Source organism: Rhincodon typus, chromosome 2 (assembly GCF_021869965.1).
Source record: "Rhincodon typus isolate 14 chromosome 2, sRhiTyp1.1, whole genome shotgun sequence".
In the NCBI taxonomy this organism is placed as follows: Eukaryota; Metazoa; Chordata; class Chondrichthyes; order Orectolobiformes; family Rhincodontidae; genus Rhincodon; species Rhincodon typus.
Window position 1 is genome coordinate 148,162,240 of NC_063333.1, and position 72,089 is coordinate 148,234,328.

Consider the following 72,089-nt stretch of genomic DNA (forward strand, 5'->3'; position numbering starts at 1 on the left):
CATCCAGCTCTACACCTTGTTATCTCAGATTTTCCAACATCTGCAGTTCCTACTATCTCTGGCAGCTTAGGGTCTTTTTTGCAGGCAGAGTGTAGACGTTCTGAGAATTCAGTCTTTGCTTTATTTCCCTAATGTAAAGGAGACCACATTGTGAGTAGCGAATACAGAGTGAAATGTGTGAATTGCATGAAATGCAGGTAACAGCTGCTCCACCTGGAAGGTATGTTTGGGTCCTTGGATACTGGGGAAGGAGGAGGTAAATGGGTAGGCGTTACACTTTCCGTGGCTGCAGGGGAAGGTGGCGTGGGGCTGTGGGGGAGTGTTGGGGGCGAAGGAAGTGTGGACCAGTGTGTCCCAGAGGGAACGGTCCCTGCGGAAGGCGGACAAGGGAGGGGAGGGGAATATGTGTCTGGTGGTGGCATCTCGCTGGAGGTGGCGGCTAATGAGCCTCTCGATGTAGTTGCTGGTGGGATGGTAGGTAAGGAGAAGGGAGACCCTATCACTGTTGTGGGAGGGAAGGGGAAGTGTGAGGGCTCAAATGCAGGAGATGGGTTGGATCCAGCTGAGACCCCTGTCAACAACAGCGCTGGGAAATTCCTGGTTGAGTAAGAAGATGGGGATTTCGGAGGCTCCCTTATCGAAGTTGGCATCATCAGAACAGCTGTGATGGAGATGGAGCAACTGGGAAATGGAACAGAGTCTTTAAGAAAGCAGAGTGTGAGGATGTATAGTCCAGGTAGCTGTGGGAGTTGGTGGGTTTGTGGTGGATATTGGTGGCTAGTCTATCCCCAGAAATGGAAATAGAGACGTTGATCAAGGAAAAGGACAAGCCCGAGATGGACCAGGTGAAAGTGAAGGCAGGGTGGAATTGGAAGGGAAATCAATAAATTATTCCAATTCTGAACAAGAGAGGGAGCACTACCATTGATATCATTGATATACCAGAGCAAGAGTTGTAGGTGGGGGTTGGAATAGGACTGGAATAAGGAATGTTTCACGTACCTCACAAAGAGGCAGGCACAGCTGGGGCCCATGCGGGTACTGTATGAGAGAGGAAAAATCCTTGTCATTTAGAATACTGGATCAAAACCCTGGATTTTTAACAGAACTAATTAAAGCAAAAGGAAAGGCAGCTGGACTGTGCTCTGGAATACATAGTCACGGGGATAGCTGTCTGGAACCATGGTTCAGTTGGAAATCCTATTTATGCCTTAGCCCTAAAGGGACAATGAACCAGACCTAAGGCAACAACTTCAGACATCTTGGACTCTTCAGAGCTACCAAGGCATTCAACTCCAATTAATACTCATTCACAGAAATACTGGACATTCCACTTAATCAAAACGCATTTACACCCACTCTAAACTATCAGGAAGCCAATTCACCACAAAGGGGACAACAGAAAAATACAATGAAGAACACAGATTTGCTAGGTGATAACGAAGCATACAGTCTGTATAATTGCTGGCCCTGATCTGGGAGAGAGAGAGCCATCCCTGCAGCTACCAAGAGAAGAGGGATCCCGGACAGCTTCTCTCCCCAAGAACCATCTGCACAGCTATCTCCCTGAAACCTCCCGACACAGGGCTGTTCTGTACCAGGGGAACCAACGGCAAATGACCACGACCAGCAGATCTGACGACCGACGACCTCCAAAAACCACCAACATGACTGACAAGGCCTCAGACACACCCTGAGCTGAAAACCGGCTCACAAAACCACCACAGAGTAAGAAAATCCAAGTCCTCAAACCAGACTGAACACCGTCCGAAGTCTTCAGTGAAGCACCGGCTACAACAAGTGGGAACAGCCGGTTGTATTTCGGAATTGTCTTTATCCCCAGTGGTGAGCCTATTTCCTCAAGACCCAAAGTATCCAACCTAGCTAGCAGGGAGGGGAAGGTGGGTTAGTGACAGTGCGAGCACCCCAAGGTCAGAAGTCTGATCAAAATGTCTGTGTTTAACTAATGTTTAGTTTCTAATAATAATTAGCCTGTGTTAAGTTAATAACTGATAGTGTCAGTTTCACTGCTTTGAATTTGCCTTTTTAACTCATGTATTTTATTCACCTTTGTTTTATTTCCCTGTTTATTACCTCTGTCTTTTTTTTCTTGTGATGTACCCACCTTTGCATTTAATAAACACAGAGATTCTTTCCCCTGAAACATCTGTCTACTGCCTTCTTCACTTCATATTCCTAAATTAAGTCCAGTGTCAGAACCAGGGATCTGGGGGTGATTCGAACCACCCAAAAATCAGCAGATTACTGATCGCAAACCAGAATCCCTACAGTACCCACAGCCACCACTTTGACCTAAAGAAAATGAGAGGAGTTAAAAGAGAAGTTACTCAGGGTAAGGGTGAACTTGGCCAGGCAGATCAGGCTGTTGGTGGATGGGGATGGTCCAAGTCTTTGCTCCAGGAAGAAGCAGAGAGCCCTGAGACCATCTTGGTGAGGATGGATGTGTAAAGGGATTGCACTTCCATGGTAAAGAGGAGATGGCTGGGGCCTGCAAACTGTAAATTCTGAAACTGGCATAAAGTGTCAGAGGAATCATGGATGTAGGTGGGCAGGAATTGGACCTCTACTTACTGGTGTTCAGAAGAATGAGAGATGATCTCATTGAAATGTAACGGATTCTCAAGGGGCTTGACAGGGTAAATGCTAAGAGCATATTTCCCCTGATGGAAGAGTTTAGGATCAGAGGGCACAGTCTCAGAATAAAGGGGAGTCAATTTATGATTGTAATGAGGAGGAATTTCATCTCTTGGACAATTTTGAGTCTTTGGATGTTTTTGCCACAGAGAACTGTGGAGTCCATATGTATAGTTGAGGCTGAGATAGATAAATTGTTGATCATTAGGGGAATCAGAGGTAATGGGGAAAGAGCATGACAGTGGACTTGAGGAATGTCATATCAGCTATGATTCTATTGAATGGTGGAGCAGGCTCGAGGGGTTGAAAAGCCTACTCCTGTTCCAATTTCTTATGGTCTATGGACCATAATCAAGTGACCTTCATTGGGAAGTTTCAAACTCGAAACGTCAGTCTATGCTAATTAAGTCTATTGTTTCAACCCATCTAATATAAAGATCATTGCATCACTGAGAAAGATAATGTCATTGCTGATGCAAGGCCCCAAGTATAAAATGATTGACTAACATAAAGGTTTAAGAAATGTTGAAAGATTGTATATTGTTGTATAAGAGTGTGGAAGAATGAATGAATGTAAGTCTTAGGTTTTCTTAATTATGTGTCACATAATTTGTAATGAAATAGTATTGTATCTCGTCTAAGTATGGAGGCATGTAAAGACAGCATGTTTTATTTTCTTAATTTTCCAACAGTGGATTGGATTGGGAAAAGAATGGATTATTTTCATTCTAAGAACTGTGGATGGAATTGCTATGCACTTACAACAAAGTTACAGGAACTCATTGTGAGTGTGTTTATACCATTGCTTTGTTAAAGTAGGGAACAGAGATAAGCAGCATGGCACTGGACTGTGTACATAGTGAGACTTGAGTGACAGCAGATTGCTGCTTGGTTTGTGTCTGTGACTAGTTGTAGATGCTAGTCATCATCAGCTTATGAGAGCTTTCTAATTATCTCCTGGGCAGGGGATCAGCTTGGGTGTTTACAATAGAGGGAGAGGAGTGTCCTGAGTATAGGAAGACCAGATTGAATATCTCTATCTGTTGTAACCTAACAGACTGGCTCATCAGGAACATATGCAGAGTGACAGTAAATAAAATCCAATATTACGTAGACAGGCAAATGGATAAAAAAACCTGCTTTCAGTGGAATGTTGCAGATATTGTTTGTTCAAATTCTGTTTATAGATGGCCCATCAGTGGGTGCGCTGTCCAGTGTGATAACTAATGTGAAGTATTTGAAGGAGATGAGGACATTTAAATCAGTGGACCAGGAGGCAGTGATTCAGTTTATTGTGATTGTAATGAGGTGGCCCTCATAGAGTGTGAGTTCCCTGATTGGGGCTGTTAATCTGATCCAATCAGGGAGTCCTGGCTGACAGACATAAACAAGAGTTTCAGAGGTTCTCTTCACTCTGACAGCTGGCTCTGAGGGAGCTGAATCAGTGTCAAGGTCTCTCATGTGTAAATAAAAGGTAACTTTGTGACAGGATACCAGCCTCTGTGGAGTTATTTTGGAGTTCAACACAAATAAGTGGAAAATCTCTAGTTTAGGTTATTAAGCAGGTATGTTGCTCTCCAGGTAGCTTCTGAAATCATTTTTTTAAGTCTGTTTAAACAATGGCAATCCCACTGAACAGCAGAGCAGACTTGATGGGCTGAATGGTCTACTTCTGCTCTCATGTCTCATGGCAACAAGTGCCACAAATTCTCCATCCTATATTCTAAGCAGAACCTAACTAATATATTTTTTGGTAAGTTTATTCAAATGCTGTTGTGATGATATTGTACCTCAGACCTTAGAACATAGAACATAGAACATAGTTCATAGAACAGTACAGTGCAGTACAGGCCCTTTGGCCCACAATGTTGTGGCGAACTTTTACCCTAATCCTAAGGTCTATCTGACCTCCACCCCTACCTTATACTATCATCCATATGCCTATCTAATAGCCCCTTAAATACCCCTAATGAGGCCGACTCCACTATCCTCTCTGGCAATGCATTCCACGCCCCGACCACTCTCTAAATAAAGAACCGACCTCTGATGACCCCCCTATATCTACCTCCACTCACTTTAAAACTATGCCCCCTCATAATAGCTACCTCCACCCTAGGAAAAAGTCTTTGGCTGTCTACTCTATCTATACCTCTGATCATTTTGTACACCTCTATCGAGTCACCTCTTATCCTTCGTCGTTCTAAAGAGAAAAGCCCTAGCTCTCTCAACCTTTCCTCGTAAGACCTTCCCTCCATTCCAGGCAGCATCATGGTAAATCTCCTCTGCACCTTTTCCAATGCTTCCACATCTTTCCTGTAATGAGGTGACCAGAACTGAACACAATACTCCAGATGTGGCTGAACCAGGCTTTTGTATAGCTGGAGCATAACTTCATGGCTCTTGAACTCAATCCCTCTATTAATGAAAGCTAACACACCATACGCCTTCTTAACAACTCTATCCACCTGGTTGGCAGCTCTCAGGGAACTGTGAACATGAACCCCAAGATCCCTCCGCTCCTCCACACTGCCAAGAATCTTTCCATTAACCCTGTATTCTGCTTTCAAGTTTGTCCTTCCAAAATGAATCACCTCACACATTTCAGGGTTAAACTCCATCTGCCACTTCTCAGCCCAGCTCTGCATCCTATCAATGTCCCTTTGTAACCTAGAACAGCCCTCCGCACTGTCCACCTTCGTATCGTCTGCGAACTTACTGATCCACCCTTCCACTCCTTCATCCAAATCATTTCCAAAAAATAGAAGAGGACCCAGAACAGATCTTTGTGGTACACCACTCGTAACTGAGCACCATGTTGAATATTTTCCGTCCACTACCACCCTTTGTCTTCTAAGGGTCAGCCAATTCTCAATCCAATCTGCCACATTTCCCCCTATCCCATGCCTCCCTACTTTCTGCATGAGCTTACCATGGGGAACCTTATCAAACACCTTACTTAAATCCATATATACCACATCCACTGCTCTACCTTCATCCACGTGTTTCGTCACCTCTTCAAAGAGTTCAATAAGGTTTGTGAGGCATGATCTACCCCTCACAAATCCATGCTGACTATCACGAATCAAACTGTGCCTTTCCAAGTGATCATAAATCCTATCTCTCAGAGCCCTTTCCAATAATTTGCCCACCACTGAACTAAGAGTAATTGGCCTGTAATTTCCGACGTTATCCCTATTCCCTTTTTTGAACAAGGGAATGACATTTGCCTCTCTCCAATCTTCCGGCACTATACCCATGGACAGTGATCATTGTCAAAGGCCCTGCGATCTCTTCCCTCGCTTCCCATAGAATCCTTGGATAAATCCAATCAGGCCCGGGGGACTTATCTATCTTCAAGTTCCTCAAAATTCCCAGTACGTCTTCCTTACTAACATCGACCTCTTCTTGCCTACCAGCCTGTTTCACACTGTCCTCCTCTACAACTAGGTCCCTCTCAGTTGTGAATACCAAAGAAAAGTATTCATTAAGTACCGCTACTATCTCTTTCGGCTCCGTGCACAAATTTCCTTTACAATCCTGGATTGGCCCTACCCTTTCTCAAGTCATTCTCTTATTCCTCACGTACGTGTAAAAAGCTTTGGATTTTTCCTTGATCCCATCTGCCAAGGTCGTCTCATGCCCCCTTATAGCTCTCCTAAGCCCTTTCTTCAGCTCCTTCCTGGATAACTTGTATCCCTCTAAAGCCTTTTCCGTTCCTTGTTTCCTAAACCTTACATAAGCATCCTTCTTCCTCTTAACCAGTCGTTCGACCTCTCTCGAGAATCAAGGCTCCCTCACTCGACCGCATCTTCCCTGCCTGCTAGGGACAAACATATCGAGCACGCGCAGTATGCATTCCTTAAACAATCTCCACATTTTTATCGTGCTCTTCCCTGACAGCATCTGTTCCCAGTTTATGTTACACAGTTCTTGCCTAACAGAATTGTAATTACCCTTCCCCCAATTATAAAACTTACCCTGCTGTATGTACCTATCCTTTTCCATGACTATTGTAAAAGTAACAAGAGTTATGATCGCTACTGCCAAAATGCTCTCCTGCCAACAGGTTTAACACTTGGCCCAGTTCATTGCCAAGCACCAAATCCAAAGTGCCCTCTCCTTATGTTGGTCTATCTACATAGAATCTACATAAAACCTTGCTAGAATTTTGCAAATCAATTGACAATAATAGCTCACAAACTATCTTGACACTTTATGATAATATTTCATGACCTTCTCAGGTCATCCTTAACCATTGTAGCCTTAATTACTTCAAGTTCTTGATCATAAAATGTTTAAACCAGACATGTTACTGGGTGCTGTAGTATTGTAAATTGAAGTGACATCTTCTGGTGCCTGGGAATATGTTTTGCTTTGGGAGAACTATTTGTACCTCAAAAGTTTTCAAAGAATTGTTGGATTGTTTATTGCTGTTGGAGAAAAATAGATAACAAATCTATTTCAGTCAATTGTTCAATATTCATCAATTGGCAAATTAATCCATATTTAGCAATTAGTCCAACTGTCAATCAGACTCTATGCCCAATAAAAACCAAAAGAATTGTGGATGCTGTAAATCAGAACCAAATACAGAAATTGCTGGAAAAGCTCAGCAGGTCTGACAACATCTTTGAAGACAAATTAGAGTTAATGTTTCAGGTCCAATGACACTTTCTCTGAACTTTATGTATTCAGACTATATATTCAATTAGTTTATATCGTTAATTAGTCATTATTCATCAATTATTTTTTATTTATCCATCTATATTTGTCAACTAGTCTGTATTCATCCATTAGTCTATGTTTGTCTTTTTTTTATTAACCTGTTTTTCTAATCAACCTGTTCAGAAATATTACTACACACCTGTGGATCAGGTGGGACTTGACTGCACCTCTTGGTCCAGAGGTAGGGACACTATCACTTTTCCACATCAGGGCCCTTCGTCTATATTTGTTTGTAATTCTATATGCATCAATTAGCTCATGTTAGTTAATTAGTCTCGAGTCTCAGGTTGACTGAAAAGTTCTTGTACACTAAGTTGAAGAGAACAGGGGAGTTTCTTCTAGTGTCATGGGGTTGATGTTTATTCCCCAATTAATAATATTTAAAAAGTCTGATCATCTGGTTGATATCTCATTGATCTTTGTGGGAACGTGCTATTATAAATTGGTTGCTGCATTTCCTACATTACAACAGTAACTACAGCTCAAAGATATTGTTTGGATTGTAGAAAAAAACTAAAAATCTTCTGAGGTTGTAAAAGTTGCGATATAAAAGCAAACTTATTTGTTTAACAATTCACATGAAACATATTGGTAGATCTCAATCCTGAAATGAAATGTTTTTTCTTTGTACAGCTCACTATTTAATGTGAATGTCAAGCATAAATGAAGGTTAAGCAGTTCAGTGAGACATTTGGGTCGATAGAATGGAACTTATCTTTCCAATCAGGAAATGAAGGAGATAAGAGTCGGGGCCAGATTATGCAATTAATGAAGGAGTGAATGTCCTCAACATATCTTTTAATGCTGCTGTAACTTCACAGATAGGCAATGGAAATTCAGTCTCTATCATAAGGCCCTGACAAATTGATATTTTATAATGGTGGTCTGAAAAATCTAACACAGAAGGGAAGGCAGTCAAGGAGAATTGAATCTTCCACAATGTTTCTCTTTGCTATACTGAAAAGAATTAACTTTGGAAATGTATATATTTAAGTAGGTTGCTTCTCTGCACAGGGAACTGCATAGTTGACTTTTCCACTGAAGAGATCCATCAGAAGGTTCCTCCAGTGAGAACTCTATTGACATGTAACAGTGGCTCTGACCTTGAACCAAACTGGAGCTGGCTGCAGGTGACAATGTTCCCGATCGAATAGGTTCTTCCCTTTCTTTCATGCCTTTTTATAAACGAGCTCTCATTTCCGTATTTTTGTGTGTTATAGTTTGGCTGTATTCTGGAATGTGAATAAACAGATGGTGAGGATTATTCAGCATTTTAAGCGAGGCTACATGCGCTGACACATGGGACATGTACAGCAGTGGCAAAGTATCTGAATTAAGATCAAATAAAGAGTTAAAAATCTAAAAAAAAACACATATAATGTTAAAAATTAATGAAAAATGTTTTTCTTGAAGGGAAAAAGCTTTTGAATAAATTAGACTTTTAAAACCATTAAAACACAGCTTTATATTACATGTGCAGTCTCCAGTCAGCTTGCTTAGTGAGAACTTGTCATTGTAATATTATTGTTAGTGGACACTTTAGTGAAGCAATTGGTCTTTGCACATTTATAAATGCTGATGATTGAATGTTGCAGTTGAGTCTGTTCTTGTATTCATCTAATAGCTGTACATGTGTACTTTCCAGCAGGGGTCACTAGATAACAATTATCAACAAGAACCCTTGCTGATTTTCTTCTTCCCTTGCTGAAGGACACTGAAATCAATGGTTTAATTGATGAAAATACTTTGACAGAACAACAAGCTCATCATCCACTAGGAACACAGGACAGGATGTTTCTGGGGAGTACAAAGATTTTCCCATATGAATCATAGAATCCCTACAGTGTGGAAACAGGCCCTTCGGCCCAAAAAGTCCACACCGACACTTGCAGCATCCCACCCAGACCCATCTCCCTATAACCCACCTAATCTACAGACCCCTGAGCACTACAGGCAATTTAGCTCAGCCAATCCACCTAAGCAGCACATCTTTGGACAGTGGGAGGAAACCGGAGCACCCGGAGGAAACCCACGCAGACACGGGGAGAATGTGCAAACTCCACACAGAAAGTCGCCCGAGGGTGGGATCGAACTTGGGTCCCTGGCGCTGTGAGACAGCAGTGCCAGCCACAGAAACTCTCTCTCTCTCTCTCTCTCTCCCCTCCCCACTCCCCACCACCCCACCCCCACTTCCTGGACCTCTCTGTTTCCATCTCTGGCCACCACCTGGAAACCAATATCCATTTCAAGCCCACCGACTCCCACTGCTACCTAGAATACACCTCCTCCCACCCACCTTCCTGCAAAAATGCCATCCCCTATTCCCAATTCCTTCGCCTCCGCCACATCTGCTCCCAGGATGGGGCATTCCGCTCCCGAACATCTCAGATGTCCTCGTTTTTCAAGGACTGCAACTTTCCCCCCTCAGTGGTCGAGAACGCCCTCGACCGTGTCTCCCACAACTCATCCCTCACACCCCGTCCCCGCAATAACAACCAAAACAGAATCCCCTTCATCCTCACGTGCCACCCCACCAACCTCCGGATCCAACGCATCGTCCTCCCACACTTCCGCCATCTGCAATCCGACCCCACCACCAAAGACATTTTTCCCTCCCCACCCTTATCTGCTTTCCGGAGGCGCCACTCTCTCTGGGACTCGCTTGTCCGCTCCACACTCTCCTCCAGCCCCACCACACCTGGCACTTTTCCCTGCAACCGCAGGAAGTGCTACACCTGTCCCAACACCTTCCCCTTACCCCCATTCCCGGCCCCAAGAAGACTTTCCACATCAAGCAGATGTTCACCTGCACATCTGCTAATGTGGTATACTGTATCTGCTGTTCCCGTTGTGGCCTCCTCTACATCGGGGAAACCAAGTGGAGGCTTGGGGACCGCTTTGCGGAACACCTACGCTCAGTTCGCACTAAACAACTGCACTTCCCAGTCGCGAACCATTTCAACTCCCCCCGCCATTCCTCAGACGACATGTCCATTCTGGGTCTCCTGCAGTGCCACAACGATGCCACCCGAAGGTTGCAGGAACAGCAACTCATATTCCGCTTGGGAACTCTGCAGCCCAATGGTATCAATGTGGATTTCACAAGCTTCAAAATCTCCCCTCCCCTATCGCATCCCAAAACCAGCCCAGCTCATCCCCACCTAACCTGTTCTTCCTCCCACCTATCCCCTCCTCCCACCTCAAGCCCTACCCCCATCTCCTACCTACTAGCCTCATCCCCCCCCCTTGACCTGTCCGTCCTCCCTGGACTGACCTATCCCCTCCCTAACTCCCCACCTACACTCACCCTTACTGGCTCCAACCCTGCCTTTTTGACCTGTCTGTCTCCTCTCCACCTATCTTCTCCTCTATCCATCTTCTATCCGCCTCCCCCTCTCTCCCTATTTATTTAAGAACCCCCTTCCCCTCCCCCATTTCTGAAGAAGGGTCTAGGCCCAAAATGTCAGCTTTCCTGCTCCTCTGATGCTGCTTGCCCTGCTGTGTTCATCCAGCTCTACACCTTGTTATCTCATCGTTTTTCTTTTCATTTGGAATGCCTTCTTGACATTGACCTTTATTGGTCCTTATTCCTATTCCCGTGTAACTTGGGTTTTCACCATCGTCTTCTGTTCTGCACGTTGTATTATCAGTAATCTGACTAATCAGCCGAAAATCTGAGAAACTCACTTTTGAATGTGACTTTAAACAAATGATCTGTGACAGAGAATAGATGGTGAAGGAGCCCGAGGACAATATGATTTTGTACTTACATATCAAAGGAAAAAAGAATCAAAATGGATGCCAGAAATCTGAAAGGAAAATGGAAATTCTGGAAATATTCGGCAGGGCAGGCTGCATCAGTGGTGTGGATAGTTAACAATCTAGATTTTACAGTGATAATTACCATTGTTATTATTATTGTTGTTATGAGATGAATCACAGTGATGTCAGTTACTCACATACATGCACAATTATGCAAGTTGCTGTTCAAAAGATACCTCATTAGTCTACCTGGGGCACTTTTGCCGTCCCTGCCAGTGAACTCAGCGTCAAATTAGCACAATATGAAGAACTTGTTTCATTCCCTCACCCCAATTCCATATCAAACACAATGGAAAAGCATAGGCATTTATGAGGAAGTGAGTTTTAAAGCATATTAAGTGATAATTACTTAAGAACAACCTTTTTGTTGTGAGATCGTGTTCAATAACCACCAAGATCGCTGAGTGGCGAAAAGGCCTTTCTACTGAACGTCCACAGTAGTACAGTTCAAGGTGGCGATGGAATCCAAAGTACTGTTTTACAGTAGCTTCTTATATACATAGTTTTTTATGCTCATTAAAATTTTAGCACTATGGTGTCGCATAGTTGTATCTACTGTACCCAAGTTTGCATGACACCTGTCTTGGGGAAACAGGAGATAGTTTAAGCACTTGCTAAATGCTGGCTGTTACTCTTGATGGGATTGGAATGTCTCTCTGGTCTGAGCTTGCATAATTATTTGATGTCAGTCCTTTTGTCTTTAAAATTAGTAATGTTAGTAGAAATACTAGATAGATATGATCTAAATAAGTGAGAAATTATACATGTATTAAATAAAATTATGGAGGCTATTAAACTGATCTCCTACTGCTGGGTCTTGCGATTTTATTTACTATTGCCAGTTTTTGACAGTTTTTACACATTCACCTGCACAGTTTCACAGAAGTGCTGTTTTGTTAGCAAGTTTCTTAAAGGCGATAGCTGTCTTATTAAAATGTATTTAGAAAGTATAAATCCGTATATGAGTGCAAGAAGGTAGTCCTCAATAAAAGTTAGAAATAGGAATTACGGTGTTATAGAAATAGGTAGTGTATAAGGAAGTTTCAAAGATATAAAAAGCAGCAGACTGTAGGGACATGCTGGCAGAGGAAACTGTTTGATGTCCCGCAGCCTATTCAAGTCGCGAAAGACAGTTACTAAGAGCTAATTAATATTATAATCTTTCCATTGTTTCAAGTGAGTTATGGAGATACGATGGAGATTGTTCTGAATAAGTTACGGTATTAACACTTATTCAGGGGTAGCCTTTGATACAGAAACAGATCGAAACACTGCTTGCAGTATGGGGCTGATAGGAATTGAAAAGTCTAAAGGAACAGTAATGGGTTGGCAGACTAGGAAGGGATGCTGAACTTAGTTTATCTTGTAAGAGTGAAATGTACGAGAAAAACACGGTTTTATGAATGAATGAATGATTGGAATCGCAGTACAATTAATATAGAGTGCTTGTGAGTGAGTTAGTAAAGAGAATCATAATACAATATCTCACATTGGCTATGAATAAGTTGTTTTATGACTATGCTGTTTCATTCTCCCAGAGAAGAAAAAATTGTTAAAGATCTAAAAAAAATTCAATTTTCTTAACTTTTTGCATCAGCTGCTTTTATCTCCTCCCTAATATCAACTTTATTTCTACACAATGCATCTCAAGGATTCTTTCATGGTTTGAGAAGTCACCAGTGCCTTCTCGAATCATTGATGACCTGTACAGGATGTTGCATTTTAACAGGCACAGCATTCACAAAAGACTGCACTCCCAAATTCACAAAAAAACACTGACATTGATAAGCTTTTGTTAACCAAATGGAGTAAGATTCTAGGAGCAAAAGTTGGGTTGCAGGTCAGTCACAATCTCACTGAATGGCAAAATGTACTCACGGGGTTATATAGTCTTCTCCTGTTCCTAAGATTGCTGTTAAGATGTCGGTAGGATGATTAAGGTCAAAATTATACTTTTTAAATGTATTCTGCCATGATATATGGGTGCTGCTGGTAAGGCCAGTATTTATTGCTCATACCCACTTGCCTTTGAATGGATTGGCTTGTTGACCTATTCCAAAGGGCAGCTAGGAGTTAACTACATTGCAGTGGGGTCTGGGGTCATACGTAGGCCGGACAGGGTAAGGATGGCAGATTTCTATCCCTAAAGGGCCTTAATCAACCTAGCAGGTTTTTATTGTGATTAATGAGAGCCCGATGGGTCGCTATCATTAAGACTAGCTGTAAATTCTGGATTTGCTAGCAATTGAATTTAAATTCCACCAGTTGCCAGGCAGGATTTGAACCCATGTCCTCAGAACATTAGCCTGGATCTCTAGATTACCAGTCCAGACCACTACACCAACACCTCTTCTGACAGTTGCACAATTTTTGTATATAAATATCATTTCTGAAACTGTATTGTAATATTACATGGTTCAACATTCAACCTCTCAGGATAAAGTTCTGATTGTTTATTCATGAAAGTATATTCCTTTTGCCCCATAAGGATATTAATCAGGCAGGAAGACAGGTCTCCATAGGCACTGCTCAATTATTTTATTGTCATTGCTACATCTCAAAGGCATGGCAGTAATTAACAGAAATATTTTGTTCAATTCTATTCAACATGGCCTTTTCCACTATCATTTGTGGCCATGTTGAAAATTAATACAGGTATTGCTAACATTTCTATCTGTGCTTAACAACTTTGAGTGTTGAAGATCATTTTCTAAAAGCATTCACGTACCTATGAATTATGCAGTTTGCATGCCAAGAGTCACGAATGAAATGAAGTGAAAGAGAATTACTTATTTCAATAAATTATGCAACGTCGCCTATTACAGACATGTTTACATGTGTGTATAGTATGCAAAGATTGCAGCCAGGAGTTTGCAGTAGGCACAGCAGCGAGGCTCCCAGCACTGACCACTATTAGGGACTAATGTGTTGCAACAGTCCAGGTCTCTGAATATGCACAGTTAAACAAGGAAAATCAAAAGTTAACGGCAATTACTTTTAGCTCATCCACGGTATGCTGTGTGCAGTCTTCACGGACTCAATCAAAACAGGTTATTTGATTTATCATAACCATCAATAAATTTATACTGAGAAAAACAATGAAAATTGTAAGTCTTGCTCAATTAGGAGTAACTGAAGTTTCAACAGCTTGTCAAGCTGTGATTACTGCTATACAACATTTCAAGACATAACATTAATATTACAATCATGGAGTCTCATTCCCTCAGAAGAGAATTAAAAAATTGTTACCATTGATGAAAATAAATTGTTAGCCTTTTTTCTGATACTTGTGCAATTTTTGCCTCACTATGTGTAATTTTTACCTTGCCTACTGAAGAATTATTTGAATGCGACTAATATGTAAGAATTTTTACTGCCTAATTTCCTGTGTTTGAGAATTGTTCAAAACAATTGGCTGATCAGCCTAGTCATATCAATCTTGCTAGATGTCACAAATCTACTGTCTTCTCTAGTTATTTTCTGGAAAACAGATTCTGGGGGTTAGACACTAAACAACAGCAGAATGCTGTGATTTTTCTTTTTGGAGGGGGCCCAGAGGAGGTTTACAAGAATGATTTCAGGGATGAAGGGCTTGTCATATGAGGGGAAGTTGAGGAGTTTGGGCCCATACTCAGTTGGAGTTTAGAAGGATGAGAGAGGGTTTGATTGAAACTGACAGAATACTGAGAGGCCTGGATAGAGTGGACATAGAGAAGATGTCTCCACTAGTAGGAGAGGCTAGGACCTAAGGGAACAGCCTCAGAGTGAATGGACGACCCTTTAGAACTGAGATAAGGAGGAATTTCTTCAACCAGAGGGTGGTGAATCTGTGGAACTCAAAGGGCTGTGGAAGCCAAGTCATTGTGTATTTAAGACAGACACAGATTGATCCTTGATTGGTAAAGGGATCAAGGGTTACGGGGAGAAAGCAGGAGAATAGGGTTGAGAAACTTATCAGCCATGATTGAATTGTGGAGCAGACTTGATGGGCTAAATGGTCTAATTCTGCTCCTAAGTCTTACGGTCTTACGGTCTAACACTCCAAGGTATCTGTACTAACTCGTGTTCTCTTGAGTGTCACAGATTTTAATCAGCCCAACACTGGTGGCCATGCCTTCAGCTGACAATGTCTAAGGGCAAAACAGCAACTAGAGAGGCTGGAGAACTTGGGGAAATAAATAGTGATGATTTGAAAACAGTTCACACTACAGAAGAGGAACTGCTAGAGGTCTTAGAAAGCATAAAGGTAGATAGATCTCTGGAACCTGATCAAATATATGCTGGAATGTTGTTGGAAATTAGGGAAGAAATTGCAGGGTGCTTAGCACAGATATTTGTAATATCACCAGCCGGGGCGAGGTGCCGGAGGACTGGAAGGTGGCTAATAAGATCTAAAACCATAAGACCATGAGACATAGGAGCAGAAATTAGGCCATTTGGCCCATCAAGTCTGCTCTGCTATTCAATCATGGCTGATAAGTTTCTCAACCCCATTCTCCCGCTTTCTTCCTGTAACCTTTGAACACCTTAACAATCAAGAACCCACCTACCTTTACCTTAAACATACTCCATGACCTGGGCTCCACAGCCTTCTGTGGCAGTGAGTTCCATAGACTCACCAGTTTCTGGCTGAAGAGGTTTCTCCTCATCTCCATTCTAAATGGTCTTCCCTTAGCTCTAAGTATGTGCCCTCGGATCCTAGTCTGTCCTGTCTTGTTAGTGGAAACATCTTTCCAACGCCCACTCTGTCCAGGTCTTTCGGTATTCTATAAGTTTCAATTAGATCACCCCCCCATCCTTCTAAACTCCATCAAATGTTCATCATACGTCAAGCCTTTAATTCTTAAGATCATTCTTGTGAACCTCCTCTGCACCTGGTCGAGGGCCAGTACATCCTTCCTGAGATATGGAACCCAAAATTGCCCACAATATTCTAAATGTGGTCTGACCCGAACTTTATAAAGCCTCAGAAGTACATCCCTCCTTTTGTATTCTAGTCTTCTCGAAATAAATGCGAACATCGTACATGCCTTCCTAACTACTGACTCAACCTGCAAGTTAACCTTCAGAGAATCCTGGACCAGGACTCTCAAATCCCTTTGCACTTCAGATTTTTGAATTTTCTCCATTTAGAAAATAGTTTATGCCTCTATTCTTGCTGTGCTTTTATTTAAGAAAGGCTGTAAGGAGAAGCCTGGGAACTACAGACCTGTGCGTCTACATCGGTGGTGGGTAAATTGTTGGAGGTGATTCTGAAAGATAGGATTTATATGTATTTGGAGAGGCACGGAATGATTAAGGATAGTCAGCATGGTTTTGTGCGAGGGAAATTGTGTCTCACAAACTTGATAGAGGGCAGAGTGATAGATGTTGTTTATTTGGACTTTAGTAATGTCTTTGGTAAGGTTCCACGAGGTATTCTAATTAGGAAAGTTAGTTCACACTGGAATTCAGGGTGAGCTTGCCAATTAGATACAAAATTGGCTTTATGGTAGGAGACAGAGGGTGGTGGTAGAGGGTTGTTTTACACACTAGAGGGTTGTTTTACACACTGGAGGCCTGTGACCAGCGGTGTTCTGCAGGGATCAGTGATTGGTCCACTTTTATTTGCTGTTTATATAAATGATTTGGACGAGAATATCAGAGGTATGGTTAGTAAGTTTGTGGATGGCACCAACATTGATGGTGTAGTGGACAGTGAAGAAGGTTATTTAATATTGCAAAGAGATCTTGATCAACTGAGTCAATGAGCTGAGGAGTGGCAGATGGAATTTGATTTGGATAAATGAGAGGTATTGCATTTTGTGAAAATAAAGATGAGCTTGACTCACACAGTTAATGTTAGGGCTCTGGGTGGTTTTGTTGAACAGAGAAACCTAGAGGTTGAGGTACATAATTCTTTGAAGTTTGCATCACATATAGATAGGGTGGTTAAGAAGGCGTTTAGCACGGTTACCTTCATTGCTCAGACCTTCATGAATAGGAGTTGGGATGTTATGTTGAGGTTGTACAGGATGTTGGTGATGCCTCTACTAGAGTATTGTGTCCAGTTCTGGTCACCCTGTTATAGGAAAGATATTATTAAACTTGAGAAGGTTCAGAAAAGATTTACCAGGATGTTGCTGGGAATAGAGAATTTGAGTTAAAAAAATAGATTGGATAGGCCGGGACTTTTTTCAATAGAGCGTAGGAGGTTGTCAGGTGATTTTATAGAGGTTTATTAAAATCATGAGGGGCATAGATAAGGTGAACAGTAAAGGTCTTTTCCCTAAGGTGGGTGAGTTCAAAACTAGGGAGCATATTTTTACGGTGAGAGGAGAAAGATTTTAAAAGGACAAGGGGCAACATTGTTACACAGAGAATAGTTAGTGTGTGGAATGAGAAAGTGGTGGATGCAGGCACAGTTACAGCTTTTAAAAGACAAGATAAGTTCTTGAATAGGAAGGGTTTGGAAGGATATGGGCCAAGCTCAGGCAGATGGGATTAGTTTAGTTTGGGAACATGTTGGATGGAGTAGATGGACCGGAGTCAGTTTCCATGTTGTATGACTCTGACTATGATTCTATGACTCTTGGATTGTCTTCCAAATCTCTACAAATCTCTTCAGTCTCTTCTCGTAAGACAATTCTTCAAACTAGTATTTAGTTTTTGTTTATGACTCTTCAGTTTGTGATGGTTTATTACATTAAGGTGCCAAGTTGTTGTTATTGGTCTAAATCTCTCTTTTTCTCCATGGGCACTTACACAGTGCTGCACTCTCTTTGTCGGTTACAGGAGTGGATTCATTTTGCATTCATTGCATTTCATATTAAATTGGCTCCTATTGATGCTTTGTTCAAGTAGCAGCTAATTTGAACCAGGTTATTTTTTTTCTTGCTCCCTGCACTTTGCCTTTTGTTTTACTTCGACTTCCTGACACAAAATAATTGAGCATTTTTTCTCATCTATTTTTTAATTTGTTTATCGGATGTGGTCATAATTGGCTATGCCAACATTTATTCCCCATCCCTAGTTGCTCAATTCAAAGATGTGATGAGCTGCCTTCTTGATCTGCTGCAGTCCTTTTTGCGTAGTCAAGCCCGCAATGCTGTTAGGGAGGGAATTCCAGAATTTTAACCCAGCAACACTGAAGGGACAAGAATATAATTCTAATCAGGATGGTGAGTGGCTTGCAAGGGAACTTGCAGGGGCTGGCGTTTCTATGTATCTGTTGCTCTTGTCCTTCCCGATGGAAGTGGTCACAGATTTACAAAATGCTATTTAAGGAACCTTGGTAAGTTACTGCAGTGAATCCTGTAGATGCCTTTGTACTTCAATCTGCCATGATCATTATTTCCCTAATTATTTTCCTGCTCGTTCATTGTTTTTTTCATTCATTTTCTAGACTGAAATCAAGGAAATGAATTACTGCAAAAGACACTTTTTTTTCTTCTTGCACTCAACGGAAATTTTTACAGAAATACCAAATTAAGGAGAAAACTAACATTTACATTGCATGAGAGAAGAGTGCTGATCAGTTGGCAAGTGCTCTCATGAATGCAAGAAGAAAGCTTCAACAAAATCTTTCTTTTTTGAGCAATACTTAAGCTCTGTACTAGCAAAGTCTAAATTAAAAAATGTCCAATTCCTTGTTTTATAAGAAGTAGAAAGATCTTCAGAATTATTCCTGGATGTCTTCAATAACATTCTTAACTTTTACATCTTAATATCAACTTTCATTTTGGTCTATATCTGGTCAACTAACTTCACTAATCTTCATATTTGGGCAGCCTTGCATAGATCTCAGAAAAGTGACCAGATCATCTTCTCAAACTCACTTCTCCACTTGTCTGTTGATAATTTATGCAAAGGGTTGTGCAGTTTCCCTTCTTATTTCTTAGTTCTATCCAAATGGATTTTGAGACCCCTTCTTTTTCTACACCTGTGTTTGTACCATTCATAACATCATTCCCTTGTTTTGATTTTTCCCTTTCTCCTAAGATGATACTTTTTTGGTATTCATTACTGCTGTGCCTGTTTCTTTCACAGCAGCTTCATTAACCCATGCTTCCCCACCCCCTCTCCCCGCACTTTTAAATGTAAATCTGGACGTTCATAATCTCCTATTGCATTTCAGTTTATATCCACCCTAACTGCTCCATTCACCATCCCCATGCGAACATTGCCACCTATTCAGTTCAATCATGAAGACAGAATTGAGCTGGGTGAAATCGATGGAGAGCGTGAGGGGACAGAATAATGCAGGATATAGTCTCCATGGGAGTAACTGGTTCAAGGAACAATTGTTTAGTTGAAGTCTTAACTGTAGGTTAGTTTGACAGGGGTAATAGGTATTTATTACTTAATTAGATAATTAACAGAGTACCAACTTGGTAAGGTGAACTGTTCTCTGATTGGTGCATTTTATATCATCCTAGGCAGGTGGGCGGTTGAGTACATTAACAAAATACTAATTAGAACTGAATGCTGAGAGATTAGTCTCTGTGAGATTAAATTGTGAGAAGCCAGTGCAGAGTGTAAGACGCCAGACGAGAATAGAACTGAACATTAGACAGAGTCCTGTTGTAGGGATCGTAACAAGGTCAGTCAGGCACTCTGTATCCAAGGCAGAATCAGAGAAACCAGACCCAGTGCTAAACTGCCCCAGGAGGAGCTACAAAAGCAAGAACCAGCCTATGTCCTTGGACCCAGAGAGGGAGGGCTGTAGTGATTGGAACAAAGTCAGCCCGGTGGACCTCACAGAATATGAGTTCCCTGATTGGGGCTGTTAATTTGGTTCAATCAGGGAGCTCTGGTGGACCTCTATAAACAGAAGTATCAGGGGTTCTGTTCACTCTGACAGCTGGCTCTAAGGAAGCTGGATCAGTGTCAAAGGATTTTCACATGTAAATAAAGGGTCATTTGGTGACAGATACCAACCTCTGTGTAATTAGTTCAGTAGACACAGAGAGATCCAGTCCTGACAAAATTGAAACAGCTGGTGGTGATGGGAGAAACCAAAGGGCTATCACACCCAGAACTGAAAAATTTCGGGCCTGGACAGACCAGATCACAGTCAAGGATGGCTTATTATTACAGGGAGCAAGAGCAGTTATCCCGAGCAAAGGTCACCATCAGAAACGGGCTGAACTCCTCCAGGTCATCCAGGGGTTTCCAAAATGAAGATGTTGGTGAGAAGTTATGTCTGGTGGCCAGGTTGGATGCAGACGTAGTTGCGTTGGTGGGGCAGTGCCCAGAGCGCCAACAAGGACAGAAATTACTGCCAGCGGCAGCTCTCCTAAATTCGTGGGGATGGCTGGGTAAACACTGGACTTGGTTACACATCAACTATGCAGGCCCTTTCATGCGATCAATGTTCTTAGTCATTGTGGATGCCCACTCAAAGTGCTGGATATGCATAGAGTTTATTCATCAAACATGAGGATAATGATAGAAAAACTGTGCACATCTTTTGCAATCCACAGATTCTGAGAAGTGTTGGTCACAGACCATAGACCATCTTTTACCAGCAGGTAATTTGAGTATTTCCTAAAGTCAATTAGTATTTGTCATATAAGGAGAGCTACATACGATCCATCATCCAATGGTCTGGCAGAAAGAGCAGTCTAAAGTTTGAAGTTAGGCTTAACGAAACAGCCTTGGTGCTTCACTAGATGCAAAACTGTCCCATTTCCTCTTTGATCATAGAACCATCTTTCACACAACTACAGGGATCGCTCTAGTAGCATTGTTAATAGGGAGAAGACTCTGCACCAGGTTAAACCTGACCTTCCCAGAGCTGGGCGGGTGGGGGGTGGTGGGAGAGGTGAAACGGTATCAGGAAAGCCAATGCCAGACACAAGACTCCGCTAAGTGAGAGAGACAGTTTGCTTCAGGGGATGGAGTTTGATGTAGGAACCACACAACTGGACCTGCAAGGGTAAGAGGCATCATTGACGAGAAGTCAGGTCCAATGACATATAAAGATCGGTTAGGTGTGATGGTCCTGAGTGAGCACATGGACCATATGAAAGCTGCAAACTCACAAATGTTGTGAAAGCAAAGCATGACTGGTTCCCTGACTGCCTTTCTGACTGTTCTGGACCCTGTGTGTTCTCCCTCTCCATCAGGTGATGAAGATACCTTGGAACCTGAGATGGACACAGTGGATGATGCCGGCTCGACACCTTGACTGCCTGAAGGGGAGAATGAATTTCTTCTGAGACTCTCCAGCCGCAACAGGCAAGCTCCTGTGCATTACACACTGCCTGTATCAGAGGCAGAGTTGGAGAAACCTGACCCAGTGCTAACACACCCCAGAAGGAGTTACAAAAAAAGTACCAGCCTATTTCCTCGGACCCAGAGAGGGAGGATGTAGTGATTGGAATGAGGTTGGTCAGAGCCTCATAGAATGTGAGTTCCCTGATTGGGGCTGTTAATTTGGTCCAGTCAGGGAGCCCGGGCTGACAGATAAGAACATCTGTTCATGCTGAGAGCTGGCTCTGAGGAAGCTGGATCAATGTCAAGGACTCTGCATGTTTAAATAAAGGGTGACATAATGACAGGATACCGGCTTCTGCGGAATTATTTCATCTCTATCATGGGACAATGAGGAAAAATTTTTCTAAACCTAGCATAGATACTCATAGGAAGTGAATGGGAGGAGTCTGGCTCTTGTGGAGAATTTGTGCTCATTGACAGTGTTACATATCGAATTGATAGACAGGAAGACAGCCATACATTAAGCTCTCATTTCATGTTTGCAGTCTCCTGTACGATCGCCGTGGGTCACAGTATATCGAGTGGGGTGATGGTGGGGCGGACTGTTTGCATAATTACAAGACACAAGGCCTACCCTTGATTCTGACTTCATTCTGTTTTGCCAACAATATGAACCCTTCCCTCCCATGCAGCTGATGTAGCTAATACATTGATCAAAGGCATTCAGTTAGCTCAGTTGGCTGAATGGCTGGTTTGCGAGAGAAGGTGACGCCAAAAATGTGGGTTCAATTCTAACATCTAAGATATGGTGACCATCAGGTTAAACCACCACCAGTCATCTCTCTCTAATGTGAAAGCAGCTCAATGGTCTGGTAGGATTATGAAAACTCCACCTTTATATTGACACTGATGTACCCCATGGGTATCCCTCTAACCTGTCCTGCAATTCCATTTGCTAGTAGCTCAGATATAATTGTTTATGTAGACAAAGCAGATCTATACTCAGGTGAGTGACCATCAACAGGCTTCATTGAACATAACTATACACAAACGATGGTAAGAGAGGACATTTTGTGGAATCTTACTGATCCAGGTTGAAGTTTCATGTGATCTGAAATCATGATGACATATAACTCCTGATACATATGCTCAGTTGCTATGCTTAGAGTAAAGGAATATTTAACCAATGTTACTCCATTATTTTAAAATTGAAGGAGACATAAAGAAGGCCACTTATCTTAACATCGATTAGTGGAAGTGTATTAGAGTCTGTTATCAAGGATATGATAGCAGAGCATTCTGAAATGCATAATATAATCAAGCAAGGTCAGAATGGCTTAACAAAGGGACATCATACCTGACAAAATTATATGAAATCTTGGAGGAGGTACAAGCAGGATGGATAATGGGGTAACAGAGAATGCAATATATTTGGATTTTCAGAAAGCATTTGATAAGGCATCACATGCTAAATTTCTCAAAAATGTAAGAGCCCATGGTAATTGGTTTGGTGTTTCACAACGGGCAGAGGGTTAGCTAACTTATAGAAGACAGAGAGTTGGGTTCAGTATGGTAACCTGTAACTAGTGGAGTACCACAGGCATCAGTGCTGGGACCACAATTATTTACAATATTATTTTATTGACTTAAACATAGGTGGGAAACAGTGACAAGAATTGATGCAAAGAATCTGCAGAGAGATTTAGAAAGGTGAAGTGAATAGGCAAAATCTTGGCAGATGGAATATAATGTAGGAATCTGTGAGGTTACACAGTTTGACAGGAAGAACAGAGGAGCTGAATGCAGTGTAAAGAGGGAAAGACAGCAGAAAGCTACGGTATAGATCACAAGAAGTTACCTTACACTTTCAGCATATGATAGGGAAATAAACTGGAATGTTGGCCTTTATTTTGCAGGGAATGGATTATAAAACTGCACAAGGCACTAATCAGTTCACAGATGGAATAATAAACAATTTTGGGCCCTTTTTCTAAGGAAAGATGCACTGGCATTGGATTGGAGGCAGTCCACAGAACGTTCATTCAGTTGATCATGTTTATAGAGGGATTGTCTTGTGAGGAAAAGTTAAGTGGGTTGGGCCTGTATTAATTACTTTTAGAAGAATGAGAGGCAACCATATTGAAAGGTACAAGATCCTTAGGAGCCTTGACAGGGTAGATGTAGAAAGTTTATTTCCCTTTTTTAGAGAGATTAGGACCAGAGGGCATAATATGAGAGGAAAGGGTCATCCACTTTTGAGAGAGACGAGGAGGAATTTCTTCTCTCAGAGGATAGTGAGTCCGTTGAATTCTTTACCACAGACAGCCTTTGAAGTTGAGCCATTAATTATATTGAATACTGAAATATACACATATTTAATCAGTAAAGGAATCAAGGGGGAAAAGACTAGAAAGTGGAGTTGAGGATTATCAGATTAGCGCTGATCTCATTGAATGGCAGAGTAAATCTGATAGATTGAATAGCCAATAGTGTTCCTCGGTCTCATGGTTTAATGATCTAACCCTTTACTCTACAATTTTTAGTTGACTTTTCATTGAAAACCACCTGCAAGACCTTAAATACACCTCTATCTCTCTTGTGGATCTCAACAATAGCCATCAGATTGCCTTGCCTCAGTTCCACAACCTCTTTCCACCTTCCATATACTCCTTCAAGCCAGACTGGTGAAGAAATGTGTTATTCAGAGACTACAGTCATTTATTCATAGCATGGAACAGAATTTTTAAATTACAAAGAAAAATAATTTAATACCAAAAACTGACAGAGTAGAATTGATAAAATGGATTATGCACCCTTTCATTTTCAGATCAATGAAAAATTGACACAAAGAGAATGAAAACCCAATTGTTATTTTTGGGGGGTTGGGAGGGGAGGATGTGTGCAGTTTAGATGTGTGGCACGAATTTGCAAGTTTAATCTTTTGCCTTCCATTCTTGTTTCCTCCTTTAGTTTCCCACGGAGTTGAAGTTAAATGATAATCTTTCTTAATTAAGTCTGTGTCCAATTGAGCTCTCAAAGTAAATACTTGCTTTCACATGTCACAAGTCATTTTCAGCTGTCTTCCTCAGAGCTGTGAATCATCCCTTGCTCATTTTTTATGACAATGTGCATGAGTTAATTAATTCATTTCTTTAAAATATGATTATGATTTAATTGCATAGAGTGGACAGCATTTACTATCCTCCCCCAAGGCCATGCTGGAGGTGGGAGCATGGGGTGGGTAATCATTCATGTAGGCGGAGGGATGTTGAGTTTAGACCTCACTACGTTATGACCTCAACGCTGGTCAAGAAGCTCATAGATGATATGGTTCATGCATTTATTAGCTATACACTAACAGCTACATGAGTGACATCAGGTAACAACATGGAATTGGAACTGAATATGCAAAGTCCTAGCGATGGCCTTTTTAAGATTCCCCTCTACATTGTATGAACAGTTGCTGAAGGTTGTTAGTTTTAATGAACATGGCTGAAGATTCGCTTCTGTCGAGAACAAATAAATATCAATCTTTACGCTGAAACAGATGGCCTTCTAACCCTTCAGATCTCTACCCCACTCTGGATCATCTATGGCCATGCTCCCTCACTGATCCTGGGTCTCCAATGGGGGCATTGGTGGTGACTACTTTCATTTTTTTGTAGAAACACAGAAATTAGGAGCAGAAGTAGGCTGTTCAGCCCCTTGAGTTGCTCCACCATTCAATATAATCAGGTCTGATCTCTTATCAAATGCAATATTCCCACTTTCTCCTCATTCCCCTTGACGCACCCTCACGCCATTATCCTGGGTCTCTGGATTGGTTAGCAGCAGATCCTCACCAGGAATGGCAACAGAGGTCCTGAGAAGCTGCCAAGTAACCATGGGCCCAGCAGCTGCTCAATGCAGGGGGTGCGAGGGAAATCACTGAAATAACTTAAACACTTCAGCATGAAAACATCAAAGGTACCGTATTATTTAAATGGCGGTATATTGGACAATGTGGATGTACAAAGCAATCCAGGTGTCAGTGTTTACTTGTCAATGAAATTAAACAGGTCAGTGCAGCAAGTAATTAGGAAAGTAGCTGACCTTCATTGCAAGAAAATTTGAGTTCAGAAGTAAAGATGTCCCACTGCAGTTTTACAGTGGCTTGGTGAGACCAAATCTGGAGTAATGTATGGAGTTTTGGTCATGCTACCTAAGAAAGGATAAACTTGTCATGAAGGGAGGGCAGCAGAGGCTCACTAGGCTACAACTGCAGATGGCAGGACTGACTGATGAGGAGACACTGGGTCAACTGGGCCTGTATTCATGGGAGTTTAGAAGGAAGAGAGGGATCTGATTGAAATATATACAATTCTAACAGGGTTGGACGCACTAGATGCAAGGAGGATGTTTCATCTGGTTAGAGAGTCTAGTTCCAGCAAACATAGTCTCAGATACGGGGTAGGCAATTTAGAATGCAGATAAGGAAACATTTCTTCACTCAGAGGGTAGTGAACCTGTGGAATTCTCTACCACAGAAGGCTATGGGCCGAGTCACTGAATATATTCAAGAAAGAGATAGGTAATCTTTTAGACTATTTCAGAAGGGTGGGCTTTCTTCAAAGAGGGAGACACGGGGTATCTCACCTGTTCTCCAATCATCACATGACAATTTTGTCGTCCGGTTAAATACCATTCCCTGGATCTTCCTCATAGTTCCCCACCTCACCTGTTATGAATAACTACATGGTGGTTTTGGGGATAACCTTGCTGGTCTAGTAAGCAGAGCTCTCAGTAATGTCGGAAGGTGCAGGTCTGAACACCACCATGTGTTTCAGTTCAATTAATAATGATTTGATTAAAAAAACTGTCATTGTGCTGGCAGTTATCAAACTAGAATTGATAGTTGTAAAATCCCTGTTTTTGCGCTAATATCTGTTAGGGAAGCAAATCTCCTGACCTCCTCTGGTCTGACCGAACTATAACACCAATTGCATAGCAATGTGCCTGACTAACTGCACTTTGGCATTGTCCAGCAGTTTAAGCAGCAATGAAAGATGTATAACAAATGATTGACAAATGGATGATTTCTTTCCATACCCAGAAGTGCTGTTATGCACAACTGAGTGATCTTCTCAACAAAATCACCATGACTTTTTCAAAAAAAAAACTAATTACCATCGCCAGTAAAACTCCCATGCAGCCAATTGAATGTTTACAAGCAAAGCTCAATATTGGCAATGCAAGTCATCAAAGACGAGGGGAACAAATGGACTATTGCTCAGCCTGAATATTCAGCATCACCTGGAGTTCTTGGTGTTCTGGTAAAGATGGTGTTAATTGTATGTGGCCAGGTGGGCGCTCAGGTAAGTTGAGGTGAGTGGTGAGGTGAGTGGTGAGGTGAGTGGACAGGTGAGTGGACAGGTGAGTGGACAGGTGAGTGGTGAGGTGAGTGGTGAGGTGAGTGGTGAGGTGAGTGGTGAGGTGAGTGGACAGGTGATTGGTGAGGTGAGTGGACAGGTGAGTGGACAGGTGAGTGGTGAGGTGAGAGGTGAGGTGAGTGGACAGGTGAGTGGACAGGTGAGTGGACATGTGAGTGGACACGTGAGTGGTGAAGTGAGAGGTGAGGTGAGAGGTGAGGTGAGAGGTGAGGTGAGTGCTCAGTTGAGTGAATAATGGTTGCAGGCACTTGCTGTAATCTGCCTTCAGCCAATTGCAACCTTAAATTGAACAATATTTATTTCTCTTCAGTCCTATTCTATTTTTCTAACAAAAAGTTACATTCCATGTAAAAGTGGTGGGGGAGTTGCATTACTGGTAAAGGAGTATTCTCACAGCTGTACTGAGAGAGGATACATCAGAGGACTTATACAGCAAGGCAGTATGTTTAGAACTCAGGAATAGAAAAGGTGAAATCACAATGCAGGGGGTTACTACAGTCCTCCCAACAGCCAGCGGGAGATAGAGGAGGGAATATGTAGACAGATTTTGGAAAGATGTAAAAACAGCAGGGTTGCGTGTGGTGGGTGATTTTAATTTCCCCTATATTGACTGGGACTCACTACGTGCTCGGGGCTTGGACTGAGCACAATTTGTAAGGACCATTCAGGAGGGTTTCTTGACACAGTATGTAAATCAGTTCAACCAGGGAAGGGGTTATACTGGACCTAGTTTTGGGAAATGAACCCAGCCAGGTGAGTGAAGTTTCAGTCGGGGAGCATTTCAGGAGCAGTGAACATGCTACCATGAGTATTAAAATACCCATGGATAGGGATAACAGCAGTCCTCAAGTGAAAGTGTTAAACTGAGGGAAGGTGAACTCCATCAATATTAGGCAGGAACTGGAGAATGTTAATTGGAGGCGGCTGTTTGAAGATAAATCCACATCGGACATGTGCAAGTATTTCAAACAGCGGTTGATAGGAGTTCAGGAGCGGCACTTTCCTGCGAGAATGAAGGATAGGTATGGCAAGTTACATGAACCTTGGATGACCAGGGATGTTATGACCTTTGTTAAAAAACTAAAGGAAGCATATGTAAGGTCCAGGAGGATGGGAACAGACAAAGCCTTTGAAGTGTATAAAGAGAGTAGGAAAGAAATTAAGCAAGGAATTAGAAGGGCTAAAAAAGATTATGAAAAGTCATAGCAAACAAGATTAAGGAGAATCTCAAGGCTTTTTATACATATATAAAAAGCAAGAGGGTAGTCAGGGAAAGGGTTGGCTTACTCAAGGACAAAGGAGGGAATGTATGTGTGGAGCAAGAACAGGTAGGTCAGGTCCTAAACGAATACACTGTAGTGGTATTCAACAAAGAGAAGGAATTGGTGGAGGATGATGTCAGGGAAGGGAGTGTCGAATTTCTAAGCCAAGTTGCTATTAAAATGAAGAGGTGTTATGCATCATAAAAAGTATTAATGTAGATAAGTCCTCAGGTCCTGATGGGATCTATCCCAGAATATTGAGGGAGGCAAGAGAACAAATTGCTGGAGCATTGACAGACTTCTTTGTATCCTCCATGGCCACAGGTGAGGTCCCAGAGGACTGGAGAATAGCCAATTGTCCCATTGTTTAAGAAGGCTAGCATGAATAATCCTGGAAATTACAGACCTGTGAGTCTCAGATTTTCAGTGACAAGATCTTTTAAGCATTTATCAGGAAATGAACTGATTAGCGATAGACAGCATGATTTTGTGCAGGGAAAGTTGTGCCTCACTAACTTGATCAAGGAGGTGACAAAGATGATTGATGAGGGAAAAGTGGTTGGTATTGTCTACATGGAGTTCAGTAAAGTGTTTGACAAAGTCCCTCATGGCAGACCAGTACAAAAGGTGAAGTCACATGGTATCAGGGTGAGCTCGTAAGATGAATACTGAACTGGCTTAGTCATAGGAGACAGAAGGTAGCGGTGGGAGGATGCTTTTCAGAATGGAGGATTGTGACTAGTGGCGTCCCACAGCGATCAGTGCTGGGGCCTGTGCTATTCATGATTTATATAAATGATTTGGAGCAAAACTCAGCTGGTCTAATTAGTAAGTTTGCGGATGATACAAAGATTGGTGGAGTTGCGGATAGTGAGGAGGATTGTCAGAGGATACAGCGGAATATAGATCAGTTGGAGACATGGGCAGAAAATGACAGATGGAGTTTAATCTGGAAAAATGTAAGGTGATGGATTTTGGAAGGTCAGGTACAGGTGGAAATTATACAGTGAATGGCATAACCTTTAGGAGTATTGATATGCAGAGGGATCTGGATGCGCAGGTCCACAGATCACTGAAGGTGGCAGCGCAGGTAGATAAGGTCAAAAAAAAGGCCTATGGCATGCTTGCCTTCATTGGAAGGGGCATTGAGTGTTAGGATAGGCCAGTTATGCTGTAGCTTTATAGAACTTTAGTTAGGCTATTCTTGGAATATTGCATACAGTTCTGGTCACCGCACTGCCAGAAGGATGTGGATATTTTTGAGAAGGTACAGAAAAAGGTTTACGAGGATATTGCCTGGTATGGGGGAGTTTAGCTATGAAGAAATGTTGGACAGACTGGGTTTGTTTTCACTGGAACACAGGAGGTTAAGAGGTGACTTGATAGAAGTTTGTAAGATTATGAATGACATAGATAGAGTGGAAAGCATGAAGCTGTTTCCCAGGGTAGAGAGGTCAATTACTGCGGGACAAAGGTTGAAGGTGCAGAGGGGTAAGTTTAAGAGATGTGCAAGGCACGTTTTTCACACAAAGGGTGGTGAGTGCCCGGAACGTGCTGCCATAGGAGGTGGTGGAAGCAGACACAATAGCACCTAGAAGAATACATGAATAAGAAAGGACTAGAGGGATACAGATCCTGTAAGTGAAGACAATTTTAGTATAGAAGGGCAAAATGTGTCGTTGCAGGCTTGAAGGGCCGAAGGTCCTGTTCCTGTGCTGTATTGTGCTTCATTCTTTGTTCTTTGTTCTTAAACAATTCCTTGTCCTTTTGTTTAACAATAAAATGAAGATTCCATCTTCCTCAAAATGTTGAGAAAGCAGGGAAGAGGTATAATAAATAACTGTGCTGAAAATCTGTGGAAGGTTTTCAGACGTGAAGGGTCTGGAGATTTTGCAGGCGTGCCAGTGTTTCTATTCAGCAGAGGTTTCCATCTGTAACTTAATCAGTGGCAACCTGTGTAGAAGGCAGACAATCAGCAAAACATTCAACAATTCATTTTTTTAAGACTGACCTCTGCCTGATTTGGTCATTCTGTCACAGGTGAAATTATTTATGGCCAGGAGGCAATGTCTAATATGTGTCTCTGTGATACAGTAAAATACTGATTGAGGTCACATCACCTGCGATCAATCATCACACCACACTTTCCTTTTAACCACATCCGCATAATTGACGTTACATTAGAATCAGGGTCTCTAAGAATGCACTTATGTCAGGGATTGAGGTAATTAGCTTTATGATACTCACTTAACCTTTACATTGGAAGGAAATGATGTCCTCAGCCTTGACCTCTCTAATATTTGGAATTAATTTCCAGTTTCCAGCTCAGTTGCATTAGTTGATTCCATAAGACCATAAGACAAGGGAAGAGAAGTAGGCCATTCAGCCCATTGAGCTGTTTTGCTATATCATGGCTGATCTGATATTCCTCACCTGCACATTCTTGCCTTTCCCTTATGACCTCTGATTCCCCTACTGACTAAAATAGAATCCCTACAGTGTGGAAACAGGCCCTTCGGCCCAACAAGTCCACACTGACCCTTGGAGCATCCCACCCAGACCCATCCCCCTAATCTACACATCCCTGAACACTACAGACAATTTAATATGTCCAATTCACTATCCTGCACATCTTGGGACTGTGGGAGGAAACTGGAGCACCTGGAGGAAATGCACGCAGATACAGAGAGAAAGTGCAAACTCCACACAGACATCTGCCCAAGGCTGGAATTGAACCCGAGTCCCTAGCACTGTGGGGAAGCAGTGCTAACCACTGAGCCACGGTGCCACCCATTTCCACCTATTCCAGCCTTGAATGCCCATGACCCAGCCTTGACAACGCTTTGTGGTAAAGAATTCCACAGATTCACTATCCTCTGAGGAAATAAATTCCTCCTCATTGCCATTTTATATGTGCAACACCTTATTTGGAAATCATGCCCTCTGGTCCTAGACTCTCCCACGAGGGGAAACAATCTTGCTGCATCTATCCTGTCAAGTCTCCTTGAATTTTATATACTTCAATAAAATCATCTTTCATTCTTCAATATTACAGTTAAAATCCCATCCAGTGCCACCAGCAACTTCCAGCAACATCTCTCTGTAATCTCTCACACACACAATCTCTCTGTAATCTCTGTCTAGGAGGAATTCCAGTTTCCTTCTGGAAATGTATGTTATGTCCTCACAAACACCAAAATCTACCAAAACACACAGACACATACATACATAATTGCATTCACAGACACGATCACACACACAGAGAAAATTACATTCTCGCACACAAGCACCCACAAACACACAGACAATTACACTCCACACACACACTGCTGTGTGCACCAACTGCAAAATGTCCTCTATCCACTTGCCAAGGAGTCTTCCAGAGCACATTTCAAATATCTGACTTTACCACCTGTAAAATAGGGGCAGCAAATGGAGATGGGAGGATCACTCTTTGTGAACTGTCCCCTAAGCTCCATTATATCCTCAATTTTGGAAATTGGAACGTCACATTGCAGCTGTACAAGCCATTGACAAGGCCACATTTGCAATACAGTGTAAATTTTGGTTGTCCTGATATAGGAAGAATGTTATTAAACTGGAAAGGATGCAAAGAAAATTGACAGGATTTTAACAAGACTGCAGGGTTTGAGTTATAAGGAGAGGCAGAATAGGCTAGGTCTTCTTTCCCAGGAGTGTAGGAGCTGAGGGGTAACCTTATTGAGGTTTGTAAGACCATGAGGGACATTGATAAGGTGAATAGCCAAGATCTTTTACCCAGGGCGTGGGAGTCTAAAACTAGAGGGCATAGGTTTAAGGTGAAAGGGGAAAGATTTAAAGGGACATGAGGAGCAACTTTTTCACACAGAGGGTGGTGTGTGTATGGAATGAGCTACCAGAGGAAGTGATGGAGGCTGGTTCAATTACGACATTCAAAAAACATTTGGACAGGCACATGGTTAGGGAAGCTTTAGACAGATATGGGCCAAATGCAGATAGATGGGATTAGTTCAGTTTAGGAAACCTGATTGTCATGGACAAGCAGGACTGAAGGGTCATTTTTCATGCCGTATGACTCTATAATTCTATATCACTGTTCTTGCACTGGATCACAATCCTGGAACTCCTTCCTCCAAAATTCCTGTGGATGTATCTACACCATGATAGCTTCATGTTCAAGGTGGTGGCTCCCCCTTGCCTTAACAAGGATGATTACAGCTGAGCTATATAAATACTGGCCTTGCCAGTGACATCCACAGCCCATGAACTGAGAAAATAGAAACCAGATTGGGAAAATCATTGCTTTGTGTCAAGTTGCAGTACTTGTCAACCTGCCGTAGTGACAATGTTAATCACTGACTTTCTTTCCCATATTGATCATCACAGATTCATTTCTTTTTTGAGTTGTATTTGACTGCTGGAATTCTTCAGCTTTGTTTTCCTAAATAATTACATGCAACTTTCTTTATGCTGAACTAATTCTCAGAAAAGGAGCAAGGAGACTTTTATTTGAAATATTTTGAAATACTTTTAAATATTTTGCTGAACTGTTCCTTCAGCTACACAAGAGCAAAAGTAGAGTCAAACCATCCCTTATGAGTCCCACTTCACAAACAGAAGATCTGCTCAGCACCCCACCCTTCCCCCAGCCCAGTTAGTTTAAACAACAGAGCATTAACATTTTTCATGACTCATTACATTCAATTTGGGGCACGGCTATTACAGCAATCATTTAGATCAGGCACAGTGCAGTATAGACGTAGAATTGGTTAACAATGCCAGACAACATCATGACTCAGCCAATCTATTACTTATAATTTGTATTAAACAGATCTTCCAGGCTCAAACTGGTCAAGATGTAGTCTTAATCAGCTTCGTGCCATTGAATTAGTAAAGTAATTGTGAACGCAATTAGTGTCACGTTGTATCTCTAGCTTCATTGCCATTTATTTAGCTAATGTCAAACTACTGCAACAATAATTGTGGCAGAAATTGCCTGCCCCGTATTCTGAGCATTAAGCCTTTGTTAATTTGGTAATAGATTTTCCATCCATGCTCGAGTTGGATATACATATATATACACTTGCAGTGAAATAACAAAGCTTGATTCTTTTGATCACTGAGATTTTATTCTCAAGCACTTTGTGAGATCCATCCACCCACTCACAATCGAATACAGGGACGGAATTGGACTGACTGTTGAGCGAGTCATACTGTACTGAGCACTTTACACAAATCTGCAGCATCACCCCTTTCATAACTGGGCATTTCATGCTGTGCATGAAAATTGCCTCATTTTTAAATCACACATTCTATCAATCACAGACACTATTTTTCTGCATCATCGAAGTCTCATGATCTGGGAGAGACTTCTAAATTTATTTTACAGTCTGGCTAGGGAGCAGGAGTCTTTCTTTCTTAAAGTAGAAAGAGTGTGAGATCCAGGGACTTACCAAGGGAATAAAGCCAGGAGATTCTGCAGTCTTGATCAAACAACACTAAACTTTATGAACACAGCATTAATACATGTTCACTACAATGCATGTACATCTTATTGTTAATACCCAGAATTAACATATAGTGAACATGGATGATATGCTCCTATCAAACATCCTGATTTGCTCATTTAATAACAAATGTAATCAAGACAGATACCACAGATTTGTCATAACTCCCCCCTGATATTAATGTCATCGTGGGTCAATTCCAGCACTCATTCACAAGCACAAGAACAGCCTTTGACAAATATGGAGCTTCACCAAGCCAGCATTACTCCTGAATTCATCTGAAGCAACATCTTTCTCAGGTGCATCCAGCAAACTCTGCTTGCAGGTTTTCCCACACACCAATCTCAGCTGCACTGAAGTGCTAATGCTTAGACTTTTTCCATACCACATACAGCATCCCCCAAAATAGAGCCAGTGACCAGCACTTCTTGAGTCCTGTCTCTCATACTTGGCTGCCTCCTAACTCCAAGAACGTTTCCCTGAGTTCTGACAGCACAGAGCCATCAAACTGCTTTTGGTTTCTCATTGAGCCTCCTACATAAAACCTGCACACTTCAGACATGAAGGCCATAACATGTAGGAACAGAAATAGGCCATTCAGGCCATTGAGTCTGCTCTGCCATTCACTGAGATCATATCTGATCTAATGATCCTCAACTCCACTTTCCTGCCTTTATCCGTAACCCTTGATTCCCTTACTGATAAGGCCATAAGACATATTTTGGCCATAGAGTCAAAACAAAGAACAGTCAAACATAGAGTCTTCTCTGTTTCTATCTCCAATTCTGTATGCTTTAAAAGCTTGCAACAAACACTAATAACACAGTGTGAAGCTGGCGGAACACAGCAGGCCAGGCAGCATCAGAGGAGCAGGAAAGCTGACGTTTCGGGTCGGGACCCTTCTTCAGAAATGGGGGAGGGGAAGGGAGCTCAGAAATAAATAGAAAGAGGAGGGGTGTGGCTGGGAAAGGTAGGTAGGATGGTGACAGGTGTGGTGGGGATTGGTCAGTGAGGTGGGAGGAGCGGATAGGTGGGAGAAAAGATGGACAGGTTGTGTCAGGTCAAGGAGACGGGAATGAGAGAGAGGGTTGGTCATGGGATGAAGCCGGGGTGGGGAGATTTTGAAATTGGTAAAATCCATGTTTAGGCCACTGGGCTGTCGGCTCTCGAGACAAAATATTGGGTGCTGCTCCTCCAGTTTCCGGGTGGCGTCATTGTGACACTAGAGGACGTGCAGAAGCCTTTACGTAAACACAGAAAATCCACAACATTAACGTGAACGAAAGGTACCTATTAGGTACATATAGTTTGAAGCAGGTCACAAGGAAATTGAATGTCATACTGCAAGTAACAATCCCAGCATTACAAATACTAAAGGCAGACTCACAGCCTCCCAATCTGCAAACTCATCAGCAATAGAGGGGTGGTCATTAACTTTCACCCAAATGTATAAACCCAGAATTATAGGAATGTGAGACACAATAAAAATGCAAAGATGCCAAATGGTTTAGCTGAGAGAGATCTCACCATCACTTCAATCAAGAATGGGCTTGTGCAGAAAGAACGTGTTAAGAAGGAGAACAATTAAAACTTTGCAGGAGACAATGGGGATGTTCATGGATGCCATTATCTATCATGTTAAAGGCTGATAGGGATTATTGGAGGAAAGATTTCTTTCTGTGTGACATTGAGGGAAATTCTGGAACAGCTGGAAAGGAGTTGTTGGAATGCAGCCAAATGTGGATGACAGCAAAGAAGATGTATAGAAGCAGAAAAGCTTGAGACTGAAATTTTGTTCACCAATATTGGGAAAGAACTTTCAGAAACTACAACAGTGCCTGGAAGTGGAAATGTTGGTCAACTGCAGATCATAGGTGACACTCACATTAAATTATCATCAGTGTTGTGCCAAAGAATGAGGTTACACAATATGGATTGACCCAGATATTTGTGGAGACTCATTCTATTACAATTACAAAACCATAAACAGATATGACAAAACTATGGAACTGATGAGGTACATCCTGCACCACTCTGGAAACCTTGACTTGACCCAATTATGGAGGAACAAAATTCAGCACTGGCAATCTGGCATCATATGATCTCACAGCGAGAAGATAAAATGAATTATAGAATACAGGAAAAAAATTACTGCTATATAACGTGTTTCAAATGTTTATAACGTTCTGATAGACTGTATTTGGTAGCACAAACAAGAACAGGACTTATATAATTAATGGTAAGACCCTGGAAGATGTTGTTAAACAGCAAGTCCCAGGAGTTCAGGTACATAATTCTTTGAAATTTGCATCACAGATAGACAGGGTGGTTAAGAAATTGTTTAGCACATTAACCTTCATTGCTCAGACCTTTGAGAGTTGGAGTTAAGATGTCATGTTGAGTTCGTATAGGACATTGGTGAGGCCTCTTCTGGAGTATGGTGTGCAGTTCTGGTTGCCCTTTTATAGGAAGCATATTATTAAACTGGAGATGGTTCAGAAAAGATTTACCAGGATGTTGCTGGGAGTGGAGGGTTTGAGATACAAAAATAGACTGGAAAATCTTTTGTCACTGGAGTGTAGGAGATTAAGGGTTAACTTTATTGAGATTTATAGAATCATGAGGGACATAGATAAGGTGAATGACAAGGGTCTTTTCTCTAGGGTGGGGGAGTTCAAAACTAGGGGGCATATTTTTAAGGTGAGAGGAGAAAGATTTAAAAAGGACATGAGGCACAACCTTTTTTACACAGAGAGTGGTTTGTGTGTGGAATGAACTGCTAGAGGAAGTAATGGATGCAGGTACAGTTACAACTTTCAAAAGTTGGATAAGTTCATTGATAGGAAATGCTTAGAAGGATATGGGCCAAATGCAGGCAAGTGGGGCTAGTTTAGTTTGGGAATGTGGTCAGCATGGGCTAGTTGGAGTGAAGGGTCTGTTTTCAAGCTGTATGGCTCTATGACTGGATTATAAAGTATGGAAAACCTTTGTTTACAGTTGAAAACAAATCAGTGAAACCTGATGTTGAAAAACAACAATATTACATATTCATCACCGATATTATTGAAGGAAAGATTTCTTTCTGTGTGACTTTGAGGGAATTTTTGAAACAGGTTGGAAGATGTATCATGTATGCTCAACCTCCTATCCCTCATCTCGGAAGCAGAGTATGTGCCAGGGATCTCAGGGATGTTATTTTCGTGATTATATTGAAAATAGGAGGCAAGTCCAACCGTAGTACGTACCACTGGGTCTTATGGTCAGGGAAATAAAATGTTATGGAGGGATAAAATAGGAATGTGGATTCAAAACACAAACAGACTAGTCTTCATTGTATTGATGGCTGAGCAATCTCAAGGGGCTGAATGGCCTACTTCTGCTTCTAATTCAAATGTTTGTGCAGAAGCGATTCCCTGCTGTTTGCCATAGGAAGATTGTTGCAAGGATCCTCCTCAATGACTTAAAGCAGGTGACAGAGAGGCTTTTTAAAAGTTTTCCCTTGCCTATCTTGCACATCTGCCCATTTTTTATTCACATTTCTGTATTACACTTGCAACATTTGTCTTTAAGTTTGGATCTTCAAATGTTAGATTCAAATGCCAGGTAGGATTTGCCTTAAATTTTAATAAAAGCTACATTTCAAAGCTGAGTAATTACAGCACATTAACACCTCAAGAGAATTTAATTGATCTTGATAAGAATAAAGAAACCTAATTTCAAGGCAATAGTTTGAACATTTGAAGAATTATGAGTCTTTTTGGCGATATGTGAACTGATGCGACCTGTATTGAAGGAAAGCAGTTTTTCAACAAACCACTGCACAGGGTATTTAAAAATCTGGTTTCTCCCTAATTTATCCCCCATATAGAAACTGCCTGACTTCTTACAAATCCAGAAATTTGATTCAGTCGTGCGTACTATTCATGCAGGTTGTTGTGTTTTTTTCCATTTCTGCTTTAATGGAACCATAGCTTGATTATGCAATCCTCTAAGACAATTACTTTCCAAAGAAGAACTAGAGTAACACCATGGTGAACATAACAGAAATTTCCTGAAATTTGTGACTTATAAATTGTCAATCTGCCCTAACCTTACTGACTAGCTAGTTTGGCTAGATAGCAGGTTTGTAACACAGAGTAATGCCAGGAGTGTGGGTTCAATTTCTGGATTGGCTGAGGTTATCATGAAGGACCCTCCTTCTCAACCTCTCTCCTCACCTGAGGCCTGGTGATCCTTAGGTTAAACCACCACCAGCCACCTCTCTCTTTAATGGGAAAGCAGCCCTATAGTTCTCTGGGACTATGACAACTTTGCCTCAGAGATTAAAAATGGAAATTTACTGGTAATAGTCAGAAGGGCAATTTTGTGGAGAAAGGAACAGTTTTTATGGATTGAACTTTCTGCTTTGAGTTGTGAGCTCAATCTGATTTCTGAGTCCCAATCCTGGATGTACAAAAGTTGGGATATGAGGCAATATCTTCCTGGAGGATGCTACCTTTGGGAATATTATTCCTTAGGGACTGCAGACTGTCTGAAGACTTGGGAACATCAATCGCTGCACATGAAATAAAGGACAATACCATGAGCTGCTGAGAGTATAAGAGCGATGTGTTTCTACATGTGCTGCCTGCAAATTCCTATTGCTTTCCATCAATGCTGACTGGTCATGTCTTTAATGAACTTCACTGACTTCATGTTGATGAGGAGTAGGCAGCTGTACCACCTCTGATCAAAGGGGGGATAAGGTAGCAAGGCAATGTGAAGATAGCCCAATGCTTTCCTTAGGCCATTTTCCCAATTTTCCCATCTTCAAACTCAACTGCAAAATACTGAGAAATGTCTGCCCATTGTGACTCCTCGATTATTGGATTTTGCTCCAAAATTAGGATAGCAAAACTGTGTAACATACAGGAACAAAGAGAAGTGCCATACGTAAGCATTACACAAATACTAGTACTTGGCAAACAGTGAAAAACAACACCAGCTGTGAAACATAGTTGCCTTTCCAATGGTTTTATTTGATTTCACTTTGTTCATTGCTTAATCACAGTTATAACTAGCATTTGAAATGAAATAGTTACAAAGATTAAATCCCATTTTTCTATAATTGAATACTGTGCTCATTATTTATCAGAATTTATTTGCTGATTATTCTCATTCTTCTAATGATCATTCTGTCTTTTGAAAGAGTTTTATCACAGAATCTCTAGATTGTGGAAGCAAGCCATTGAGTCTATACTGACCCTCTGAAGAGCATCCTACCGAGACTCACCCTCCCCCACCCAATAACCCTGCATTTCCCATGGCTAATCTACCAAGTCTGCACATCCCTGGACACTACGGGCAATTCCCCATGGTCAATCCACCTAACATGTACATCTTTGGGCTGTGGGAGGAAACCGGAGCACCTGGCGGAAACCCATGCAGATGCAGGGAGAACATGCAAACTCCACACAGACAGCTGCCCACGGGTCGGATCAAACCAGAGTCTCTGGCACTGTGAGGCAGCATTGCTAACCACTGAGACACCGCGCCTGCCCCAAGAAAGCACTGATGCTTTATCTGGGAGGCATTCACCAATTGTTGAATAAAACAGGGGGGGTATTATCAAAGGAATGTGTGAAATGCATCAAAGAAAGTCACCCTTAAGGCCGCATTTGAGTGAATTGAGATAATATAAAGTGTGTAAAGAGATTGCAAAGTATTTAAAGTTTTGACAATGTGAGGATGCACTCAGTAGTTTGAGGTTTGGTCATGGACATTAAATACCTCACATTCTGTCATCTAGCTGGCAAAGGACAGTCCATACTCTGGATGTATGGTCACTGATCTGAGCTGTTTCAGTATGAAATAAATTTCACTAGTTCAATACAGTTGGACTGAAAATACATACATTAGTTGCATTTTTAACTCTCTCAAGAGTAACTAAATTATAGAAATAATTAATTTGCCAGACTTGACTAAAATTTCTCAATGTGCTATAAGATTGGTTCGTTAAGTGCTCTTTCAAGAAAAGTGTACAATAAAAGCAGTTCTTTGTTTCTGAAATTTGCCTAGACAGGAATCGTGAGCATTTTCTGAGCCTATAAGCTTTAACAAATGCAGCACCAGCCCCGTAAAACAAGTGTCAGCATGTTGTGTTGATCAGGGTAAATTTAGCCACAAAGTAATGATGTTGAAAGTATCTCCAGCCGAGGGAAATCTGAACTTTTTTCTTCCCTTTAGGAAAGAGCCTGCTGTTTTCTGGTGATATTAGCAAGTCTCAATTGTGTCTTTCTACAAAGACAGTGCTTGCATAAGATTATGTTGCCAGACTTATTTACAAGAACTGAATTGACAAGCCTTATTCTGATGTTTTCCTTGAGGAGAAGAAAAGAGCAATACATATGCCTTTGCTAGTCTGTGACAGTTTTTCCTCCCGTCTTCTTGCTGAAGGCATTGATTCCTTGCTGGGGACTGGGCCCACTGTTTCTGATCATTTAATACCATACTTGAGTAACAAATCACTTGGGCTTAGTGTAATTTCTGGAGGCAGTTGACCCTTGGCGAGATGGCATCAGGTCTCATACATACAAACAAGGAACAAGAGTAGGCCATTCGGCCCTTTGAGCTTGCTCTGTCATTCAATAACAGCATGGCTGATCTGATTCTAATCTCACCTCCGCATTTCTAGACATCCTCCAATAATCTTTTATCCCCTTTGTCATCAAGAATCTCTCTACTTCTTCCTTAAAAATATCGACAGAATCTGTATCCACTGCCTTTTGAGGACAGGAATTCCAAAGATCCACAATCCTCTGGGAGAAAAACAATGTTTCTTCATCTCTGCCTTAAATGGATGCCCCCTCACTTTTAAGCCATGACCACTGTTCTATGTTCTCCCACAGGAGGAAACATTTCAACATTTGCCAGGTTAAGTCCCCTTGGGATTTTTAATGTTTCAATTAAGTTGCCTCTGACTCTTCTAAATTCCAGAGGATCCAGGCCCAGCCTCTCTAACCTTTCCTCATAAGGCAACCCATTTATTCCAGGTCAGTTATACACCTCTTTCAATTAACGGCAGTTATGATCAGAAAGGATGTAAAATAGTGCAGCTAATCCAATTTCTCCTCATTCTCAATGCCATTTAGGATTCAAATTGCCCACATTTTGACATGAGCCTATAAAAGGAGTATCAGTTGGTTTCTTAACTATAAGGGGCCTACAAATCAATGTAAGTATATGTCCATTACACTTGCTCACAAACATACATTTGCATGGATTGGTTGCTGAATGGAGCTTTTTACCCGGACCCGTAAAAACCATGACCCACACAATCCACAAAAGTCCCCCTCCACAACAAATTCACAACCCCATCTACCACTTATGCACTCCCCATCCTCACCACTTCTCACCTTCCCCATTTTATTTTTTCACAAAGTGCTATACACAACAACAGGACTTTTAATATAATAAAATATCTCAAGCATTTTATAGTGATTCTATGGAAAAAAGTAAACTTGCCATCAATGCAGAGGAGTTTGGAGAAGGAATTTCAGAGCTTAGGACTCAGATAGGTTAAGGCACATCCAACAGTGATTGCGTGATTTAGATTCAGAATGCTCAAAAGGACAGAATTATAGGAGCATTCATATTTCTCAGGGTTGTGGGGTTTGAGATTAAAGAGATTGGGAAGGGCAAGGCCACAAGGAGGTTGTAAACAAGGAAGAAAATGTTTAAATTATTTTGAAACTTGGAGGTACAGTGAAGTACATGCAGAGTGTTGAGTGAATCAAACGTGATGTGAAATAAGAAACCAACAAAGAATTTTTCAATGACTTGACATTTAATTTTCAAAACATTTTACCATTATTTTCTGTTCTGTTTTTCTCTTGAAGATACCATCCCTTTGTTGGAATAGGGAGCATCAGGCACGGTGACTCTCTCCTGCCCCTTGCTTTGTGAGAGTGATGCATTTTCTAGGCTTGAGGGCTACCTTAGACTTCAAGGAACATATAATAGTCTTTCCTCACACAGTACATCAAAAACATTCAGTGTTTGTTTCTCTGCCTTTGTTATGCTGCAACACTTAATCCCATACACTGACGACCACATCCGATAGGTTCTTGCTACTCTCCAGAACATTTATCAAGTTAGCAGCAGAGTTGTACAAACAAGATTCTATTTCTGATTCACAGTTAGTGCTGAGTTTGTTGATGGATTCAGGAAGGGTTAAATGTAGCCACTTCTATCACCCTGTCTGTCAACACTCACCACCCACCCTCGCCAACACTGCCAATTCTGACTTTTTCCAACCTCTACACAATCACACTCCCATTGCTGCATGCAACTGAGCAGGGTGGCTTATTACTGTTGTGAAAGATGCCATCAAATGCTAAGTTTTTGTTTTTTTTTCACCTGGGAGGTGAAGGAATGGGTTTCTGCTAGGAAAATACCACGGAAGGGATTTCCTTAGTTTTGGTCTTCCATTTAAATCATACATTTTCAAACTGTTTAGATTTTAATTCTGTTCTCATCCCTACTGTAGGCTTCAATTGTCCTACTTTTGATTACGTGAGTCTGCAAACTGCCTTTTGCTCACTGTGCTTGATTGTTTAAGCTTGGGTTGGGACTGAGAAATGCAGTCATGTTTGTATGATTTGCTGCTAACTTGAAAAATCATGTAGAGAGTTGAAGCATCCCTATTGGGTGTAGGCCCAGAAAAGGAAACAAACTGTTGAAATTACTGGAAACTGCAACAAGAAGCATGTGGCAGACATTTCAAAGGAGCAGAACACATCCTCTGATACATCACAGTAACTTGATAGAGCAAAGTCAGAACCCGGCTTCACTGCTTTGAGCTGTTGGCTTTATTAAAAAGGAAAACCAAAGATCTGTGGATGCTGTAATCGGAATCAAAAACAGAACTTGCTTGAAAAACTCAGCAGGTCTTGTTCCCCAGTTCTGAGGAAGGGTCACTGGACTGAAATATTATCTGTGATTTCTCTCCACAGACGCTGCTAGACCTTCTGAACTTTTCCAGCAAGGCCTGTTTTTGTTTATGAAAAAAAGGATCCTTCCACTTTTGAGCAGGTAATCTTGGTTGTCTAATCAGGAGAGTTGAAGGAAATTGGAACCTATTCTATCTCCATCACAACAAGTGAGGCAGTAACTTGGACAGTTTCAGATGTCCATTTGCCTGTTTTCCCCTGAGACGTTAGGATTAATTTCACCTCAGGCCATATAGCCTTAACCATTGGATAAAACGCCATTCCGACCTGAGTGCTAAATCATGTATTAATCTAATGGTATTAACTGCAAGTGACTGAAGGAGCATTTTATTTTAGTTTCAGCAGCGCTGCATCGCATGTTTGCTCAGGTATTTGTTACTTATGTATGAGCTGTTCAATGATTTATGAATAATTCTGATCAGACAGCATCACTTCTCATTAGCTCCTTTAGATTCCTCTGTGTGCTGGCAATCCATCAATACTTAAATGGAAACGGCATTCAATTCTGTTAAAGAGTTGGAAATGAGAAAACGTGGTGGATTATTTTGAAATAGATCCACACTTGGGCCAAGATTTATTTTGCATTCTTTTATGATTTGATAGGACATATTGAGGGCAGACCACTGCACATTAATAACTGAGAGCTTTATCATGCTGGTTTGAAAAATTTACACACATTTCTCTCCCCATAGGTGATACCAAGGTTGGACTTAGGAGGTGGGGTGGAACAAGAGTTTTCAGCTTTTTGCAAAAAGTAATTTAGAATTGAAGAAGAGAAACAGATTCCAATGGTTAAAGGAATGACAACCAGAAACAGAGTTAATTCAATTAGCAAAGAGCTGGGAGAGACACAAGGGAAAATATTTTAATGTAACTTTTTCCCAAGACAATGATTTATACATAAAGTATACATACACATCAATCAAAAAACAGATATTTGATGCCGAAAGTGGGAACAATACAATTGTCGTCAATTTGTTAGGGCTGTTAAACTGCTATAATAACTTAAAATTTGGAATGTGCTGTATAAGGCAGTTAAGAGTTGAAATAGTTAACTGGCATCATGAGATAAGCTCTGTCTCTCAAGATATACAAGATTGTTCCTGGGAGGAGTTAACTCATTCTGTATTTGTAAGCAGTTCTGTGTAAGAATGCCTCAGTAGCAAGGAAAAACAATCTTCATATTCATTCTAATGTAGCAAGCTAATTAGTAACATGTAACAGGATAGGAATGTAGGAACATGGGCACAAGAGTAGGCCATTCGGCCCCTGATGTCTGTTCCACCATTCAATAATATCATGTGGCCTAAGTAGAGATAACACAGTGTAGAGCTGGGTGAACACAGCAGCCCAGGCAGCATCAGAGGAGCAGGAAAGCCTACGTTTCGGGTCGGGACCCTTCTTCAGAAATGGGGGAGGGGGAAGGGAGCTGGGAAATAAATAGAGAGAGGAGGGGTGGGGCTGAGGAAGGTAGGTGGGATGGTGATAGGTGAGCGCAGGTTGGCAGTGGTGGGCATTGGTCAGTGAGGTGGGAGGAGCGGATAGGTGGGAGAGAAGATGGACAGATTGTGTCAGGTCAAGGTGGCAGGGATGGGAGAGGGGTTTGGTCATGGGATGAGGCTGGGGGTGGGGAGATTTTGAAACTGGTAATGTCCACATTGAGACCATTGGATTGTAGGCTCCCGAGGCAGAATATGAGGTGCTGCTCCTCCAGTTTCTGGGTGGCGTCGTTGTGACACTAGATGAGGCCTTTTGAAGACATTTTTTGTGAGCGTCTTCCTTACTGGGTACCAGTGACATAGATTATTAGCCATAAGAAGGACTGGTGGAGGCAGATCTACCCAAGACAGCCCACTTGGTTCAAGCGGTAATCTAAAAATCTATTTAATCACACCACGATGATACATTGGCAATGATGATATCCAACATTACAATAGAATGTCTGATAGTATCAGGAAAGAGATTCAATTGGAACATTTCAAAATGGATTTGAACAAATATTTAAAGGAGGAAATATTGCAGGGAACTGGGGAAAAATGTTTTGATATGGGAACAGCTAGTTTCTTTTTTTAACATAGCTGATACAGACTTGAAAATCCTGATGCCCTCTTTCTGTGCTGTACTATTTAATGATTCCATGATCTAAGTCGGAAAAAGTATAGAATGAACTTCCTGAGGAAGTGGTGGATGGGGCAGGGCCAAAGTTTAAAAGACACTTAGATAAGTACATGAATAAGAATGGTTTGGAAGGATATGGGTCAGCAGCAGGCTGGTGGGATTAGTTGGTTTTAGGATTATGCTTGGAATGGACTGGTTGGACCAAAAGGTCTGTTTCCATGCAGTATGACCCTATGAAGTGGAACAATTAACCTTCATTTCATTGAATTTCAGATATGGAGATGAGGAAGAAGATGCAGACTGGCATGCAATAGATATTTAAATACACTTCATAAGTAAGATATTAAGATGCTGGGATGAGACTGAAGTGAAGTTTTATGTAACTTATGGTTTATTTGTTCTTGATTGCTGTGAAATGATAATTTTATCTTTATCATAAAATGCAAGGCAGATACTGGTTCTTCATTCTAGTTCAACAAGACTGTTCCTGACATTTCCTGCTTCTGAGATGTTTGATACATCAAACCTTGTGATAGGTCACATCAATTGCATTGTCTCTGGATCTCATCTGATGAAGAGATGGCTTATATCTTTAATTGTTGGAGCCAGGCATTTTACTTTGAGGTATCATTTCAGTTATTTGATCAGTTGTTTCTTTTTTTCAAAATGAGTCATCCATTGCATACCCTCAAGCTTTTTAAGAGTGAAAAGCTTTGAGAAAAATTCTTTTTCAATTTATTGCCTGGCCCTAAAGTACCCTTGACAGTTTTCTCCTTAGATCAAGCAAACTTGTTGTTCACATTAATGTTGGCTCAATTTGAACATTTTTGTATTTATAGGTGGCTAGTCAGGTAGCTTTGAGAACAGCAGTATATGTGATTCAAGTAATCCAAGAAATCTGAATTAATAGTCCTAGTCCTCAGTCCAAATGACTTGGAGTAAATTCTTCCAAATGAGGTTATAATCCCGGTATTAGTCAAAAATTTGAATTCAGTTTCTTTAACAAAAACAGAAATTAAAACAAAAGTAATGTGATCACTTAAAGCTGTTGAATTCTTGTGAAAATGTCAGTACAATCATAAATTTTATTGACCTGAGGAAATCCCCATCTTTTGCCAGTCTGGCCTATATGTGATTTAATCTAGTCATATTCAGCCTCTCACTTACATCAAAAAAAAAATCACAGTTTTATCAAATCACAACAAAAATGGCAATGCTGAAACATTTCAAAGACAATTATCATTTTGGCAGGGCAACAAGGCATGAACAAAAAAGTGATGTTCTTGCCAGAAACACCCACATCCTGTAAATGAACATAAAACAAATGTTCTGATGATAGAACACAGCTTTCACTTATAATCCATTCTTCAGTGTTCTTTCTCAAACATTAAAGTCAAATAGATGTTTCTGTCTTTCCCATTCTCAAAGTAAATATATCCCTCTAGCAAAACAATCTATTTAAAAAGACTGCATTGAAAGTCTCTTTTGCCTGCTGCGTCCTACATCAAATAAGGTTGAATATTTTCAATCTCTATCACACTGGTCATTGACTGCCAGGACATTTCTTCCTCAAACTTGGTAGTAATTGCATTTTCAAGACCCCATCTCCCATGGTGCTATCACAAAAAAAAGTAGAATTTTCATTTTCCTGTCTCAAATTTTACCTCTCGGTCAATATCTCTGAAAATAGATGATCTATTCACCGTCACATTGATTTCTGTGCTCAGAAATCAGAATTAACATTTCAGGTCCAGTGATCCTTCTTCAAAACTGATGGAAGCCAGGAAAAGATTGGTATTATGCAGAAGATGGGGTGGAGGGAAGAGGTAGAATAAGTGATAGGTGGGGATAGAGTCCAAAGAAAGCGTAATCATTTGGACAGACAGAGGAGTGGGTAAAGGTCAGTCTAGGGGAATGAAGAGCTGCTAATGGGGACTATTAGCAACTGACAATAGGTTGTGTGTAATAGCAGACCATATGGTGACAAGGCCTGGTATGTGGAGTTTAGGGTAAGGATACAGGAGAATGTGCCTCAAGGTCTAAAATTGTTGAACTCAATATTGAGTCCTGAAGGCTGTAAAGTTCCCAAGCAGAAAATGAGATGTTGTTCTTCCAGCTTGCACTGAGCTTTGCTGGAAGACTGCAGCAAGCCTGAGACAGAGATGTCAGCCAGGTAACATGGTGGTGTGTTAAGGTGACAGGCAACTGGAAGCTCAAGGTCTTTTCTGCAGAGAGAATATAGGTGTTCTGTGAAGCAGTCACCCAGTCTATGGTCAATTTCTCCAATGCAGAGGAGATCAAATTGTGAGCAGTGAATTCAGTAGGTTGGATTGAGTGAAGTGCAGGTAAAGTGCTGTTTCACCTGGAAGGTATATTTGGGCCCTTGGTTACTGAGGAGTGGGAAAGTAAATGGGCACATGTTACTCCTTCTGTGGTTGCAGGGTAAGGTGCCGTGGGGCTGTGGGTGAGTGTTGGGAGTGAAGGAAGAGTGAACCAGGGTGTCCCGGAGGGAACAGTCCCTGCAGAAGACTGACAAGGAAGGGGAGGGGTCATTTCAGACACATAATCAACCACATTGCCGTAGATCTAGGGTCATATATAGGTCAGACCAGGTAAAAATTGCAGATTTTCTTCCCTGAAGGACATTAGGGCTTGATCTACTTCCAGCTTTAGTCCAAATATGTGGAGAAAAGAGCTGAACTCAAGAGGGTCTGATATCAATGGCACTTTTGTTTGAAGCATCCCTGTGGCATCAAGGAGTCCCAACAAATGTGGAGTCAATGAGAATCAGGAAAAACTAACTCTCCATTGGTTGGAGCCAATCCTAGCACAAAAGAAGATAGTTGTGATTGTTTGACTCCAGTCTTCATAGCCACAGGACATGTCTACAGGAGCCTATTAGGGTATTGTCATCCACCTTCAGCTACTTTTTAATGGCCTTCTCTCCATTATAAGGTCAGACACAGGGATATTCGCTAATGATTGTACAATGCTTGGCACCTCAGACAATGAAGCCCATACGTATCAAGACATGCCTACACCTAAGACAGCACTTCCCAAGCCTGTGCCCTCTACCTTCAAAGGTGGACAAGGGCAGCAAATACACGGTAAAATCACCAACCGGAAGTTCCCTTCCAAGCCACTCACCATCCTGACTCGGAAATAAATCACTGTTCGTTCAGAGTTGCTGAGTCAAACTCCTGGAAATCCCTTCCTAGGCTGTGGTTGTAATTATACACTACAGACTGCAACAAATCAAGAAGGCAGCTCACCTCAATCTTCTCCAGGCCAGGGCAATTTTGGCTCAGCAATAATTGCTGGTCCCAGCCAGCGACACACATACCCCACGAATGATTGAAAATAAACATATATTTAGCATCTTCAGTGTTGAAAAATATCTGAAGTTGCTTTACAACATGTAAAGATTGAACATTGAAAACCAAGTTTGAAGTTATATCAGTACGGGAGATACTGTAGTCAAAATGCAGGATTTAATGAGGATCTTAAATCAGAAAAGAGAATTGCTGAGATGGATATGACAGTGGATGGAGTTCTAGAGCACGAAGTCTTTACAATGAAAACACGATCAGGCGTTAGTGAGGGGACAAAGGCAGATGACAGTCAGAAGAATACTGACTTAGGGAGTGTTACTATATAGCAAGATGCCATAAAAGGATAGAGAATTTGTAATATCAGACAAAATTCTTAAGTGCAGTAAATCATTTCTAACCTTTCAGAAAATTAACCTGTTTTAGAAAATTGAATTCAGAAGACCGACAGGCTACTTTCTGTCCTTTTCACTGTTTACTCCTTGATTAACATTTCATTATTGACCTCTTCACGATACAGTGCATTTGCAAAATTAATTTTTCATTGATCTCAAAAGCTAAGCAACACTAAATTAGAAGAAGCTGATCAGTGGTCATTACTATAATGCTAATCCAATAATAAATCATTGATACTCTTGGGTTGCTTATGACTGTTCATGATAAGCGTAGACAATACAATAGTAAATATAAATTTAGTAAAGATTTATAAGCATTTGGCCTTTAAATTAATTCCAAGATCACTTTCACTAAGACGTGAAAAGAAAGTAGCTTTCCATGGTTAGCATTTTACCCTGCAAAATAAAGATATAAATATTCAGAGCAAGTCATCAACTCATTCCTGCAGGTGAATCATTCAACTAGCAAAAACAAAGGCTTGCAGTTTTATACAATACCATGTACTGTACAGTCAGTACATACCAAAGTGTTTCATGAACATTGAAATAATTGAGTGCAACCAGGAAGAATTCCTTTGCTTTCTTCATAATAATTCCAAGTACATTTTCATATCCAACTACAAATGTAGCAGGGTCCTGTGCTTAACATCTCTTCTGACAGATTGAAAATAAGATTACAATAGTTAGGTGGTTGTTTCTGACAAGCACACTCTCAATAGGCCAAAGAGCATTGTTATTGACCTCTAGGACTCCAATTGAGGACTATCAGTTGGTAACTCCACACGAAACAACATGATAATGACTTGATATTCTGTCAGTGGTATTAATTGGATGATAAATATTGGCCAGAATATCAAGGAGAACTCCTTTACCCTTCTTCACAGTAATGCAATGGATACCTAAAAGTATAGCTGGAACCTGCGTTTAATGTCTCTTCTAAAAAATGTGCAGCACTCCTTCCGTACAGGAATGGAGCCTCAGATATTTAGTCTCTGCAAACCACAACCTTTTAATTCAGAGAGTGCAACTATCCAATTTATAGCTGATCAAAGCTGAATCTCCCCCATAAGTTTACATGAAAGATTCTGTTGTGCATGAAAGGGTTAATGCTTGATCAAGCACAGTCAGCGTCACCAAATGAAAGATGTTACAAGGACTTGGTGGGAGAGTAAATTAGGATCTGATGAGAACAGACTTACAGCTAGTGAGCACCTAATCATCTCTGTAGTGATGGTGGTCATATTTCTGTAACCTGTAATAGTTTTTTGAAAGTTGTGGGGTAGATAGACATTAAGAAAGCATTTGGCATGCTTGCTTTCACTGCTCAGACCATTGACCATAGGAGCTGATACGTCACGTTGAGGTTGTTCAGGGCATTGGTGAGGCCATGTTTAGAGTACTGTATACAATTTTTGTCGCACTGTTGTAGAAAGTATATTATTAAATTGGAGCTGGTTCAGTAAAGATATGCCAGGATGTTGCCGGGACTGGACAGTTTGAGTTATAAGGAGAGGCTGGATAGGCGGGGGCTTTTTCACTGGAGCATGGGGTTGAGGGGTGACCTTATGGAGGTTTATAAAATCAGGAAGGGCAGAGATCAGGTGAATTGGAAAGATTTTTTTTTTCCCAGTGTGTGTGAGTTCAAAACTAGGGGTCATATTTTTAAGGTGAGAGGAGAAAAATTTAAAAGGGGCCTTAAAGGGCAAGTTTTCCACATAGAGGGTGGCTTGTATGTGGAATAAGCTACCAGAGGAAGTGGTAGATACAGGTACAGTGACAATATTTAAAGTTCATTTATACATGAATAGGAAAGGTTTGGAGGGATATGGATGGCAGGACTGACAATATGAAGAAAGATTGGATCGACTGGACATATACTCACAGGAATTTAGAAGAATGAGGGGGGCTCTCATAGAACGACATAAAATGCTGATGGGACTGGACAGGCTAGATGCAGGAAGAATATCCCCCATGTTGGGGAAGTGCAGAACTAAGGGTGACAGTTTAAGAAAAAGGGGCAAGCTACTTGAGATGAGATGAGGAAGAATTTCTTCACTCAGACAGTTGTGAACCTGGGGAATTCTCTACCACAGAAAGCTGAGGGGGTCAATTAATTAGGTATATTCAAGAAGGAGCTGGATGTGCCCTTGCAACTAAAGGGATCAAAGGGTATGGAGAGAAAGTGGGAGTGGGATACTGAGATTGCATAATCAACCGTGATCATATTGTATACTGGTGCAGGCTGGAAGGGTTGAATGGCCTACTCCTGCTCCTTCTTTCATTTTTCTATGTTTCTCTGAAATGTGTCAAACAAGTGGGACTAGTTTAGCTTGGGAAACTTGGTCGGCTTGGAGGAGTTAGACCGAAGGGTCTCTATCCACTCTGTATGATTCTATGGTTCTCTGACTCTATAAATCTCAAAGCTGTTTGAACAACCTGTCCGTGTTTAAATTGTCATGAAACTGGTTGATGGTATTACTGGACAAGTCAAGTCAAGTCAAGTCTTAGAATGCAATCTGGCTTGATAGACCGCATGTTCAATTTGTTTTGTTTAGTTCAGTATTGTGGTGGTTAGTCACCATGACACATGATATGAGGCTGCAGACATTCTTTAACAATGGAACAAAAGTTTAGTACAGAAGAGAAGCAATTTTAAAAAGCTAACCAAATATTGAAGAGAGATAGCAAAAACTATAACAGATATCAAAACAAAGTCTAGGAAGTATTAACAGTTTCCCCAACAATATCCATTACATAAACTCAAATCCAGAGAAATTACATGCCATTTTAGCTCTTTAAGGTTCTACTTAACTAACTCCTTACAGTTTCTTTGCCATAGTCTGTGGGGACAATTTGATGAATGCTTTCCAAATGTTCCAACATGAATTTTCACAAGCCTGAGAGTCTAAGTTTCCTCAGTTCTAATAACTGGCAAACTTCTGCCCAAAATCTCTTGATTTGGAAGTTCCACAAAATAAACCGTTCTGCTGAGGTTTCCTACTCTTTCTAGGATAGAAACTGAACTTGCTTCTGAACTCAACCTGGAGTTCTCTGAACTGAATTAAAAATAACTTGCTCAATCTTAGATTGTTTGAGCAGAAAACAAGGCTTAAATGCATTTCATGTTCATCCTGCCTGTCATAAACCTAACAACATAATCATTTTTCCATTAACATAACAGATGTCTGGAATCACCTGCTTTCTGGCACACACTGGATTAGTCAACTTTCCAGAAGTCACTCTTTCTGATCTTCGTTTTTTTTGTTTAAAACAACTTCATAGATAAAACCAACATCAAGTTGCTTTATTTTGGAATCCAAACTTTTTTTTAAGAACATGACATTAATACGAATAATTTATACACCTATCATCACATAATTTGGTGACCTGTTTCTCTATGTGACAAACATAATAACATTTCAAAAGCATTTTGCCAATTGTGAAGGCTTTGGGTTGCTCTGAATTTTCTAAAGGAAATTTCTGATTCAGGCTAGGATAATTTAAATAAGTGGCAAAATTTCCACACAAAGTTGCCCATTTCCAAAACTTAATGTGGTGACACTCAAAGCTTCATGAATAACAAGACTGCCTAGTCTGGTTCTGTTAAGGAAAGTTAACAAGGATTCAGCTGTGAGCATTGATCCCTGCATTGTTTAAGATGGGAAACCATAAGGTTACAGAGTAACAGAAGGGAAAGCGGATGAATTTGCAGTTGTACAGTGTAATCTGTGCCCCTAAGACACACCAATTTCTTCACAGCCCGTGGTACATCATCGATGTGCAACCCATGGTCTTTCTCTTTTAGAGACATTGGATTTTACAAGAACATATATGCTCTCCTTTGAACAGTGCTATTGGGTCTCTACATCCTTTAAAGGGAATACTGAGGGAGTCCTGCACCTCAGGCGCCACCAACTTTCATTTGAGGCATTCAACAGATATTCTGACTGTCCACTCCCATTGGCTTTAAAGATCCAACACAACTATTTTGGAGAATCAACACTTATTCATTTGACACAAGTCAAAATATTTAATTGTCGCACATTTTGATAAAAATAACCTTAATCTTGTTGTGTCCTTTTTTTTCAGTTTTTCGAACTACCTTTTCATTTTCATGAAGTCATTCCCATTCATTTGAAGCAGTTGACATGAGGCTACTGTTCTCCCTTGATTCCTGATCTCTTTTTCCTCTCAGATTTCAATTATAAATAAAATCAATCAATCAAAAATTCCCAACTTGCAGTCAAACAAATTCTCAGAAACTATCCATCCTCCTCTTTATCCTTGCTCCATCTCAAAAATCCACCATCTGCAAAAATGCCCCTCAACCACCAATCACAGGGTCTGTTCCACCCTCCATTACTATTTCTCCAATCACAGATTCTGTCTCTGGAGGATCTGTAAAGGAGGGAATCTGTAATTGGGGGAACTGGACAAGGGAACATGGGAGAGTCAGAATCTTTGATGGGAGGAGTGTGTCCTCATTGATGTCTCTTTCCTATCAATGTTACTCCTCCAATCAAATTACTTGAGGGATACTTGCTTTCAAGATTTTGAACATTTCTTTGACTTCTTTTATTTTTCACAAGTTGTTTGTGCATTTTGAGAGTGAACTTGCTGTCTGCCACAGTGTATTTTGAACACTGGTCTCAGTTATAACAGATGACAGGTTATTCATCTGATTTCTCCTTGCGGAATTCAGTTTGTGGACCCATAGACTTCCATGTTTTCTGCATCCAGTTGCAGACTACACTTTTGCTTTTTGGCTGTGGGACAGTCTGAAGTCAGGAACATGGTTTATTGATACAAGTGTTTCCTTTCTTGCCCTTCACTATCAGTCTTGAATTTAGTTGATAAAGTTTTTTTTTCCTTTCTTTTATTTTCCTTTTCTTAAAGGCATCTTTCAGTTCAGTGACACTTTTGCAATTGCTAGAGATTGTTCCTGCTACCCTTGTGTTTGATCCTGAATGGGAAAGGTCTTGCTCAAAGGCTTGAAAATTAGAGCTTCAGCAATTTTGAATGGACTTACTTCCTGTGTCAGACCGTCTGCTCTCTCTGTTCCTCCACAGAATCACAGAATTGTTTTGGTTCAGAAAGAGGCCATTTATCCCATTGTGCCCGCCCCAGTTCCATTCCGTTGTGCCAATATCCTGACTTTTCTCCTGATCCCTACACACCATTTTTATTCAAATAACCATCCAATGCCCCTCTTCAAAGCTGCAGTTGAACCTGCCTCCACCACATTTCCAGGCAGTGCCTTCTCCACTCTAACTACTTGCTGTGTCAAAGAAAACTTTTTGCCAACATCACCCTTGCTTCGTTTACTCGTCACTTTAATTTTTGCCCTTGGCTGTGGCTCTTTGTACATCTCAATCTTACAGCTTTAGAGCTCAACTATTCACAATGTTTCAAGATGAGGGGGGAAAAGTTTAAGGGAGATATGTGTGGAAAGGTCTTTATGCAGAGGGTGGTGGGTGCCTGGAACGCGTTGCCAGCGGAGGTGGTAGAGGCGGGCACGATAGCATCATTTAAGATGTATCTAGACAGATACATGAATGGGCAGGGAGCAGAGGGATACAGATCCTTGGAAAATAGGCAACAGGTTTAGATAGAGGATTTGGATTGGCGCAGGTTTGGAGGGTCGAAGGGCCTGTTCCTATGCTGTAATTTTCTTTGTTCTTTGTTAATAACAGACTATCACAAACATGTTGGTCCCCTATGCTCATTCTGGCAAATGTTTGATCATTGTTTTGATGAAAAGTCATCAAGTTGGAATTAAAACATTGACTGTTTCTCCACAGACACTGCCACGCTTACTGAATTTCTCCAGCATTCTCTGCCTTTATTTTAGACCTACAGTAACTGCAGTATTTCATTCTGAATCATCCGGTTCAATTCAGAATGTTCTTTACTGTGTGCATGTGTGTGTAGATCCCATTCAGGAAAGAATTTAATACAGGCTTGTGACCAAAGGTGTGATACAAGGATTGGTGCTGGGTTCACCACGTTTCATCATTTACATAAATTAATTGGATGTGAATACAGGGGGATGATTTGTAAGTTTGCAGATGACACTAAAGTAGGTGTTACGGTGGACAGTGAAGATTATCTGAGACTACAATGGAACCTTGATCAGATAGACCAATGAGCTGAGGAGTGGCAGTGGAGTTTAATTTGGATAAAGGTAAGGCAAACCAGGGCAGGACTCAAACAGTTCACAGTAGGACTCTGGGAGTATTGCCAAACAAAGAGACCTAGGGATGCAGGTGCATAGTTCCATGAAAGTGGAATTGCAGGTAGACAGGTTGGCGAAGAAGGTATTTGGTATGTTTGCCTTTCTTGGTGAGTGCATTGAGTATAGGCGTTGGACCATCATGTTGCGGTTGTACAGGACATTGACTAAGCCACTTTTAGAATACTGCGTACATTTCTGTACTGCGTGCCCTTCTTTAGGAAAGATGTTGCAAAATTTCAGAGGGTAGAGAAAAGATTTATGAGGACTGGGGGGGTTTAAATTATAGGGAGAGGATGAACAGGCTGGGGCTACTTTCTCTGGAGCATTTGATGCTGAGAAGTGACCTGATATAGATTTATATCAAATCATGAGGAACATGGAAAGGGTGAATAGCCAAGGTCTTTTTCCTAGGGTGGTGGACTCTAAAACTAGAGGACATTGGTTTAAAGTGAGAGGGAAAGATTTAGAAAAGAACTGAGGAGCAACGTTTTCATGTATAGGGTTGTGCCTATATGGAATGAGCTGCCAGAGGAATCGATGGAGGATGGTACAATTACAACATTTAAGGCATCTGGATGGGTAAATGAATAGGAAGCATTTAGAAGGCTTAGGGCCAAATGCTGGCAAACGGGATTAGATCCAATCGGAATGTCTGGTCAGCGTGGGCTAGTTGGTCTGAAGGGTCTGTTTCTGCGCTGTATGACTATGATCTAGGGCTAGATTTCTCTGTTGTTAATGAGGATATGACGGTTTCCCACTCCTTCCTACTACTTTTGACAGCGTTGTAACAGTGACCTACTTTCATACCTGGAAAATGCAGCTGAATAACATCATGGGTGATAGTTTAGCAGAGTTGTATGATATTCCTTTTGCCTCTTGTTTAAGTAGGTATGTAAAAAGCACAGGTACGAGAAGTCATATTGAAACATATAACTTCCTTTGAACCAGTTGTTTTTGTTTCCTGTTATCTATTCAGGATCATCCATGATCCCATTAAATGGTAGAGTAAGCTTGAGGTGCCAAATGGCCTCCTCCAGTTCCAATTTCTTATGGTCTACACATTTAAAAAAAGGAATTTATTTTTGGCAGTAAAATTATAATAAATTAAATCAATAATTATATCAATAAGTGCATTTATTTCCATCTTTGAAAATGACTAACCAAAATGAGCAATCACTGAGATTGATTTGGAGGAGGAAGAATTTTGTGTTTACTTTCTAAGCCTAAAAACCTAGTCTGAAAGCAACACAGAGAGGATCAAATTGCAATGAGTGTAATTAGTTCCACAGGAAGCTTTTCATTTAACATTCAGGAGAGAGCACAGTGACATGGACTGCTGCTAAACGTGAGTGCCCTTAATGGTATGACTTAACTTCTAAGTAATTATCAAATTATAATGAGCAGGGAAGAAGATACAAATTCAGTTGACATAATGCTTTGAGATATTCTGTTTCTTTGGCAAACATGCTTTCATAACAGTTTTCAGCAGCAGGAATCTGTGCTCATTTTGTTGGATGTGACACATTGAGTGTTGAATAGTAAATATATAATAATTGCTTCACCGAGAGAGTGGTGAGCCTGTAGAATTCTCTGTCACAGAAAGAGGTTAAGGCCAAAACATTGAATGTTTTCACAAGTAAGTTAGATATAATTCTTGGGGTTAAAATGATCAAAGCGTATGGGGTGAAAGTAGGAACAGGAGACCGAGTTGGATGATTGTATTGAATGGTGAAGCAGGCTCGAGGGGCCGAATGGCCTACTCCTGCTCGTTTAATTTTTTTTTTATTTTCAATGTGTATGTTTCTCTGAAAGTAAAATACTGCAGGTGCTAGAAATCTGAAACAAACAGAGAGAACACTAGAGAAACTCACCAGGTCTGGTAGTATCTGTGGAGAGAGAAACAGGGTTAACATTTTGAATCTAGTATGACTGTTCTTTAGAGTTGAAGTTCTGACTTCTTCACTTCTGAAGAAGAGTCATGTTGGACTCAAAATATTAACTGTTTTTTTTTCTCTCTCCACAAATAAATTGGCTTGCAATGAGCTTACAGCTGCAATCCTCTACATTGATTACATCTGATAAATGCAGCAGTTTAATGCTATGATAACAAGGTGTAGAGCTGGATGAACACAGCAGGCCAAGCAGCATCAGAGGAGCAGGAAGGCTGACATTTCGGGCCTAGGCCCTATGTTTGTTTTACAATGAGGCAGCAATTACTTTATTCAGTTCTTTAATACAAGTTCAGTAGTTTCAATTCCAGTGTCTGCTTTCTGCACAGGAAGAAGAAACCTATCACAGGTAGAAAGCAGAATGGCCAATGTAGCTCACAGTAGGATATCCCAGGAACAATTGGATTCCATTCCTAAATCCGTTGCCTCTGTTATGTTATTTTGACAATGTTTCCATGCTGAGCCTCTAAAGGGCCCTTTTAAATAAGCTGGAAACCAGATGCAAACACGATGGCTGTGTTTAGAAAAATAACTCAGACACAAGTATTGGAAAACCCTGGCTTCAATGCGTGGGCAACATCCCCCATCTGTGTGTTAACATTCAGCTCAGTGTATCAGTGAGCTGAAAGTGCAAAAAGAAAAGAAATCTGGGTGAAATTATTGAAGCATAGCTTTGTGAGCCAATGACAGAGGGCAAGTGATCTTCATTCTTCAGCAGAAGGAAAGTTTGCAAAGTGTTTGTTCTGCAGCAAGTTCTAGATGTCACCTTGGTTCTGAGATTGACAGTAATGTGTTCTGAATACCAATGCAAGAGGAGCTGGAGTGTTTAAGTGTCATCTAGAATCACTCGATATTCAGCTTCTAATACATTCTTCTAAAGAGCAGACCTCAAGTTTCCTCCTTAATCAACAATCTTCAATTACTCTATTTTTGAAACTGTTAGTGTTACTGCAATTTCAAAACATTACATTCTGCCCAAATGTCACTCTCATTGCCATTAGTGGTTGCGAACATTGCTGTTGTGTGCCTTTTCTACAACAGAATTATTTCATGTGGTTCTCTTTCCTCTCTCTCTCTATCATTGTCAGTTCAATTTTATCTCAGTATGACATATCCAGGCTTTATTTTGTCAAAATCTCAAACATAAAATGATTCTTTAACCCCTCAAAGATTTCTAAGAGAAGCAGCTTAACAAGGTTTCCTGTGGCCTTGAGATGAATAGAGAGCTGCTCTCTATAAGCAGCTTAAATGAGTGGCTTCCGACGCATTAACCATCAACAAAGAGGAATGTTCTCCATGCCAACATCTCGATGAATCAGACCCTACTTGCCATCCAATCACCACTGTCTTCTCACACAGCGATTCCCCCGTTATATTGATATTCGGGTGAATTATCCTGAAGAATCCAAAGATAAAAACTATGATAAAATGTGACTTTTTCAGCAATATTCACATTTTTACATCCAATGAGTAAATACTTTTGGAGAATCAAAGTCTATTTCTGAAGGAGAGTCATACGGGACTCGAAACATTAACTCTGTTTCTCTCCACAGATGCTTCCAGACCTGCTGAATTACTCCAGCATTTTCTCTGTGTTTGTTCTAAGGTTGAACTGTACCAGGAAGTAAGACTTACAAATCTGAAGCACAAGTCAGAAACCTGAGATAATTTTGTTTGCTTTTCCATAGCCCAGGAACAAAGATACCCATTACAGTCGCTATGATCCCAAATGATAGCATTCGTAGACATTTCAGATCCTGGACTGAAATCTGGCTTGATCAATATTGTTTTTTGTTGAATTTCAAAGAGGCGACCTCTGACTGAAATATCAACGTGCAATACTGCAGATTCGGCTTCAAAACTAAGCAAATGGAATTGGAGTCATTATGTATATTCGAGGCTGAGATAGATAGATTTTTAATCAGAAAGGAACCAAGAGTAATGAGGAACGGTAGGAAAATGGAGCTGAAGATTATCAAATCAGCCATGACCTCACTGAATGGCAAAGCAGACTTGATGGGCTGAATGGCCCATTTCTGCTCCTGCTTCTTTGGTCTTAGGGAATTGAGATAAAATAGAATAAACCAAACATTTTACACATAACACAAATTTAAAGATTTGAAACACATGGTACAAAATAATTAATCCCCAAAGTACTCCTTTACAGATCCCAAAACACCCCTTTTCAATCCTCATATGAGGAGAATCTCTTTCCCTTTCATCTCCTCTGAGAAAACATAGAAAATTGGAGCAGAAGTAGACCATTTGGCCCTTTGAGCCTGTTTTGCCATTCAGTATGATCTTGGCTGATCATTGAATTCAGTCCTCTGTTCCTGTTTTCTCCCCATACCCTTTCTTTCTTTAACCCTAAGAATATGTCTAACTCCTTTTTGAAATTATCCAATATTTTGGCATTGACTGCTTTCTGTAGTTTCAAATTTCACACACTCACTGCTCTCTGAGTGAAGAAATTTCTCCACATCTCAGTTGTAAGAGGCCTACCCCATCTCCATAGACTGTGATCCCTGGCTGCAGACTCCCTGATCATTTGGGGTCATCCTTCCTGCAATTACCCTGTCTAGTCCTTTTAGAGTTTTATAATTTTCTATGAGATACCCCTCATTCTTTTAATCTCTAGTGTATATCATCTTAAGCTGTTGGTTGGTTCACCGAGCTGACTGGTTTTCATGCAAACATTTTGTCTCCCTTCTCGGTGACATCATCAGTGCTGTGTAGCCTGTGTTGAAGCACTGTTGTTCTGTCCCACTCTGAATTTATATGTTTCATTAAAATATTAAATGTCATCTTAAATAATACAGCATAAAAGGCAGCACTCCCACCCCTGAGCATCCTGCTGAGGGAGCACTATGGAAGCAAGTGAGGTGCAGCCCAGCCGAGTTTACAAGCTGGGTACCTGTCCCTGTATTCAAAGTGTCCTTCCAGCTGCAGTGCAAAACATAGCACAATAGTCCAGAACTGTACTGTGAGTGGATCAGAGATGGTACAGAGATGCTGATACATGTCAGATGCCAGTGTCCATGGTGGTGGGGGTGTGGGGGGGGGTGAGATGTGCACAGCTATTGCCCTAGAGCATGCCCTGAGGTGTTGTTGCCAGGTGTCAAAGATGGTGAGCCAGAAGAGCAAGCATCAGCATGGAGTCTCCGGTACCCGCTTGGACTTTAGTGTCAGGAATACTTGGTGTCTCGTTTCTGTCTGGTGAGTGCTAGGATGCATATTAATGAGGTGAGACTGGGTAAATATGAGCATGCTAATGAGTGATAATCCCAACAAATATGTCTCTCACTGCTCACTAATGAGAATTTTGTCTCATCAACTGGAATTTAGCAAAATATTGCTCTTCACGTTGAGAAAGGCCTCGCTCGACTCTTCTTGTTATTGTCCCATATTTTTACCCGTAGACCATGTCTGTCAGGGACCAAGGAGACTTCAGCCAACATGCTCCTCCTTAATTATAGTTAGCAGCAATCTAAACTGTGTAACAATCTCAAAAAAGCCTGTCATCTCTTACTCTGACCTACGATAGCATAAGTGCCTTTGAGAGTTCTGAGTGATGTGAAAATCAATGTTGTGTGTGAGTTACCAATAACACAGGATACACAGGGCAGCTGCCAACTGTAAAGGACAGTCCCAATTCAAAACATCAGTACTCATGATCAGTAATAATAGAAGATTTCCAAGATCCTCAAATCATTACGTACTTTAAAATTTAACCTGATCGTTCACAGATAAAGTGCCCTTCTCCTTCATGGACAGGTGTAGTTGAGTGCAGCTGAGCGCAGCTTGGTGGATCATTTGGATCAAGTTTTGAGGATCATCATCAAGGTCATCTGGAAGAGCAAATGGCAGACAGCCCACAGGAAAAGAATGGATTTTCTTCACATAAAATTTTAATGTCATGCAGCAGTGGTATTTGCTTACAGATCAATCTAATACCACTTACAGAACTGTGCTTGCACCTAAAGACAATATTTTTGCAAATAAGGATTAATTCTGTTTTTTCTAACTGAGTTAGGATAGTGAGTGTAAAACACAAGCTCTTTCACAAGTGCTCAGTAACCATGTGCACTACTGAAATAAAAAGCACCAGCGTGTTCCAAGTGCTGTCACCAGATGTCCTGTAAACAGTTGTGGGGAGGATTTAGCTCAGTTTAATTAACTGTACGAACTTGGGATATGGATGTGGAAAGTAACAGCTTCAGATCCACACTCCTGAGCACTCTCCAGAGATTACCATTGCATGTGAGATTGGAAGGAAATTGCACAGCGGCTGTGTGATATTTGCAGTGAATATTTTTTGAGGGCTATAAAAATAAATGAGTATTCAACCAAGGGCAGATTGACTTTACTGGTCATCAAAAGAGTAGAGAGAAAATGGAGAGAGACTCTATAAAGGTGCAGTACAGTGGGATCTGGGTGTCCTTGTGCATCATACACAGAAAGTTAATATGAAGATACAACAAGTAATTAAGAAGGCAGAATGTTGGACTTTATTGCCTGGGAATTGAAAGTTAAAAACAATGAAGGCATATTAAAACTCTACAGGGTGCTGTTAAGACTGCACTTGGAGTACTGTGTACTGTTTTGTTCCCAGTATTTAAGAAAGAATATGCTAATACTGGAAACAGTTCAAAACAGATTCACTAGGCTGCTTCTTGAGGAGAAAGGGTTAACTTATCTAGAACAGCTAAATGGATTTGGCTTTTATTCAAAGATAGCAGAACTGCAGATGCTGGAGTCAGAGATAACACAGTGTGGAGCTGGAGGAACACAGCAAGCCAGGCAGCATCAGAAGAACAGGAAAGTCAATGTTTCGTGTCAGGACCCTTCTTCAGGATTTTGGGAGGTAATTACCGAATAAGTGGGCACTCATTTAAAACAGATATGCATTTTGTTCTTTCAGAGGGCACTGAGTCTGTGGAATTCTTACCACTGTGCACTGTTGAGGCTTTATCATTCAGGAAATTCAAGGCTGAGATGGACAGATTTTAAATCATTACAAAAGTCAAAGGTTTTGGGGAAAGGCAGGAATGTGTGGTTGAGGATTATCAGGTCAGCCATGATCTCATTGAATGGTGAAGCAGGTCCTATGGGCCAAATAGCGTACTTCTTAAATAAATCGCTCATGGGGCATGGGTATCAATGGCTGGGTCAACGTTTGTTGTCTATCCTTGTTGTCCTTGGGAAGGTGGCGGTGAGCTGCCTTCTTGAACCACTGCTGTCTGCATGCTGTCGGTAAACCCAGATTGCCATTCGGCCTTCCAAGATTTTCACTGACCACCGCTGAAGGAATGATAATATGTCCAAGTTAGGATGTGAGTGGCTTCGAGGAGAACTTGCAAATGGTTTTCCCATCTATCTGCTGCCTTTGTCCTTCTAGATGTGATTGTAAGTTTGGAAGGTGCTGTCTAAGGAGCCTTCGTGAATTTCAGCAAAGTATCTTACAGATGGTACACACTACTGCTGCTGAGCGTTGATGGTGGAAGGAAGCGGATGTTTGTGAATGTGGTGATAATAAAACAGCCTGCTTTGTCCTGGAAGGTGTCAAGCTTCTTGAATCTTTTTGGAGATGCATTCATCCAGGTTTGGGGAGTCAGAAGGTGCTTACTCAATGCAACACTTTTCCTCTTTGTTTTATTGAATTCCATTTTTATTCTGTCTTTTCATCAGATTCTCACAATGCAACTCTCACAATTTTCAGGAAGAGACCCATAAAGACTTATGAACTTTTGAGAGAAAAAAAACATTTATTCTCTGTTTAAAATGGATAAACTCTGATTTAGAAGAAGTGAGTACTGGTTCTAGATTCTCTCTAAAGCCAAAATATTTTCTTCACATCCACCATGTCAAGACACCACAGAATTACAAATGTTTGAATCAAATCACCTCTTACTCTTCTGAACTCCAGCCTGCCCTATCTTTCTTCAGAAACAATACCCCCATTCTAGGTATAAGTCTATTAAACCTTCCCTGAACTATTTCTAATGCATTTACGTTCTTCTTTAAATGAAGTGGCCAATACTGTATGCAGAACTTCAGACATGCTGTATAACTGAAACACAACCTCCCTACTTTTGTATTTAATTTCTCTTGTGATTAATCAATAACTTTCTCTTAGCTTTCCTAATTGCTTGCATTTATCTGCAAACTAATCTATTGTGATTCATGTTAGAGGGCACTTAGATTCCCTATATCTCAGAGAACTGAAATCTCTAACCTTTTAGTTAATGTGCTCTTTATCTACTGTTCACAGCAAAATGGACAATTTCTCATTCTTGCACTTTATAATCCTTCTGCTGCATCTTTGTACACTCACTGTCTGTCTGTCTCTCTCTCTCTCCAACTCTCCCTCCCTCTCTTTCTATATATGAATATATGTATAAACATAAATATTATATTATATGTAATCTCTTTTTGTCCATTTAACAAATAACTTTCCAATCTACATCAACAAATTTGGCAACCATACTTTTCGTCCCTTCATACAAGTCATTAATTTAAACTGTAAACAGTTGACGTCCCAGACAACAAGGTGCAGAGCTGGATGAACACAGCAGGCCAAGCAGCATCATAGGAGCAGAAAGGCTGATGTTTCGGGCCTAGACCCTTCATCAGAAATGGGGGAGGGGAAGAGGGTTCTGAAATAAATAGGGAGAGAGGGGGAGGCGGATAGAAGATGGATAGAGGAGAAGATAGGTGGAGTGGAAACAGACAGGTCGAAGAGGCGGGGATGGAGCCAGTAAAGGTGAGTGTAGGTGGGGAGGTAGGAAGGAGATAGGTCAGTCCAGGGAGGACGGACAGGTCAAGGGGGTGGGATGAGGTTAGTAGGTAGGAGATGGGGGTGCGGCTTGAGGTGGGAGGACGGGATAGGTGGGAGGAAGGACAGGTTAGGGAGGTGGGGACGAGATGGGCTGGTTTTGGGATGCGGTAGGGGGAGGGGAGATTTTGAAGCTTGTGAAATCCACATTGATACCATTGGGCTGCAGGTTCCCAAGCAGAATATGAGTTGCTGTTCCAACATCCCAGCACTGATTCCTGTAGCACACCACTTGTTATATCTTACTAACCTGACAAAGACCAATTTATACAGACTCTCTGCTTTCTCCTAAGCAGCCAAATTCCTGCCCACGCTGCACCCTGCACCAAGAGGATTCTATTTGGCAGTGACCTTTAGTGTGCCACTTTTTCAAATGCACTGTGGAAATCAAAATGGTACTTCCACCATATGCCTTCTACCCACCACAGATGTTATCTCCTGGAGAATTCCAACAGATTGGTCAAACGTGATTTCATCTCCGTAATAGAACCTGAGAGAGTACAGAAAGCAAGGCAGCTGGAGTTTGTTATGCTAGGTTTACATAACTACGTTGTCTCTGCCTGATGACCTTATCAAAGTCCTATATTATCAAAGATATAACTTATCAATATTGGCTTTTAACATTTCCCTATGTTAGCTATTAAATTCTCATAACAAGATGGGGTTTATTATATCTCGGTGACTGCATACGATTTGCATTAATCTTTAGGTATACTAACTATTATTGTCAAAAGCTAAGAATTATGTGACTCTATTAGGAAATCATGTCAGAGTCTAAGGACTGTCTGTTCCATATACTGCGATATTCCACTCTGCGACTTTATTATGTGTCAGAGTGAGGGGAACGTTATCTTAGCTCATTTCATATCTACTACCTCACACAACATTCAAGATTTTCTAAAGCAATTTGTAGTCAATTCTTTTGAAGCCCAGTTACCCTTGTTTTGCAGGGTATTGTGGCTATTTCCACACATCAAAATAACTGAAATAATAATTTGCATTTAGACATAACTATTGTATCTTTCATGACTCAGGGCTCCCAAAATAATTTACAAATAATAAGTTACTTTTGAAGTGTAATTGCTGTTGGAGTTGCTGAGCAAACAGTTTGAGCACAGCAAGATCCCTGAAACAGTAATAAAATGAATGATCAGAGCAATTTTTTTTAAGGTAAGTTTGAAGGATGACTCTTGACACTGGGACTATCTCCCTGGGTATTTTTAAATCATCCTATAGGAGAGTTCATTTGAGATGGCAGCTTGGCCTAATATTTCATCTGCAAGATTACAACATGTATAATGTAGTTTACCTTCAGTATCATGAACATGGAAGTGTCAGGTCATGCTTACGTTTGCAGATATCTAGACTGCAGGTCTGCAATTTTGAAATCAGAAATGAGTTTGTGATCATGAAGTCAAGATGATGCGCTCTTGTAATAGAACATAAAGATCTTTAATCTCATTGATAATCTCATCTTTGTGTTGAAATCCCTTAAATGTCTTTGATTCTCTTTTTCTCTGTAATCTTCTCCACCTCCCAATCCAGCTGTCCTCTCTTAGCCTAGCTCTGTTTCTTCAATACCAGTCACTTGTGGAAGGGGTAAATAGGCCAGGAACGTGTTCTTGATTACCATCCAGTGAACTCAATAGAAGCACTATCTAAGCAGAGCGAGTAAGCACATGATTAGAGTAGAAACAATCAAAACAGATACTGGAGAAACTCAACATGTCTGGCAGCATCTGTGGACAGGAAACAGAATTCACATTTCACGTGACCCTTCTGATTAGACCCTTCATGAATAGACTATTTGTTTGACAATAATTTTTGTTTAATATGGACAATACTGCGATTCCTCAGGGTAATGCCCTGGGCCCAACTATCTTCAGCTGCTTCATCAATGACCTTCCCTCCATTATAAGGTGAAAAGTGGGGATGTTCACCGACGATTGCACAATGTTCAGCACCGTTCGTGACTCCTCAGATACCGAAGCAGTCCATGTTCAAATGCAAAAATATCTGTACAATATCCAGGTTTGGGCTGACAAGTGGCAAGTGACATTCGCGCCACACAAATGCCAGGCTATGACTATCACCAATAAGAGACAATCTAACCACCATCCCTTGACATTCAATGGTGTTACCATCACTGAATCCCACACTATCATCATCCTGGGGGTTATCATTGACCAGAAACTCACCTGGACTTACCACATTAACAGAGTAGCTACGAGAGCAGGCCAGAATCTGGGAATACTGTAGTGAGTAATTCACCTCCTTACTCCCCAAAGCCTGTCCACCATCTACAAGGCACAAGTCAGGGGTGTGATGGAATACCCCCCTATTGCCTGGATGAGTGCAGACCCAACAACACACAAGAAGCTTAAGACCATCCAGGATAAAACAAGCTGGTTGATTTGCATCACATCCACAAGCATCCACTCCCTCCACCACCGACGCTCAGTAGCAGCAGTGTGTACCATCTACAAGATGCACTGCAGAACTTCACCAAAGATCCTCAGACAGCACCTTCCAAACCCACGACCACTTCCATCTAGAAGGACAAGAGCAGCAGACATATGGAACACCACCACCTGAAAGTTTCTCCTCCAAGTCACTCACCATCCTGACTTAGAAATATATCACCGTTCCTTCACTGTCACTATATCAAAATCCTGGAATTCCCTCCCTAATAACATTGTAGGTCAACCCACAGAAGGTGGGCTGCAGCGGTTCAAGAAGGCAGCTCACCACCACCTTCTCAAGTGCAAGTAGGGACAGGCAAAACATGCTGACCCAGCTGGTGACACCCATGTCCCACAAATGAATTTTTAAAAAATCCAGAAACTCAGTTTATGTCCTGGTAGATCAGGGTTCAAATTCCACCATGGCAATTTGAATTCAACAAAAATCTGGAATTACAAATCTAATTAAACTGTTGTCCATAGACAGGGGAAGAAATCACTTTTCTGCAATCCTTACCTGGTCTGGTCTACCTGTGATTCCAGATCCATAGCAATGTATTTGATTCTTAACTGCTCTCTGGACAATGAGGAATGGACAATAGTTCTGAGGAAGGGTCACCGGACCTGAAACGTTAACCCTGTTTTCTCCTTCACAGATGCTGCCAGACCTGCTGAGCTTTTCCAGCAACTTTGTTTTTGTTCATGAGTTTCTCCACAACTTTCTGTTTTATTTTTGACTTTCTGTTATAAAAACCCAGCTGTATCACTATTATCCTTTAGGGAAGGAAATTTGTTTTCCTCATCCAGTATCTTCTACATGTGATTCCAGACTCACAGTGGCCCAGGGCAATGTGGTTGAGTCTGAAATGGCCCTGAGAGCCATACAGTGCAATGCCATCTAAGGATAGACAATGAGTATTAGCCTTTCCAGGGACTCTTACAACCCATTTAAGAATGAAAATTCCACATTGACTTCAATGGTTCGAGAAAGATGGCTTATCTTCAATGTTCTCAGGACAATTTGAGATGAGTGATAGATGCTGGTGTGCACAAATACCAAATTCATTAAGTTAAAATTAAACTTCCCCTACAAGATCAGCTGTGGTGATGTGGTGGCAATGTCATTGGCCTAGTAACCTAGCACCTCAGTTGGGCATGTGGGTTGAAATGTGACCATGGCAGATGGTGAGATTTGAATTCAGTTTAAATGTCCATTTGGCTCATGGTGACCACATAACTACTGTCAATTGTTATAAAGACATATCTGTCTTAACTACTCTCTGTGGCAGCTGTGAACCAGATGGGTTTGTTAAACATAAAAGTCAAAAATAAAACAGAAAGTTCTGGAGAAAATCGTACAGGTTTCAAACCCAATATGAATCTTCTTTAGATCTTGTTCCGTTGACAATTGTCAATGTATTTGTTTTTTAATTCATTCACAGGATAAGGGTGTCACAGGCGGGGCCAACATTTATGTCCCATCCCTCTAATTGCCCAGAGGGTAGTTAAGAGTCAACCACATTGCTGTAGGTCTGAAGTCACTTGTCGGCCAGACAAGGTAAGGATAGCAGATTTCTTTCCTCAAAAGACGTTAGTGAATCAGATGGATTCATCACCCCTCCCCCCAACTGCCACACTCTCGACTATTGACAACAGTTTAATTAGACTTGAACTTTTATATTTTTATTGAATTCAAATTGCATCATTTACCATGTTGGGATTTGAACCCCAATCTCCTCAACATTGTCTCAGTTTTTGATTAATATTATAGTGAGAAGACCACTGGACCATCACCTCCCTTTACTGGGTTGCCTTAGGACTAGCTGTAAATTCCACATGTTCCTGGATTTAATTCTCACCATCTGCCACGGTGGGTATTAACCCATGTTCCTAGAACCTTAGCCTGAGGCTCAGGATTACTGATCCTGTGACATTACCACTAGATTTGTAGCAGTTTTGATGCAACAGAGTAGCTTGCTAGGGCATTGGAGAAGGTAGTTGAAACTACATTAACCGTAATTTGGCGTCACATACAAATCAAGTAAAAATAACAATTTTCCTTTCTAACATACATTAGTGAGTCAATTAGGTTTTTGCATAAATCTGATAATTTCCTGGTCATTATTCATAATACTCACTAGTTTTTATTCCAGCTTTATTTAATTAACAAACTGCTAACACTGAGGATTTAAAGTTGTGTCACATGGGTTTTCTAGTCCAGTTAATATAACCACTAAGTCAGCACATCCCATGATAATGACATGAGGGAGAAAGGAATAGGAGGATATGGTGTTGGGGGGAGATGAATTAAAGAGAGTGGGAGGAGGCTTGCAATGAACACAGACAGCAAATTGTTTTCATTGAATGGGCAGGTCATGGCATGGGCTATAAATTATGCGTAATTCTATGCAAACATTGATGACTAAAGAAAAATGTATACAGAAATATATTTACACATGCTAATATGTGACTACATTCAAAATGTATTCGTAAGACTGCTAAATAATAACATGGGGCTGAATCTGCAGAAGTAACATTAAGTATTTTGTAGGGAAATAAAGTGCTGATTCTACTGGGTCACTAATTAATTCAAAGTAACTGTGTTACCATGTGTTACCCTGGACAAGTTGAAATGCATTAAAACAAAATCAGAGCGCTAAATACCTGTTGCAGAATTGGTGGGGAGAACAGAAAACAACTTTAGCCGCTGAGTATACACTTTGTCATCATGAGAAAACAACAGGCCCTAATATGTTCGGTAAAATGAAACAGGAATGAACAATTACTGCTTAGCATTATTTTTGTTCTGTAAATTACACAGTTTCCTTCTGGCAAAAGTTACATTAGGGTCCACTGGCTAAAGACCAAAGCCATAAAATGTTGCTTAAAATATGTCTATATGTATCAGCAGGGTGTAATCTTAATCACCTACAGATTTCATGTTTTGTAAGATCTAGGGTTATACAATTATTACACTGCACAAATTAAACCTGGGAATGAAGTCGTCACCTTCCCCTTCCACATAGATATTTGCTGATATAGATTAGGGGTACTATCATTATACAGTTTAACATTACTTCTGAGAATATAAGCCATCGTTTCAGTTACTATGGGCTTTGAGGATGTGAAGAAATGCTGGACAGATTTTGTCTAGCTGCAAGAAACAGTGTCAGTTACAGGCCCTGTTGGTTTGCTGCGCTTTGCTGACTGTTGCAATAGTGATGAGGGTACCTAAAATATGTAATCAATGTTGGCTTGATACTGTGACTTCATTCTGAAATCATCAAGCAAGACATTGATAGTATGGACCCTCTATTTTGGTTTTAATAGACGCAGAGGTGACTGTTAATTTACTGAGCCAGTAGTCCATGATAGTTCTTTGGAAATGTCATACTTATTCTTTGTTCTGGCATCATCTGACAAACTGGCGTACAGTTCTTGTACTGATTTTGCTTTCCTCTTTCTTTTTAAAATTTCTTTCTTCTTTTTGTTTCACTTTCCTTTTTTTGGTTGTTTCTCCTTTACTGGGTTTCAGTTCATTTTTTAGAATGTTGGGTTTATAAATACAAACATGTAGCTCAGAACTGCAGGCTGGAAGGTAGGGGTTTCAGCTCCCAGATGGTGTTCACAGTTAATAAGAGGCGATGGCATCAGATGGGCCTCCCTCTTCTTTTGTACAGCGTGTTTGATCTCCAATGAGGTTTCCAAATGTCTGCCACTGAGAATTTGAACTCTCATAAATGGTCACCATGAACTGCCATCATGAGAAACCACAGTGTTGTGGGCTTTTCCTCCAGTAGTCTGCTTGTATCCAGTTTGGCAATGTTTATATTAACTCTCATATCATAAGAATGAGTGGACAGTAACATGGTGTTGAAAGAGTAATTATCCCAAATGTGAAAATAGCCACTTAATCATGGGTAAACAGACACAGTGATGGCAGTTATTGGCTACAGATAGCCTTAAGCTAAGAATGCACATGCTCTGCCGATGTCTCACAGGGAGATACGTAGTTAAATGGGATCATTGTGGGAGTACTCATGACTTCATCCCAGTGTCAGAGCATGTAACAGCATGCTGATTGAAAAAGTTTGTGGCCAAATAGTTTAATAATAGCACAGATACTGAAGTGCCTATGTCTGTAGGATATACAGAATCATAAAATCCCTCCAGTGTGGAAGCAGGCCATTCAGCCCATTAAGCCTATACTGATCCTCTGAAGAGCACTCCACCCAGACCCACCCCCTACCCTATCCCTGCATTTCCCACCCTTGACACTATGGGTAATTTAGCATGGCCAATCCACTAAAGCTGCACATCTTTGGCCTGTGGGAGGAAACCAGGATACCCGGAGGAAAACCATTGCAGAGACGGGAGAATTTGCAAACTCCACATAGACAGTCACCTGAGGGTGGAATCACACCTTGGGTTCCTGGTACTGTGAGGCAGCAGTGCTAACCACTGAGCCACCAATCCACTCCTACAATATCAAGAGTGATAATAGACATTTGCTGAATATTTCAATAGGATCTATTTGGGTGCTATGCATCTGTCTCATATAATTCCGATTTAAGCAAAGCAACTTTTGCCGCAGATTTGGTGTCTATTAATATTTATTGTGGGAGGAGGGGGGAATCTTCTTTATATGTTAACCAACTCTGTCCTGAATGACACCGTGGCTTGGGAGTTCATTTGGAAGAACACCAGCTCGCAGTGTGATTATTTGGATAGTGCCATCTTTGTTTGTGACAGGTGCTATTCCATTCTCTTGCAGTGATGTGGCTCTACAAGTATGTTTCTGCACGTGCATAGTTGCTGCATGACGTTATGGTGGCAGTGATTATACATGCATCCCACTGAAGTACTCAACAGATGTTTAGTATTGCTCCTGATATCAATATATCCTACAGACACAGGCACTTCAGTATCTGAACTCCTATTAAGTTATTTGGTTACAAATAAAGGACACTTCCGTCAGCATGTCATGTTTCAAGGGACTCCAGCTAAGGTGGAGTCTGAGACCTCTATACCCTGTGGTTATATACTGTGAGACATGCAACAACAAACAAAGATCAGCTGATTAAATTGCTTTGAGTCAGAAATTGCTTCTGGTAATTACAGATCACCTTGCCCCACAATCAAAACAACAGTGTAAGAATAATTAAAGCTGTAATGCAGTAGTAAACCGACAAAACTGGCCATCTGAAGGAGACTGCAGCAAGCTGCAACTCACTGATGTGATGTTGTAGTACACACAGGTTGCTTGTTGTGCATTCTAATTGTATATAAAACCCAAGTTCCAAATCTCACTATCAAACCACAGCAATCCTTGTCTATGTTGTGTGATGTCGGGATTGTTTCTCCATACTTACAACTCCTCTAGCATTCAATTAATTCAAACCTGAATTAAAATGACTGTCTTGTCTGTCTACTTGTGATTAGTGTTTTGCTTCATGTAGTAACTGTTATCAGTTTACATTACAAGGCACCAACAGATTTGTGTAATATTTGTGAGTAACGAAGAGGATGCATGTAGTTGGGTTTCTCTTGGACTTTGGAAATGGGAGAGGTGGCGTAGAGTGGGGCTGGTGTCACTAAGCAGAAATTCACAAACCCTAGGTACATGATCTAGGATCAATCCCACCATGGAATAACAGTTGGCTTAATGCTGACTGCATATCCATTGTTGTAATAAAAACATCTCCTTCACTAACGTCCTTTAGGGAAGGAAATCTGCCCCCCTTACGTCGTCTGGCCTATGTGTGACTCCAGACCCACAGCAATGTGGTTGACTAGGAATAGGAAGGGTTTAGAGGGACATGGACTAAATGCTGGCAAATAGGACTAGGTCAGATGGGGATTTCTGGTTGGCATGGACGAGTTGGACCTAAGTGTCTGTTGGGATGCCTGGTCAGTGCAGATGAGTTGGACTGAGGGGGTCTGTTTCTTTGCTGTATGATTCTATGACTCTGTGACTCTTAGTTGACTTCTGTTGCCTAGCCAGCAACAATCATATCCCATATTCCATGAACAACTTTAAAAAAAATACCAGGTGCACAAACCTCGTTGCAGTCAAAGGATGGCATCATAACTCTACGGAACATGCTCACTATGTCCGAGGTCTCCTGGTGTAGGACAGCACTGCCCTGATGTGTAACCTACTGGCAATATTCTCC